Here is a 72089-nt window from a genome sequence, read left to right as displayed (position 1 = left end):
AAATCTAATTAATATTGAGATCTATATACACTATATTCCCCTAAATGCACATAAAGAACACCTCTCTGGAAAGTTTTGGTGGTTTAGTAGGTTAAGCGTCTGACTCCTGCTATCAGGTCAGGTCTTGATCTCAGGTCAAGAGTTCTTGATCTCAGGTCGTGAGTTCAAGCCCCACATTGGGCTCTGGGCTGGGAATGAAGCCTATCTTAAAAAAAAGACAAAAAAAACCACAAAACAAAATAAAGAATATCCCTTCAAATGAAACCTGAGTAGGAGTATATAAATGGTTTTACATGGGAAAGAATTGTATAATTGACTTACATTTGGGAATATTTAGAAATTATTCATTGAACATCTACTATATACAAATATACAAAGAGAGTAAACATACAAATTAGTTAATATATTATCTAGTATAGGGAATTCAAATGATATAGAGAAAATAAGCAATATAAATTGAAGAAATGATTTCAAGTGAATATAGACTTAACTAAAATTCATATGTTTAAAGTCCCATTTCAGAGAAATCAGTGCAGATCTCCACTGAGCCTATGAGAGAAGTCTAGGATATATACTTCTTTTAAGTCTTATAGCAGATTTGTGGTTATTATAAATCTGAGCTGGACAGATTGTGAACAAAAAAATCTGAATTGAGGCTGTTTTATTCCACCTTAACATAGGAAATAATTTTGTGTTATAGCAAAAGAAAGAAAACAAGTAGCCTTATTATAAGGCATGTACTTTGTATTTATTAGGTATTTCTGTTTTTTAAGGTCAAAATGAGAAATTTAATTCTCACATAGAGGAAATCCCCACCTTAAGCTTTTTTCTGCCTATGCTTCTATGTAAACATGGAAGAGAAAAGATCAGCATCTAAGAAACAGAGGCCTCTGTTTCCCCAAATTCCTGTATGTGTAGACATGTGTGTAAGGGTGCTTGTGTGAACAAATGTGTGCATGTGTGTCCACACACATCTATACTCACACAGAGTTCTACTTAACCCAGAGGAATATATACATCCATGGAGAAATTTGGAATCAAATCTTTGTTTGGGGGTGCCTGGGTGGCTCAGTTGGTTAAGCATCCCCCTTTGGCTCAGATCATGATTTCATGGTTTGTGAGTTTGAGCCCCACATAGGGCTCTGTGCTGACAATGCAGATCCTGCTTGGGATTCTCTCTCTCTTTCTCCCCCCACCCCATACTCAGTCTCTTTGTCTCTCTCTCTCTCTCAAAAGAAATAAACATTGAAAAAAATATTTGTTTTTCCCACCAGTTGAAAATATCCACATGATCACAGGCAACCTGTTCTGAAGAGAAATGAGTCCTTCAGCTCTCCATATTTAATGGATTGAGAGGTGGGATAGAAAGGAGCCTAATGCTTTTTAAGGAATTATTTTTCTCATGTAACTTTTCTCTCATTCTCTGCAGGAAAGGGATGGAAAATGTTCTGAATTCCTCTGGAGTAGTTACATACAAATTCACTTATTTTTCTTCCCATTTTACTAATAAGGCAAACAGACTTTTCTACAATAACAATGTCATGGTTTATTTATTTCCAAAAACATGCTGCTCTCTTTTTTCTGATATATTTCATATTTTTCAAAATCAAAAAAGTCCACAGTCAGAATTTCCAGCATAAATGAAATTTCTCTTAAAAAAACCTTTAACATAAAATTTCTTCTGCTGTGTCTCCTAGTACCTTAAAAATAGGTTTATTTGTGTGATCATTATTATTGTCATCACCTATTTCCTCAATCAGACTGTAAGTTCTATGTTTTTCTTGAGAATGATTTTCCTAGAATCCAGACTCCATGTCTTTCTTATTGAAAATGATTTTTCTAGAATCTAGCAAAGTGCCCTATTCTCAATAAGCAATTTTTGAATGGATAAATTAATTGACATATCTTAATTCTGTTTCTGAACCTCTAAAAATATAATGGTATATTTAAATCTGTAAATTAGGAGAAGGCCTCTAAATAAAATTTAAAAGAATGATTTTATGCACATAAAAGTATTACTGAATTATTATGAACATTCTATCAAGTCTAGCCTTAGACTGAGGGAACCTAACATGCATATTTGACAGGCTACTGTCCTGAACACATACAATCTTGATCAGCCCAATAAAAACTGAGGTAAATATAATCTTTGTTCACAGAGTCAGACATATTTTATTCTATAAACTTAGTTCTTCACATATTTGTAAATAATTATTTCCTGGAAAAATTAAGTATAAAAAAGTAACATATCCCAGGTAATTATCAATTGTCTATGTTCAGCTGCATAACAAATAAACATAAGATATATTCCATAGGATAATGAATGACTATTTTTAAACAAAGAATCAAAATAAAGCCTAAAATATCATTATAGTCAGTGGAATATACTTCAGAAAAAATTTGCCCAGATAATGCAATACATTAATTTCCTACCCAGGTAGTTAGGAGATCTGGAAATCAAAGATTATGTTTCATCTTTGTGTTAAAAGCCAAATCATTTCAAGGCTAAAGCAAGCACTTTCATTTTTCTAAAGAGGAATCATGACTCCAGAGACAATCTTGCTGACTGCTTCTCAGACCAATGTTTTTTCTTTGTTTTTGTTGTTAAAATTTAAGTAAGTTTCATGTGTTCAGTATCTTTTCTTCAGAGTTTTAAATTATTTTCAGGTACTAAAACTCTTTTTTTTCTCCCCACCTCAATTACTGCTGGTTCTGAATACCCACAAGTAGTGTGCCTTTATCATTTCTGCTTTGAATTTTACCCTTTTATAGCCTCAGTGGATGATTTTATTAATTTTTAAATTTATTTGGAAAACCTAACAAAGAGAAATCTTAGTACTGCATACAAGTAATCTCCTTCCTTGCAGGGCATTGCTCTTGGGTAACTGCCATCATTAAGAGCCTCGACCAAACACTATACAGAAAAATCTCTTGACCCTTTCACAATTTCTTCCTTCATTTGGCAAAATGTGATTTGTTCACATAAACGTGGAACAATATCAGGTTAGCTGAGAGTTTTATTCTAGTGCCCTACAATTTGATTTAAAATAATATTTTGGTAATTTTGTGAATTCATGTCAAATTAATGAATCATACTGTTGATGTTATTTAAAACATGTAGGAGTTTATACAAACTATTATTGCAAGGAGGTTAAAAATTCTTCAGTTTAAGAGAATTTGTCCACTTCCTCTATCGGTATTGTTATAGTAATGATGGCCCAGATGGGAGTGAACATCATTAGCCTAAACTGGTTGAGCACTATGGGCAATGGCCTAACAAGAAATGATGCCTCCTCAAGCAAAAATGGCAGAAAAAGTAATCAAAGTAATCTGACTTTTTGCTCTTTCAAAATGCTCTAAATGATCCAGAATCCGATCCTCCCTCTCACTCTGCCATTGCAACTCCCTTGCCATTTTATCCCTTAAGTGAAGAGTGAAATTGAAATAGACTACTTCTCCAATCAGACCCGGGCTTATTTTCCTTTTTTATCTTATTTTTATTTTTCAAGTGTTACAAAAAAAAAAAGGCTATACCACAAGAGTAAGAATGCTATTTGGTCAAAATCCTATAATTTCCTGTTAGCCTATCTGAGGATTTTTTTTTAATCTACTAGAACTACTAAATTATACCTGAGAAGTAGGAAACTTTTTCAGTAGATATACCTGTAGCTTTGGAACATTTTTCTTGCCACTTAAATTTATTTTATGATTTAAAAAAATATTAAAGATTATAGACTATTTATCCAGTTGGTATACTTTGAGATCTATTGGTAATCTTATCCTAGGTCTATGACAGTTCTAAGATTATATTCTGTAATTTACTAAATACTTAGGGGAAGAAAATAACTCAGCTTCTCTAATCATGATCTGAGAATCTCAGCTTATAGATGTCAATTCACATTGACTAAACCACGAGGTTATTGCCCGGGATCTAATTCTGTCACATATAATATAGGGATCCTGGTTCTCCCAGCCCATAAGTTCTGGAGTTTACTAAAACTTTATTTCATAGTAATACTAGAAGAAACATTTCACCTATCAGCCATAATAATCCACTGAGCCACATCTGGGATCATGATATAAGGAAACCTAGTATCCTCATCTGTTTCCTCTTCAATAATATGGGATGTACTGCAATCATGTCATACTGCATAAGGCCTTAATTTTTATGGTTTCTTTGGGCTTTTGAGAGGTTGCTTCCATTAGGAATGGAGAATTCACCAAACTTACATACTTCCCCGTGTCAGTCATAAATACTTCCCAATCTCAAAAGCATAAAACAACAAAAGTTTGTTTCTTCCTTATGCTACATGTCTATTATAAGTCAGAAGTGGGTAGAAGTGGGGAAGTCCCCTAATCAGCCTCCCAAGAATCAGGTTGATAGAGAAGCCTCCATCAAATGTTGAATGCCATTTCAGAGGAAATGTTATTCCTGAGGTTTTGAACTGTCAAGTAAATGCCTGGCATGTAAATGTCATGCATCACTTATGCTTATATATAATTCATAGGCCTGAACTACTCAACTGTTCCCACTCAACCATAAGCCGAGCCAGAAGTGAAATCCCACCATTTCTCCCAAAAGGATAAGGGAATAGAAATATTTGGTAAACAGCATCAGTGGTTACTAGGCTTCCTTTCTATCAAAAACCCACCTTCCTTTCCACACTCAAAATGTGTTACCTCCCTTCTCGCTTTCAAGGGAAACAAGCAAAAGTCCCATACAGTTCCTGCGCCAAGTCAGAGTCCAGAAAGTCAGAAAAATAGATGCTAGTCTGAGACTCTGGGTATGGCTCCATATGCAGAAGGTTGAGCCAAGAGTTGTTTTAAATTTTAAGTCACAAACTGTCTTAATTCACATTTATCAATTTTTGGGGGGCTTTCCACAAACATAGCTTCCTACTTTTAGCTTCTAGTAAGTTCCATGTAATAACAATTTCCCAGAGTATTTTTGTTATGTTTTTGGAGACATGCTTCTCTATAACTTTAAAATTTTATGGTGCACTGGGCCTATCAGTGTTCAGAAGCCATACATCTTTCCTCTGAAAGAATCTCATGGACATTATCTCAAACAATTTAAGTTTTAGCAATGAGTAGACGAGCGTGAGTATGACTACTATACTTTTGATATCAACTATGAAAAAGGATAACTTCTAAGCAGACTTGTTGCTCAAAACCTTCTACTTTATATTTTACACACTTTTGATGAACGAGAGTTGCCTATTCCAACTTACCTACTCACGCAATTTCTGGACCCTCTATTTCTTTTCATTTTTCTTTGTAACAGCAGCCAATTATTTCATATGTGTATCTCTCCCTTCTAGGGCATTGTAAATACAGCTAATAGTAATGAGCAAAGGTTGCTGATATTCTGACCTCTTCTATTGGAATAAAACTCCTTAGGTACATTATTTGTTTTTAACACCATTGCAGGCAATAAGTTGACCAGATGTTTTGCCCCTGCATTACAAATTCCATTCTCCAAGCCTTTAATTATAGCTTTTGCTCTGCTTGACAAATGGCCTGTAACTGATTTTGTTACAGTAGCATTCCCTACATAGGTACCAATTTCTACATTAGTAAGGATAGACTGAATTATGCTATAGTACCAAAAACTGCAAAATCTTAGTGGCTTACAATAAAAAAAAATCTATTTCTTGGTCAAAAATACTCATCCAGGATGGATATAGAGAATTCTCTCAGGATTATGGAGCAGGCACGACCTTAAACGTTTCTAGTTGCCATGGCAAACGGGGAAAAAAGATGTTTTAGAAAGACTCAAAAAAGTAATTAAATGTTCAGTCTGGAAGTAACATTCTCATTAGCCATAATTAATCACATCATTACAATAATCTATAAGAAAGCCAGAAAATGCAAGTCTAACATGTAATTAAAAGGAGAAAGTATTGGAAATATTTGGCCAATAACCACAGTCACCCGTGGAAAGTGCTCCTCATAATGACCTAAACTGGATCTGGGGAAAAACTATATACTGTAAGTGCAAAATGCATAATTTAAGGGCATATATTTTAAGTTAAAGCCAAACACATAAAGAATCAGCAGCATCAGACTAGTATCTCTTACTGAAACTAAAATAGATTTTTAAATACTGACTTTAGGCCTTAATTGAAATTTCTCATTTGAATGATGACAAATTACATACTTCCTCCATTTAATGAAATTTTATTGAAATGTAAAAGCCTTTCTTTTAGAAAGCAATGATTATAGAGTAATAAGCCAATTTCTATATTTAGAAAAAATTATATGTGTACTGCATATGTATCACTTATCTGCCATTTTACTCATGACTTTTTATGTACAGTTATTTATACATATTATAGTTTATAAATGCTTCTTTGAGTTATATTTTATATTATTTGATTAATTATAATTAAATAATTATTTTTTAAACATTTATTAATTTTTGAGAGACAGAGTGTGAGTGGGGAGTGGCAGAGAGAGAGGGAGACACAGAATTTGAAGCAAGCTCCAGACTCTGAGCTGTCAGCAGAGTCCGACGCAGGGCTCGAACTCACGAACTGTGAGATCATGACCTGAGCTGACACTGGATGCTTAAATGACTGAGCCACCCAGGAGCCCCCAGTGAAACAATTATCTTAAAAAAAAATCACACTGATGATTACTTTAATAGAAGTTAAGAAAAAGGTGACTATCAATTTTTATAACAAGAATATTTGAAGTGTTTGTTCTTGTACATGCACAATACTCTTAATCTTATAATTATACATCATCAATCTGTATTTAATATCAGCATTCATCTTTACATAAAATAAATATGATTATTTTTGAGGGTGGAATTGTGATTTGGCCAAATGTATATATGACCTTTTTTCTGAGACAGTCTTTCTCTGTCATCTTTTTGTTTTTTTAATTGAAGTAGAGTTGGCACAGAGTTACATGATTTTCTGGTGTATAGTACAGCCATTCAACTTATCCATACATTATGCTATGCTCACAAGTGTAGCTACCATTTGTCACCACCCAACACTATTACATAACTTTGACTATATTCTCTCTGTGGTACCTTCTATTCCCATGACTTTTTTATTCCATAACTGGGAGCCTGTATTGCCCCACTCCCCTTCACTCATTTTATCCATCCCCCTCACCGTTCTCCTCATGTACATAAGAATTTTGTCAGTAATTTCATGTGACCAACTCAGTTCATTCTGGCCATTCTGTATTGAGGTCCCTCAGCTTTCTATTTTTAGCTTCCTCCTTTTGAGATCTATACAATCTCTCCTAGAAATCACTCCCATTCACCTGTGAAGGCTCTCAATTCTTTATTTACAATCAGGTCTTCCTTTAGATTTTCAAATGCATGTATCATATATTAACATTATATATCCTGATGCAAAGTAAATGCCTTAAATTGAGAATAAAAAAATATGAGAGCTTAATGAGATTGTAGACATCCCCCACAAGTTGCAGAAGTCATAATTTAGAGGACTAAGGTTTTTAAAAACTTGTATTAGATTATAACCTACTTTAAAATTAAGTCTTTTCTAATTTTTTGGATAAATTTCTCTTATTCTGATCCTTGGGTTTTGTAAGTCCTTAAAAAACAGACATGTACTTCAAAGACAATTATTAAGCTAGTCATGAAAAAGACTTCTTGCTTCATAAGTTCAATGGCTTCTTGAATGTCAAATGATACTTTATTGTGCATTGAAGTCCCTGAGTATATATGCTTGCTCATATTGCTCTCTTCAGAAATTTCAAGATTGGGTTAAACTCTTATTAAATATTTACCTTTACTAGGCCCTTTTTGTGACGTTAGCATCTTCATATACAAATGAATAACTCACTGATATTTAGTAAACTGATGTCAAATAAGGATTTCCTACCTAATTTTTTAATACACTTCTTAAAAAACTTTTTCCTAATGTTTGTTTATTTTTGAGAGAGAGAGATAGATAGACAGACAGACAGAGTAGGAGCCAGGGAGGGGCAGAGAGAGAGGAAGACACAGAATCTGAAGCAGGCTCCAGGCTCTAAGCTGTCAGCACAGAGCCCGATGTGGGGCTCAAACCCACAAACCGTAAGATCATACCCTGAACTGAAGTTGGACGCCCAATCAACTGAGCCATCCAGGTACCCCAGCACTACCTAATTTTTTTTTTTTTAATGATGAGGCAAGGATCCCCATCTGGAAACATAAGTCTTCTTCAGTCAGTGTTCAGTATTAAATTGCATCCAGCTTATGAAAAGGTATATTTATTTGGTAACTTAATTGATGATATTCTCTGCCTCAATTTCAGTCTACAGCTTAATCCATGGCTAATAAAAAAAGAAACATGCCTTCAGTCATTATTAGTTTACTGACGAATTAGAGGGTAAATAATGATAACTGTTTGTTTTTTCCGGAGACACAATCAGTGAAAATCCTTGCTCTCAGATGATTCTGCTCAGTGATTGGGAATATATATACATATATACATATATGTATATATATGTATATTAGAGTCTATAGATTTTGGGAATTTGCCTTTTTTCCCCTTTGTGGCCAAACATGAATTCCTGTGGTAAAGTAATAAAAATTAAACCTGCTTAACTATAAATGACATCAAGAATGGAGTAAGCAAGCAAATTTATTATTTTTTGTTTAATTTCCTAACGTCCCCCACCCTCACAGACTGATAGACACATACACTACCTTCTCTTCTGCCTATACCCTGCTTCTGTCTCAGTGTCAAGTTAGTTGTTTCACTTTATACACAAATAGCACCAGGGGCTTATTTCCCATTTGTTTGTATGTCATGACTTTAGAAAAGACGTTTCTGTGAGACTTTGGAATGACTGTCTGCCTTTAACCAAATGCTGTATTTAAACATCTTGTATCCTGACTTTTTGAAAAAAACAATTGCACAGTGAATTCTAAATAAAACTACTAACATACTACTCTGTACCTATACTTTTTATTTTAATATTTTATATAAATGCTCAGGATTTATACTGACTACATTTTGTTTTACAAACATAACCAAAAGTATTCATTTTAGCCTTCATTCACTGAATATCTATTGAGTTCCTTTTATGGACACAATGCTAAGTATAGTAGATAGAATTGTGACTAAATCTGTGTAGGTTTATGTCCTGGTAAAATTTTAAATGTGACGGGAAATAAATACAGAAGATAAGGAGTAAATCAATTAATCTGCATACCATATGACCTTTAATTACATTTAGAGATAATATCAGAGAGTGCTGAGGACACTGGTTGCTTGGATTATTTTTATAAATAATAAATCTTAGCCTCAACAATTAGGTTCCTTATATATAAATATTTATCATTGTATTACACTTTATATATATATTATTTATAATTTTATTTTAATACAATACATATACAATACTATATAAACTAATAAAACTACCTGAATTTTTGACTTTTTAAACTCATTATGAAAAATTATAAATTTCACTGATATACTTTTGATGGTTCTGCTTAAAATATTCAATATTCATTTTGAGAAATTTAAAGGGTTTATGTATTGTTTTTCTTCTAAGAATAGGGTTATACATTATTTCATGTGTTCACTGAGATGATTTCAGCAATGTATGTGCTTAAAATATTTCTATAAGTTTGGGAGCTCTAATATTAATTTTAGCAAGTGATTGATTTTAATTCCACTTTTTCAGTGAACAGACACAAATTATATTGGGACAAGATTCCAATCTGAAGATCAGTAAGTATTAGTTCCACACTCCTGAGAACTAAATAGAGAATTTTGCAAGTCTATACAATATTCTAAGAAGAATAACAACCCATATAGGCCAACTGAAGAAGACTTCTGAAGGCAAGCAAATGCGGATAATGTTGAAGGGCAATGGAAAAGCTGTGGCTTTTCAAGGACAACTGCTGTCAATGTGAGAGAACCTTAGGGACCAAGAACATGGACATAGTCATCCCTCAGAGCAGTAGAGTGGAGCAGTTGAGGTATGACAAAATAATGACCTGCAGATTGAGAGAGGCACATGCAACAAACAAAGCAAGCTAACAATAGTGTAAGGTAGGCTTTATGTTACATAGTCCAAAATGTGCTGTTGAAATATTAACGGATGAAACAATCTACAGATACCAAACATTAATTCCCTCTCTCTCTTTCTCTGTGTGTACATAGAGGTGTACCCCCTAGACATACCAACATAGTATAGGAAGAACATAAGGCAAATCAAGTTATTCCCCCAAAGCAAGATACGTTCTATGAGGGCTGAGCTATTACATACCTCATCTTTCCCTAGGTCCCCATTAGCCTGAACAGTGCCTAGTTCACAATAAACCGCTAAAATATTTTTAATGAATAATTGAACCAGTCTTGTTTCGAAAGGATGGAGAGCCTAATAAGTAGTCTCTGTAGTTATGACTATAAGGTACAAGGACAGGTGCTCAGAATCAGAAACATAGAAACACTGATTTGTGACTAAACTGTTCATTACGTAAGCAATCCTAGTAGTAGCAAGGATTTTTTTCACATGCACCCTGTACAGTAGATTGTCAAATATAACACATAGATAAAAAATTATACAAAGTTTGAAATTATAACAAATCTGTCAGTTTAAAATTGTTTATATTAAAATTTTTAAATAGTTAATAATCCTATCAAGCAATATTATGTAATTAGGAAATTACAAAATATAATCACTAAGTGACAAGAAAAGACTATGTAAAAATTCACTAAGGCAGGACTGGAAGACAGGGTAATGTAAAAAAAAAAAGTATCAAACCTTACAGAGCTTCAATAGGGAATGAGGTGATGTGCTGGAGAATTCTAATTCACTTATTTCCTATAAACTTAACTCTTCTTTTTAAAAAACTTTTTAAATGTTTACTTATTTTTGAGAGAGAAAAAGGGAGAGAGGGAATGGGGAGAGGGAGGGGGGGGAATAGGGAGAGAGAAAGAGAGAAGAGAAAGAGAGAGAGAAAGAGAAAGAGAGAGAGAGAGAGAGGTGACATAGTGTGAGCAGGGGAGGGGCAGAGAGAGAAGGAGACACAGAATCCATAGCAGGCTCCAGACTCTGAGCTGTCAGTACAGAGCCTGACACGGGGCTCAAACTTAGGAACTGTGATATCATGACCTGAGCTGAAGCTGGATGCTTAACTGACTGAGCCATCCAGATTCTCCTAAACTTAAGTGTTCTTAATCTACATTTCTTAAATGAAAAACAAGCAGACTTACATCCCATAAGTCTTGCAAAACTCTAAATTACTTCTATCAGTAACCAGATAAATACTTGCTATTTAAGAAATTTATTTTGGGGGGCACCTGGGTAGCTCAATAGGTTGAATGTGCGACTCTTGATTTTGGCTCGGGTCATCATCTCACAGTTGTGAGATAGAGCACTGCATCAGGCTCTACACTGAGTGTGGAACCTGCTTGATATTTTCTCTCTCTCTCTCTCTCTCTCTCTCTCTCAAATAAAAAAAAATTAAGTGAAATTTATTTCTTAGTATTGTATATCACAATAGAGACATCAAGAAAGTTGTCTAGCTTTCTATTTCAAGTAAAACAGCCTTATTTCCACCTAATTCCCCTTAACGATTGTCTGAATGTCTGCCAGTTGGTGAACATGAGGAGCTCTGCGCTTGGCCTAATACATAGGGACACGTGACTTGTACAGATTCAAAAAACAAGAAAAGGGACCTATTGTTCTACCCTATTTGTCTCTTGACTGTACACAAATTACTTATGATGCCTTTGGATGGATTACTCAGCTACAGCTTCTGAGATACTGGAGGAACCTGAGCATCTATTGTTCAATGTGGTATCGCAGTAAACTCACAGAGTTAACTCAGATGGCAACTTGGTATGCTTTTTGTAGGAACTGGCTTATTGGAAATGCCATAACTTCAATTGAATGTTTTAATACCTTATCCCATTATAATCCCACTTCCATAAACACATATGAGCTCATCATCTGTATATATACAGAGACAAACACAAACTCACACTCTAGTCTCTAAACACCCTTCAGTGTAGAACATAGGAATCACTTTCTTTTTTCTGTGCAGCATTCCCTCAGCCTGGAATCCCACTTACCAATACCATTATCACATTGTTTACACCCTCTTGCTATCAATTATCTGATCATTCCCTGGATTATAGATCACCATGTATAAATCTTTCCATCCCACTATACCACATTTTAAGTTTGTTGATGGAGTATCTTATTCAGTTTCTATCATTCTTTTACATTCAGATATACCTGGTGCATGTTTTCTCAATATTTATGAATGACAAAATATATTTTTTAAACTTTTTAATGAGAAATTTCCGTTGGAAGTATGTGTCACATAGAAAGTGAAACTCTAGAAAAAAGAAAAGTGTAAAATCATTTTGTTTACATATTATATTTGGAATTATACTAATCTGTTCACATGCTAAGATTTTCAATATTCAACTATTTTTTTTCTTTTATGTAGGTCATATAATTTCAACTTCTATGAGCCACTTCGGTGGCTCATTGGGTGAAGCGTCCAACTTCAGCTCAGGCCATGATCTCACAGCTCATGAATTCAAACCCTGCATCCTGCTCTGTGCTGACAGCTCTGAGCCTAGAGCCTGCTTTGGATTCTGTGTCTTCCTTCTCACTCTGCCCCTCCCCCCTCACACTCTTTCTCTCTCTCATACAAATAAACAATAAAATAAATAAACATTAAAATTTCTTTTTCAACTTGGTATGCTTCAAGGTATCATTTTATAAAATTGGATAGTTGTTTCCCTGTACCCATGATTATGTATATTAAATAGATACCATATATTATAGACCTGTCACAAGAGGAGTTTCATTTAATGAGTCCTAAATTTCACGTTGCATTGATATATCACTGTTTTTTCATTGTTTTAAGAAGGATGTTTTCCCATGTGATATTTTAAAAATAAACTTTGCAGTTTTTACATAAATGTACAAACATAATTATAAACACTAAATATAAGGCAGCCTTAAAGTCAGTTATTATGACCAAAAAATATTAATTCAGTAACCAAATATATCCATGTTATCATGAGATGATGTATTCTTTTAAGTCATGATTTTTAATGAGCTCACAGTAATGTATTTTGACCAATTTCTATTTAGTTTTATTTCTGAAAGTAGTTACATCAGTGACAATTTTGTCATTTCCATTTCTGCTCTTGGTTTCATCACTTGGCAATGTGTATGGATTACCCAGCCTTTCCCCAAAGAACAGTGAGGCTTGAATATAAATTAAGTCCTAGAGCATTCTCTTTCAAGTGCAGGATCACTGGGTTAATCTCTACATGAAACAGTCTGGTTGCAGAATGGAAGATCTGCCGTGTGGACTAACACTGGCAAAGTCAATATATTTTAGGGGATTTATCATGACACACTTTTCAAAAGTTTCTTCATAAGAACCCTGTGTGGTCTACACTAATCTAATGACTTTGATTTTCTTTGATATTTAATTGAAACACAGCTTTATCTTGTATCTTTATGTTTTCTGGCAAACAAAGAACTAAGGAAACTGATCCCTTTGGACCACTGCTTTTGGCAATAGATCAGACTCAAAGCATGCACACGATTTCATTTTAGTGTTTGTTTTATTTTAGGTAATAATTGCAAGATGGTAACAGATGGGATACTAGAATGGCTTCAGATTAAAGGTTAAAGGAATGTGGTTAGACATTTTCAGAATAATGCCCACACTAAAAATATCTGATGAATGATGCAGGGTATATAAATTCTTCCTTTTAAAATCTCTACCCCTAGAGATGAATATGTAAAGAAGCACAAGGATAATGTACAGCATAACAATGGGATGTGGCTTGAGGAATATATTGGTATATTTATAAATCCCTATTTGAATGAGAAGCTATTTTTCCACATTCATATTGGCAATATGGTTTATAGAAAGCACTAGTGGTTGTACAATTTAACATTTCTAGTAATCTTTTAATGTTAATAGGTAAAGGGGAAAAAAGATAATCTAGGAAGTAATTTATAATACAGTGCTAAAGCAGCCTTGGCCAGAATTTTTATCTAAAACTTAAGGTATTATTTCTTATTAAATATTGCAGCCCAAACAAAAATATCTCTCACTGGCATCCCCACTCAGAGAAGATTCTCAAAGAATTAAAGAATTAAAAATATAGTGTTGCACAAAATTTTTCAGAAATGGCTAAACAGCTAATTCACAATACACAGGGAAGTTATAAGAAAAGATGACTTAGAAGAACATACCTTTAGAAGATATTTCATGTGATAAGTAGCTTATCAATTCTTCAAAACATTTTTCTACTCCTCTTCCTTCCACTGTGTTTGTGTATTTCTTTCCTGGTCCCTGGCTATGTTTTTCTCCCTTTCTGCCTCCTTTTTTTTCCTGCTTTTACAGTTTTAGCTAACTATGGTGTGAACTAAAAGATGAAATTTAATTTGCCTTTTAAAAGATGAAATTGGTTTTGTCTTTTAATTTAATAAACTATGTAAGTACCACATCTTAGTTTATATAAAATTAATTTTTTTTCAAAAATAATGCCCCTTAGTTGTTTTTCCTTTTCTTTTCTGCTTCTTTTTTTCCCCAGTGAAATATGAAACAACAAAAAATGTCCTTACCCTGTGCACTAGACCACAAAATCATTATTCAATGGATTATCAAACACTGATTTATTTTTCAAATTTAATATACTACTCAGTATGTTTTTCACAAATATAAGTTTAAAAAACAAAACTTTATCATGGTGTCATAATGCTCTAGCTATACCAGTATATGAAATAACATAAATGAATGAAGAAAATCATAAATTTAAATGACATATTTATAAAGCAAATATGATAATTTAAATGTTACAAATGGATTATTTATCCATTTTAATAAATGAATCTAATTATAATCTTGTCATGCAAAAAAAGATGATCACACCATTTTTTTTTTTTCTTGAGAGAGAGAGAGAGAACATGTGTGAGCCAGGGAGAGGGGCAGAAGGGGACAGAGAATCTTAAGCAAATTACACACTGAGCATCAAGGCTGACGTGGGGTTTGATCTCACGACCTTGAGATCACAACCTGAGCAGTAGCCAAGAGTCAGATGCTTAACCAACTGAGCCACACAGGCTCACCCATAACATCATATTTTATTATGTAAAATAGAAGTTTTGCCAAAAAAGCAAACCAGAAATGTGAGAAACTTTGCTACCAATGGCTGAACACTGATCAATGGGATACTTCAAATGGGAGGTAACTAGGAAGAAAATTCCACCTCTCATGTAGAATGCTCCAAGACATACTTCCAGTCGCAAAGTTTCTACAAAATCCTACCATGCTGAACAGACTTTCCCAGTAAGCAAACAGCCCTATCCATTAGTTCTTATGAAATGGTAGCTCAAAAGCAATGATTCACATTATTTCTTGCCCCATTTCCATTTTTGTCATCTTTGCTTCTCTGGGCTGTACCTGCCAGATCAAGCAATGACATATTCCTGTGTCAAACTTTGGTGTACAGATGTTAACACCGAATTTGGAAAACTTACAGAAATCTCTTATGCTATATATAGGTCTGTTATTTCTCTTGCCTTTTATGTGCATAAAAAATAGATGGTACTTTCCAAATTTATAGGGTTGTTATGGGTTGAATTGTGTCACCCCCAAACTCCACAATGTATATGTTGAAGTCTTAAGCACCAGTACTTCCGACTGTGACCTTACTTGGAAATAGGGTCTTTGCAGATGTAATTAGTTAGGGGATGGGGTTATTAGGCCCTAATCCAAACTGACTACTGTTCTTGTAAAAATGGGGAATTTGGAAACATACATAGCGTGAATGCTATGTGAAAATAAAGGCAGAAGAGTGATACTTCTACAAGCCAAAAAATGCCAAATTGCCAGAGATCCACCAGAAGTTAGGGCAGAAAAATGAAATAGATTCTCCCTCACTGCCCTCAGAAGAAACTAATTTCTAGCCTCCAGAACTGTGAGACAATAAATTTCTGTTGTTAAACCAACTACTTGGTGGTACTTCGTTATGGCAGCTCTAGTAAACTAATGTGATAATTTATATTTCTTAATTAAAGTATTACACAGAACATTCAAAATTGTAAAGAACAGAAAAAATGATCACAGGAATCCATGTTTTATTAAATAGATCTTAAATAGAATATGTCTGTTATCCCCATTAATTGAGTTTTATGATAGGGAGCAAATTTTATTCTTCTCCTAGTGTTTTTAGAATTTTAATCTTAATTACATGTTGAAAATTTTCAGATGTGTTTTCACAAATATTGAAATTATACAGGGTGCTCAGTCAGTTAAGTGTCCAACTCTTGATTTCGGCTCAGGTCACGATCTCACAGTTTGTGAGATTGAGCCTTGTGTGGGGCTCTGCACTGACAGCATGGAGCCTGTTTGGGATTCTCTCTCTCCCTCTCTCTGCCCCTCCCCCACTCACACACATGGACTCCCTCTCTCTCAAAATGAAATAAACATTAAAAAACCCAAATATTGAAATTGTATATGAATTTTTTCCTTCTTTAGAGCATTGATATGCTTTCATTAATGATATATATAATTATACATAACTATTTCTATATAAATAATTTATAAAACCATTTTGTCAGTTCCTGGGACAAATCCTACCTGATCACGATATAAAAATTTTAAATTTATATTTGGATATTTTCATTTATATTAATAAATAAAATCAATGTTTTATATTTTTCCCTGCTACTATCTTTGTCTGCTATAGTGTCAAGATTATACGTACTCTATCTATCAAATGAATAGTTCTATTTCCTGATGTTTATACTTTCTAGAAAAATTTATTTCAAAATTTCATAAAGCTCACAGTTACAATCATCTTGGCCTGAGTTGATTTGTATTTATTTACTCATCCTAGGTTTTTTTTTTGTTTGTTTGTTTTTCAAGTTTTCTATTTTCTTTTATGACATTTGGCACTTTATATTTTCTGGAATGTTTCCATTGTATCTTTGCATTCAAATTTATTGGGAAATAACTGTTTATAAAACTTTTTCATAATTTGATTCAAGTTTATAATTCTTGCTTTTTCTGTTTCCAATCTAAATTACATCAATTAACTTTTATTGTATAAAAAATCCCCCCAAACTTACTGACTTAAAACAAGGACCATTTAATACCTCTTAAATTTGTTGGTCAGCTGTGAGGTTATGTCTGGTTAGTTCAGGTGATGTATTTTTTTATTTCAAGCAACTGTAATAAAGTGGTAGGTCAGCTGAGGTTGGATAATCTAAAATAATCTCATCCGAATGTCTGAAGGTTAGCTAGCTGTCACTTAAGTAACTTGTTTTGCCTTCACATGGTCTCTGATCCTCCAGTAGGCTAGTCCAAGAGCAATAAAAGGATATATTCCAACGTACAAAGACTTTTTGATTATTTATAATTGTGGAAAAATACATACAAAATTTACCATCTTAACAATTTTTACACATACAGTTTAGTGGCATTAAGTGCATTCACACTGTTGTGCAACCAATGTGCCTTCACTTTTGCAACTGTGTTTTACATAATTGCTATCATCTTGTTGCCCCAAGCAAGTCATAGGGGCTTGTTGCCCCAAGCAAGCCAAGGCCAGAAACAATTTGGAAAGAAACTAATCAAAACAGGGAGGTCGTTACTTGAGACATTTTTGTGGCTGCCAATCAAACATTTTTCTTTTTTTTTCTAAATGAGTCTTGAATAGATTTATACATTTTCAGCATTTTCATGAAATATAGCTAGTGTTCTTTAAACTCTGTTTAGTACAGATTACTTTGCTATATTACTGAAGAAAATAACATTGGAACTACTGAAGTTTTTTTTTTTTTTTTCTTTTTTGGCCAGCATCATGGTATAATTTGTGGGGAATCTTAAATATATTATATTTACAAATATTATATAATATGTATATTTATACTAATGTATCTATTATATTTGGTATATATATATATTTTAATGTTTATTTATTTTTTGAGAAAGAGAGAGAGAGCAAGTAGGGGAGAGGCGGGGAGAGAGGGAGAGGGGGAGAGAGAGAGAGAGAGGGAGGGAGAGAGAGAGAGAGAGAGAGAGAGGGAGAGAGAAAGGATCCCAAATAGTGGGATGTCAGCACAGACCCCAACATGGGGTCGAACCCATGAACTGAGAGATCATGACCTGAGCTGAAATCAAGAGTCAACCGCTTAACCAAGTGAGCCACCCAGGCACCCCTATTTATATTTCTTTGGAGAGAGACAACACGTGCAAGTGGGGAGAGAGGTGGAGGGAGAGGGACAGAGACAGAGAGATAGTCTTAACTAGGCTCCATGGTCAGTGCAGAGCTTGATGAAGGGCTCGATCCCACAACCCTAGGATCATGACCTGAGCTAAAATCGAGAGTCAGACACTCAACCAACTGAGACACCCAGGGGCCCTATATTTGGTGCATATTTTATAGGTTCTAACCAGTGCATTAATCCAAGAAAAAGAAATAAAAGACATATGGATTGGGAAAAAAAATAAAACTATATTCTCCACGGATGACAAGATGATAGTACATAATATATTCTGAGGAATAAAAAAGCTACTAGAACTAATAAGTAAATGTGTCAGGAGTGCAGTCATTAAAATAATACCAATAAACACTAAAATAATGTCATTTGCAAAAACATGGAATGCTTGGGTGTATAACTTTACCAAATATATTTAAAGCCTATTGTTTTAGTTTGCTAGGACTGCCATACTACAGACTGGGCAGACACATTCTTACAGAAATTTATATTCTTACATTTCTGAAAGCTATAAGACTAAGTTGTAGGCACATTTGGTTTCTTTTGAGGCCTCTCTCCTCCAAGAAGATGGCTGCCTTCTCACTGTGACCTCCCATGGTGGTATCTCTGCAGGTTATGTCCTGATCTCCTCTTATAAGGACACCAGTCATATTGGATTAGGGCCAACTCTAATGACCTCATTTTAACTTAATTACTTTTTTAAAGGCCTTGTCTCCAAATACAATAACATTCTAAGATACTGGGGATTAGGGTTTCTTTCAATACATGAATTCTGGGGAAGCACAATTTGGTTCATAACACGTGTACACTGAAAATTATGAAATATTGCTGGGAGAAACATAAAAAGACTTAAATAGATGGAAAGATCTATCATGTACACAGCTCATGGTTTGAACCATCTACAACTTTTAACATTTATTCTCTCCAAATTGATCTATACATTTAACATAATCTCAGAAACTCTAGCAAGATATTTTTGTAAATGTTTCAAGCTGATTCTAAAATTTTTATGAGAATGCAATGAATTTAGAATGATTAAATCAATTTTGAAAAAGAACTAAGTTGGAGAATTGACAATATTTTATTGCAAGACTAACTATAAAGCTATACAGAACAATATTATGTTGGCATTCAGAATTCATACAGGGATTCCAGAAATAGGCTACGTGTGTGTGTGTGTATGTGTGTGTATTTCTAAAGACATTTTATTTTTAATTTTTTAATGTTTATTTGTTTTTGAGAGAGAGACAGAGACAGAGCATGAGCATGAGCAGGAGAGGGGCAGAGAGAGAGGGAGACACAGAATCCGAGGCAGGCTCCAGGTTCTGAGCTGTCAGCACTGAGCCTGATGCGGGGCTTGAACCCACAAGCCGTGAGATCATGACCTGAGCTGATGTCAGACACTTAACCACTGAGCCACCCAGGTGCCCCTAAAGATATTTTAAAATGTCTTTTCTTTCTCAAATACAACATTAAGAAAGTGAAAACACATGACACAGATGTGGGGGGAAAAAAAAACATATCTCTGAAAAGAAATTTTACCTAGAGTATATAAAGAACCATTACATAATGATAATAATATACCAATAAGAAGTAAAACAACATAAAAGATTAATAAAATATTTGAATTAGGGCACCTGGGTGGCCCAGTTGGTTAAGCATACAACTTTGGCTCAGGTCATGATCTCGTGGTTCATGAGTTCAAGACCCGCATCAGGCTCTATGCTGACAGCTCAGAGCCTGGAGCCTGCTTTGGATTCTCTGTCTCCCTCTCACTCCCTCTGCCACTCCCCTACTTGTGCGCTCGCTTGCTCTCTCTCTCTCTTTCTCTCTCTCTCTCTCAAAAATAAATAAATAAACATTTAAAAACAATCAAAACAAAATATTTGAATGGACATTCCCAAAGTAGTACTGTTTGATGGCAAAAAAGCACATTAAATGCTCACTATCATTAGTCACCAGAGACATGCAAATAAATATTAGATTAGGACTCCACATCACAACCACTAGAATTACTAAAATTAAAAAAAGAATAATGATATCAAATAATAGTGAGGAAGCAAAACAATTAGAATTCCCAGACATTGATAGGGGAAATTCAAAATGTGCAGCCACATTAGAAAATAGCTTGGCAACTTAATATTTTACCCGTGATAGGGCAATTTCAATGCTAGGTACTTTCTCAAATGACATGAAAACCCATATCTGAGCAAATATTTGTAAATGAATATTTATAATAATCTTATTAATAACATTTCCCCAATTGGAAATGACTCAAATATTAATAGGTGAATGGATAAACACATTGTGGTAATTTATTCAATGGAGTGCTTTAGGGCAATATAATGAATGAATCATAGATTCTAGATAATAATGGTAAGTATCAAAAAATGTGAGAAAAAAAATTCCATTCACAAAAGAGTACATTCTATATAACGGAATTTATTTTAAGTCCCCAAACAGACAAAAAACTAATCTATGTTAACAGACATCAAAAGGTGGTAGCCAGAAACTGGGGGCATGTGTGAGATAGGCAGAGAGAAACCTAACTGAAAAAGATAGCAGAAAATATTTTAGGGTGACAGAAATATTATGTATCATGTTTTGGGTATTGGTTACATAGGTATAAAACTATCTATACTCACTGATCTGAACACTTAAGATATGTGCATTTTAAAGTAAATATATATTTATTACATATTTATTATCTATAATAGTTATTGTGGATTTATTGAATACAATTATTGTATATTTATTCATATTATAATACCATCTTACTCAAATCATGTCCAACTTTACAAAAATGCACACTGTTTTATTTTAGGTCCAGCTCAAAATCCAGTTGTTTTATAAAATTTCTAAATATTTGACTTGCCGTGGTCTCTCCTTTCTATAAACTCCTAACTATACCATAAAATTCAGCACTTAATAGCTTATATGGCATTATATTTTCAGAAAAACTCTACCAGAAATATAATAGTTTAGATTTTGTACAGTAAAATATTCAGTGCTACATATAGATTATTTTCATGTAAGTTTATAACATTTATTAAAGGATTAAAATGAATAATTAAAATTATCTCATAAAAAGTGATCTATACACATTTAAAATGAACATGGATTTTGTAGATTCATTGAATTTTATCCAGATATCCAATATCATGACATGAAGAATACACTCTATATTTCATTTTTCGATACACTATCAGTTGTCTATTTTAAAGTTGATTTTCTTCTCTATGCGATTTTAGATGTATTTTGCTATTGTAAACACTCTCAGCCTCTTGTTCAGGTTAAATGTCAAGTATAAGCATGCCTCTAACTTAAGAACCAAAGAACTATGAGTGACCATACTTGCCTAGCAAATCTCAGTACATGCTACAGTTCTTTACTGCACATTATAATATTTGTAGTAATCACCTTTAACTGGTACAACTTTTTTTTCTCTAGTACAACCAAGTTTATGCAAAGAAGTTTCCTATAATCCAGGGCCGTTTCCTTGTGTAACTCAGTTATCATCTAGATGTAGGGCCTGAAATCATATCACATATAAGGCTATATAGAGAGAACATACCTACATAGAAAAACATTTTATTTTGAATAAAACACTACTGCAGTAAAACACAGTGAACACATTTGTGTTTCTACTGAAGAGAAAAATCAAGAAGTCGAAACTGTATCATAGTTAAAGCCAAGATTCATTTACCTTTCACATTTTAAAAAAAAAATGTGCACTGACACATTTACTAATTGTTTCAACATTTCTTTTAACACTATTTAATTTCCCCCAAATCTATCAGTCTTTATATTTGATATGACATTGTTGTCACAATGTTGAAATTCTGTCATTGCAGCAGATGGCATCAGATTAGGGTGTTACCGACTTCTAATATTTAATTCAGCGAAAAGTCAGGAAATATGTATGCAATAAGATGAATGTTATCTTTTGCTAAAAAAAAAAGCTAAGTATAATTTACATCAACTTTTATAAAGGATTAAAATTGTAGTCATGAGAAAATGTAACATTTAATTTTTTTTAATGTTTATTTCTTTTTGAGAGACAGTTGAGAGCCAGGGAGGGGCAGAGAGAGAGAGAGACAGACAGACAGACAGGCAGACAGAATCCGAAACAGGCTCCAGGCTCTGAGCTGTCAGCACACAGCCAGATGCGGGGCTCGAATTCACGAACCATGAGATCACGACCTGAGCCAAAGTCGGTCACTTACATTAAGCCCCCAAACAGACAAAAAATTATCTGAGGAACAGAAAAGCATAAAAAATTAAAGGAAAATAATTATATTTAGCTAGATAGAGAATTAAACCAACCAAATCAATTGTTAGATTAATTTGTATAAAAATTCCGATTCAAAAAATTGATTAGGGGCGCCTGAGTAGCTCAGCCGGTTAAGCGTCCAACTGAGCCATCCAGGCGCCCCCTAACTTTTGTAAAAAATTATTTAGATTTCATATTGACTATTACAAAATTTTATGGCTATAATAAAAAAAATCCTGTTAATTCCAATTCCAGCTAATTTCCTGGAAAGCATGTACTAATCTGATCGAAAATATGCAGAAATATTTTTGCTAAATTTGTAGATTGTACCTGACCAGAATTTATCAATAAATAGACTGATATAAAATTAAATAATAAAAACATTTGGTTCTTAAGCAACAGGGTTATTTAATAATTGTTTTACTAAAGGAATATTGAGCTTGAAAAGATTAAAAAAAGAGTATAACAAAACATCTAAAACTATCTTGAGAAAAGAAAAATAATTAAAAGCAAAATGAACAACTCAAAGATAAACACAAACAATAGGTTATTCCATAATAAAGTGTCCTCTAGAGACTAATGTGCCTAAACCACTGATTTAAAAATGTAATATAGAGGAAGGATAAAGGCACAATAAACCAATTTGTAGATTATTCATCAATATCTCACTCTTCTCAACAAACTTTTATTACTCTGTAACAGATACAGTGATAGGTTTTGAGAATATAAAGTCAAATAAATAAGGTCCTTGTTCTCAAGGTATTTATCCTCTATCAGGAGAAACAATTCAAAGATTTTTTTAATGTTTATTTGTTTTTGAGAGAGACACAGAGAGACACAGTGTGAGCAGGGAAGAGGCAGACAGAGAGGAAGACACAGAATCTGAAGCAGGTTCCAGGATCTGAACTGTTAGCACAGAGCCCAACGTGGGGCTTGAACCCAAGAACCACAAGATCATGAACTGAGCTGAAGTCCGATGCATGACAGAGGCATGCAGGGGGCTATTTTGAAGTCAACAAGAGACTCTGTTGTCACTCATGAGAGATCAAGACAAACTCGTGGGGGTACTTTTGAAGGAATGGTAGGTGTTATTCAGATAAGAAAATTACAAATGTATTCCAGGTAGGGAGGAGAGCATCATAAAAAATGTTGAGGTGGTAGTATCATTACACATTTGGGACACTGCAGGGGCCATTATATTCTGGAGTGAAGGTCATATAAAACAAGAGTAAGACACTGGAGGGTAGACAGAAATCAGATTATGAAATGTCTTATGTGCTAAGCCAATGTATTTGTACTTACTAACAAATTTATTCAGAAAGGTCTAAATCAAAAAGTTAATTTTTTTTTTTGTCTTAGAAATATAACTAGCAGTTATGTGAAAGAATGATTAAAAGGGCATCAAACTAGAAGAGGGAAACTCACTGGAAAGTTGTTGTAATGAAGGTACTTGGAAAAATGAACTCGGACTAAGCCCTAGTGGAGGAAAGAAGAGACAACTGTATCAAAGAGAATCTCAGGACTCATTCATAAATTTCACATCAGAAGTAAAACAGATAATCTCCCAACTCTCTAGCTCTATGTAGCCACAACAGGCACTGTGCATGCCATACAGATGGAAGAAGAACAAAAGTTATGGGGAGGGGTGGATGTTAGGGATGGAAAAGACTTGAATTTTGATACATTGAATCTGGCATGATTTTGAACATCTTCAAATGATGATATCTGGTAATCTGTTGAATATTTAATCCTTTTCCAATCATTTTCATATACATACATAAATGCATACATATACATGTGCATTAAAAAGTCACTACTTTTGTAATCTTTGTAAAAATTAGATTTCTTAAACAGTACTCTGATCAGATAAGGGCTTAAGTGGAAGGAGTTGGAAGGGAAAAAGAAATTTGTTATATTAAAATTTTTTATATGGACAGTATCATTATGGCAAAAGATGTTGAAGATGTTGTCCAATACTTTAAAAAAAATTTTTTTTAACGTTTATTTATTTTTGAGACAGAGAGAGAGACAGACAGAGCATGAACAGGGGAGGAAGAGAGAAAGGGAGACACAGAATCTGAAACAGGCTCCAGGCTCTGAGCTGTCAGCACAGAGCCCAACGCGGGGCTCGAACTCATGAGATCATGACCTGAGCCGAAGTCGGACGCTTAACCGACCAAGCCACCCAGGTGCCCCTATTGTCCAATACTCTTAATGCAACTGCTACAAAAGACAAGTAAGCTTTAAAACTTTATTTAAAGAACACTGAAGGGTTGTGGAATCAATGAAGAAGAGCAGCTAAACTTAAATTTGGGCACATCTGCCATTTCTGAGCATAGGCTGAAAATGCAGGCTGGCCCAGGCAGAGAGACATTATTGTTGGAAAGAAAGCAATGATGTTCTGTCAGTTGGTTGGGGCTGCTATGATGGAGTGCAACCAGAAGAGCCTCAAATTCACAGCTGGGCCTAACCATAACTTCTGGGGACAGCTAGGGAGACTAGTCCTAGATAGCTAGGAGACAAAGTTCTAGTAGAAGAAAGGAACCGACTATAAAATAAAATAAAATAAAATAAAATAAAATAAAATAAAATAAAATAAAATAAAATGAAATAAAATGAAATAAATAAAATGAATAAAATAAAACATTTCCCTTTATGACTTTTGAAGGCATGTAGGACAGAAGGATAAAAAGCTAAGCACAAAATCTTTAAGGGAAGAACTGAAACTGTTGTAGTCTCACAGTTCTGATGTGTCAGCGACACACTAAGGGTCTTAAAAAGACCAGGGGGGTCACCCTGAAGAACAAGGAGGTCTGGGTCTTACTAAACTAGCAACCTAACTCTGGTTGGAGTGAGCAGACTCTCAGCTTCAAAGGAAAATGTTCTCTGGTAGAGGATGTCATTTGCAGTTTCTATGTTTGTTTGTTTGTTTTGTCTAACTATATAATAATAATAACATACATGAAGTGCTAAGCAAATATGACCAAAAATCAAAGGAGAGGTAAAAAGAAAAGTAAATGCACAGATAATCTAGTCTCTGGTGTCAGTAGACAAGATTTTCTTTTAATTTATGATTAATATTTTGAAAAATATATATGTAGGAAAAGATGGAAAGAAAAACTGATTAAAATTGAAAATTTCAACAGAGAATTAAAATAGATTTTTTAAATGGGCATTTTAAAAACTATAAAATGCAAGGTACTCAATGAGTTTAACAGTAGACTACAGAATTAGTAAACATAAGGCAATGGAATACAAACATATATAGAGAGAACACTGTGAGAAAAAAAATGCTAGAAAAAAAGAACAGAGCAAAAATACCTAATCTATGATTACAGAAGTCAGAATAACTGATTAGCTCTCGAGACATTCATTGACTGAGGATCTAAAGGAAGGGCCTCGTGTGTTGTGGGAAATGTTCTGTATTTTAATCTTGGTGGTTATTGTATATGAATAACCATCCATAAAAATTGAGGTGTACATTTAAGATTTTTGCACTCTGTGTGGTATGGGTGTGTTTACTTTGTAGCAATACATCAAGTTGAACACTTATAAGTTCATTTGTCTATATGTACAATACAATTCCATAGAACGCTAAAACATTTTAAGGATAATTTATTTCTAATACAAGTATAGTAAGTAAAATTGATTCAATCAACAGATTTCTTCAGTATCTTGTTGTAATTGTGCTGAGTTCAACTAATTTATAGGTTTAAAATCCAATGGGTAAAATGTGTGTGATTGTATAAAACACAATGACATAATAATTTGTTAAATTGTATAAAACACAATGACATAATAATTTGTTAAACTGATACAAGTGCAATGATGTGGAAAAAAAAAGAAAATTATTAAAGGAAGATGAATTTACTTTATCTGCTTGGCTTTGAAAATTATTTTTGATTTGAAATGACTTGGAATTAGCCATTTCCTAAAGCTTTATAGATAGGTCATAATAAGTTGTCATATGTAGTATACATTTATATGATACTCCTTCTAAGTATTCAGCATAGATTAAGAAATGCTAGTTTAGAGCACATCACTTTGAGTTATTTATTTAAAATATACAAAAAAAACACCCTAGGTATATAAAATTTTCCACTGTCACTGTGGATCTTTCAACAAACCTTCAGCAGCCTACAGCATTACAGGGAATGAGGTGACAGGTTCCATCTGTCAACACTCTCTGATATCCACGTCACTTTTAGTGATAGATCCCCCCACCTCCTCTTGTGGGGGAAGAAGACTACTTCTAAGAATGACAAAACGCAAGGTTTGAAATGTGATAGGCCACTTTATAACATGGCTTCATGATTGCCTGTAACTAGTACTTTTATGTCACTTTCTGACATACTTTAAAAATACAATTGTTGGAAATGCTAATAATTCAGTTCAGTTGAGAGCGTTTCCTTCTTTTCAAAGAAGTACTGCAAACACTTGATTCACACACACACACACACACACACACACACACACACACACACAATACATTATAAAGGGGTTATCTTGGAAGAAGAATCAGATTTGCTTTAAATGACTTCTTTGTTATTACTTATGAAGAAGACAGGTAACATTTAATTAACTCTGAGTACATTAGGGAACACAAAGAGTAAGTCAATTTAAAAATATTCAAAAGTAAAGTAGACTAGTTATTGGCCTTTTTTCATGCATTTATTCTGAAGCTCTTTAACAAACTACTTGTGTATTGATTTAGGTTTAAAAAATATACATTTATAAATGTATAGAACACTGTCCATTAATTGCCCTGTGTTAGGTTCTAATATTTGCATTCTAGTCTTTGAGGTGAGAGCACAGCTTTATTTTGCACCCAATAATCTGTATCTCCTTAATTACCCACCACCTTTTTAACATTCCACTTTTCTTTTATGTGGCAAACGTTCTGACTCATCTTTTCCCACCAGATGCTTACATAAAAGTCAGGAAAGGGAGCATAAAGACAAGGAAACACGTGACAAAGATTTAGTCAGATGTATGTACCATGTGCATAATGGTTTGTGATCAGTTATGGGTCTTATATAAAAAGTTGATGCTTCAACTTTTTAAAAATAAAGCGTTAAAACAGCTTGGGAATGAGTACATCGAGTACCTCTATCTTCCCACACTATCTTCTCAGAATAGAGGTTATAGCTAACCCTCTATACACTATTGGCCATGCTTTGAATCTTGTGACTCTAGTGCTGTGGTCACAACACACTAGACCAAGTATTTCTCCTAGAAATTAAAGACATTCCATGATACTTTGGTGTCCTTTGTAGAGAAATCAGTGCATTAATACCATTATCCATTGGGTAGTGTACCAGGATTTGTTCAGCTGAAAGTAATAAAAATTGGCTAAAAGTGGCTTGAACCACAAGGAAATGAACCATTACTTAAGTAGCTGCCCAAGTAGCACAGCCACTCAAGAACAGCACTGAAGATATAACTATATCACTACATGACACCTTCAAACTTCCCACCTCTAAGATGGCTGTCACAGTTTCAGGCATTATGTGATCCCAAGACAGCTTGGGGTATGAAATGGAAGGGAATAGGAGCAAAAGTGTTTTCTCATGACACCCCATTATTAGGAAACAAAACCTTTCCCAGGAGCTCTCTAATAGGCAACCCCTAATTTCTCACTCATTCTGTTTCACTGGCATTCAGACAAGCGTAACTGAACTAAAGCAATCATGAATAATCACCAGAACTGACCACTGGTGTCTAAACAAAATAGAGCTTCTGTTAGTAAGAAATAGGAGATGGCTATTAAGCAGACAACCAAAAATGTCATCATCTGCCACAGATGGTCATTATGCAATCAAATCTTTAATAGAGAGTTTAAACACAAGGCTAAATAGATAACACAGTGAAAGGAAAAACATAGTTAAGAAGTGCTGAAAGTAGAAATCATAACAGGCAAGGGAGGAAAGAGTCATGAGTGTGGAAGCTTACTAGACCAAAAAGCAACAGTTGTCTGATTCAAAGGCAACAACAAAATTACTGGCTTACTATATCTACTGTCTGGGTCATTAGAGTTGCTTACGGGTCACTGGAGATACTTTTATGTTCCGAATGGTGATAAATGATTTTCTAGGGATCTTTGATATCCTGCCCTTTTGATACAGTGTTGGCATTCTCTCTTCCTGACTTCTCTGTGTTCTCTTAACATAAACACCACCACCTCAGTGACATGAGAAACACGAGAATACCTACACCTCTTGAAAACTAAAAGCGCTGATATAAAGAAGAGATATTGTTGAGACTACAGTTCTTATACATATCATCCAGTGAATATTTACTGACTCCTCATTGCATGGCTGATAGTATCCTTAGTTCTTGGGATAAAGGGTAAACAAGACAAAGTCTTTCCTATCATAGGACTTCATTCTACTTTAAGAGAGACAGTATTCAATAATACATATAAATTAGTATAATATTTTTGTAGGTATAATGTCAAAGATGACAATGATAATGAATATTGTCACATATTAAGAAAGATCCTAAGTACTTTTTTTGTTATTATTACATTTAGTTATTGTTTTAATGTAGACACCCTGTGTTCCATTTTATAGATGGGAGGCAGTGATAAAATCTATAAAAAATAATTAGGATAGGGGATTCTCAGTGAGTGCTGAATAATCATTGATGCATAATTGTGTAAAAGAGAAAACAAAAACACAAAAGGATGAGAGAAAATCTGAAGGGATATGTATTGGACAGAGAGATGAGCAAGACTAAAGTCTATACACCTGCAATTAGTTTGGTGTTTTGAAGAATAGTTAGGAGGTCAAACTGGATAAAGTCCAGTGAGCAAGAACAACAATGCAAGAGAATAGGCCCCACAGTTATGTAGTGAGAGATTATGTAAAGCTTCTTAGGCCATAATAAGAGGTTTAATTTTATTCTGAGAGCAATGGGAAGTTATAAATCGGTTTAAAACAGGGGATGATGTGATTAAACTTTTTAAAAGATCATTCTGGCTGCTGTGTGGAAAATAGAGTCTAAGGAAACCAACTTGGAAGCAGAACAACCAGTTAGTTATTATGGTAGTGCTGGCAATAGATGATGGTATGAAATAAGGCAGTAACCAAAAAAAAAAAAAAAAAAGTGAATGGAAATAATTAAATTCAGGATATATTTGAAGACATTTTCTGAAGTATTTGTTGATAGATTAAATATATGATAGAAAAGAAAGGAAGCAAGGATAATGCTTAGCTTTGGGCATGAAAAATTGGTGACTAGTGGTCCCGTTTACTAATCTGAGAATACTGGGGAGAACCAGTTTCACTTGTTTTGGTTTGTTTTAGTGGAAGGCAGTGGTGCACAGAATAACTAGAACTGAGAATTCCTTTTGAGATGTCTATTCAGTGTCTAAGTAAAAAGTAGCAAATGGAGATTTTCTTTTCTTTATAGAGTCAGTAAGATCATTATTAGATCTGTTTTTCTCAGTAGTAATGATATTACTCATTTTTATTCATTTATTCATTCACTCATTCAAGAAAAAATGTGCAAATTATTTACTCCCTCAATAATGGTTTCAGATATTTTTAGCCCTCTCCTCCCAACTGAGCTTTATTTCACCAACCATCTATAGAATGTATTCATTAAGATAATTTACTAAAAATGTACCAAGCTGGACTTTGTCCTAATTTGGACCCTTTCTTCTGTTTGTCTAATGGCCCTGTTGAACTTTATTCAAGGCCTGTAATGCTAGAAAATAGGAGATATTAAGAAATTATCCCACATTTTATGCTCTAGGAAATTGCTTACTGCACAGACTACCTCTCCGCATATGACTTAGATGAAACTCAAAGAGGCCCCCATTGTTTATCTATGATAAAGCCAGACACAGACCCTCCAAATCTCCATTTATTTCCTCATAAATGATTAGTTTAACCACTTGATCCCCAATGATTAATCAGAACAAAGTGCTTATTAATAAAATATTAAGATTCTTTCCCAAGTCCCTGGTTTTGGTAACATCTTCATCCTGAGCCAATATACAATCACTTCTTAAAGGCCTCTTCCAAGAATAGACTCTGTGCAGGGTAAAATATTCTCTGACCTACTATCCAATCATGCCATTTTTTCATCCCATTTTCCCACACTCAGTTCATCCAACCTTGTTCAGTCACCTCTATAAAAGAAAACCTGTTTTAGAAAAAGACCCACAAATAGAACAAACTGTTGGTTGCCAGAGGGAAGGGGGTTGGAGGGATGGGCAAAATGGGTGATAGGGAGTGGGAGGTATAGGCTTCCAGTTATGGAATAAGTCACAGGGATGAACTGTACAACAAAGGGAATACAGTCAATGGCATTGTAATAACAATGGATGGTGACAGATGGTAGCTACACTTGTAGTAAGCATACCATAACATTTAGAGATGCTGAATCACTATGCTGTATACCTGAAACTAATGTAACATTGTGTGTCAACTATACTTCAATTAAAAAGATCAAATCAAATCAAAATCATTACTGAAAAAGGAAAACCTGTTTTCTTCCCAAGCCTTCAGATACTTGCAGAGCTTATTTCAGTTCTCCCTAATGCAATGGTTCTCCCCCACCCACCCATTTCATCAGTCCCTTCCTCCTCAAATAAATAATGCTTTTGAACATCCCCCCTTTACTAAGCCAGGATTTGCTTCCTGGATACCAGATACTCTAACTTCAGTCTAAAAGATTTAGAGAAATCTTTGATTTATAGTATCAACTGTAATTTCTATATATTAACCAAATTCTATCTCACTCTGTTTCTCCAGAATGTGTTTACCTTCACCCTTCTACTCTCCGCAAGGATTAGGTAATATTGCCACAACACAAAGAGCCATAGAACAGGGAACCAGCCACTATGACTAATGAGTGTAACCATTTTACCCATTGCTCAACATTGCCAGATGATTTTCCTTAAATGATTTTCCCTAAATCTCATCTTGTGATCTACATGTCTAAATACAAAATATTCAGGAAAGAACAACAACAATTTTCTAGCCTAACAAAAAATCCAGAGAAGGAAAAAGCAGGTGGTATCAGCTAACCTAAGCTGGAATCTGGAAAATAGGTAAAGATAGAAAAGAACCCAGATATAAGTTAAAACATCATTTAAATGGATGGTCACTGAATCTATAATGAATAAAAATAATGGATGAAAAAAAATGGGAGGATTCGAGAGTATGAAATTCCAGTTGAAGAAGTAACATTAAGAAAATAATTTTGAGGATTTCTGGGAGAGATATAAACCAAGACGGCGACATAGGAAGCTCTAGAACTCCCTTCCTTCTATGGACACATCAAACATGCAGCTACACACCAGGCAATTACCTCTTAAAGAAATCCAGAAACTTAATGAATGACTTCTCCACAGTGAGCATCAATATGGGTAGGAGAGGCTGAGATACATTCTCACTATAAACTCCAACCCTGGCCCCTGGTTTTATGGCTGCCACCCAAGGGGTGGGTCTCCAGACTGCCTGGTTCTGACAGTTAAGAGGGCTTTCATTCATGAGTTCCAAATGACTGTGGCAAACTCAGGATTTCTTAACTGGTTATCTCTTCAGGGCTCAGCTAAGAGGGAACAGACAATAATGTCTATCTCCCAGCCTCATCCTGAAAGAGGACCATCTGCATACTTTAAATGTTATTGTCTAAGGGTCAGGCTTCTAATTTAGCTGAATCTATGGTCCAGCTCTGATCTCTCAGGCAATGAAGAAACCAAGGGTCATCTCCCCAACCATCTCCCTGTATCACACTACAAGGCACCAGTATCTCCCTGAAAGGAGCTTGTAACACCTCTGTGCCACAACTTTTGCAGTTGCTACCAAGAGATGGGTTTCCAGATCAGCTGACTCTCTGAAAGGCAATGGGGGCTTCATTCACAAGTTCCCCAGGATTGTAGAAACAAAGAAGCAGTTCCTAACTGGCACAGGTGAACCTCACCCCTTCCCCAGCTGTACAGCTATACAGCCTGGCCCAGGGCAGAAGTGGCAACAGTGCCCATCTCCCAGTTTCTCCATGGAATGGACTTATTTTCTCAGCTGCTGCCTAAGGCTCTGACTTCTAATTAGTCTGCATTGAGCTGAATGCAATCTTCCCCTTTGGGACACTCAAGATCTTAGCATATCCTCAGCTACTGTGAGTCAATAAGAACAAAGAATATGGTTTGGACGTTACAAAAATTGAGAGATAACCCCAGGCTCAGACAAAGTTGATTGATGAGGTTCATTTATTACAGAAGATCACTCTGTCAAGATTGAGAAAGGGGCTATTTTATTTATTTTTGACAAAGCAACCAAAAATATACAATGGGGAAAGGATGATCTTTTCAATAAGCGGTGTTGGGAAAACTGGACTGCCATATACAAAAGAATAAAACTGAAACCCTTTCTTACGCTATACACAAAGATCAACTCAAAATGGATTAAAGACTTTAATGTAAGACCCAAAACCTTAAAAATCCTAGAAGAAAACATAGGGGATAAGCTCTTTGACATTGATCTTGGCAGTGATTTTTTGGATTTGACATCAAAGGCAAAGATACTAAAAACAAAAACAAACAAGTGGGACTACATCAAACTAAAAAGTTTCTATACAGCAAAGGAAACCATTCAGAAAATTAAAAGGCAACCTACTGAGTGGGAGAAAATATTTGCAAACCACATATCTGATAAGGGGTTAATATCCAAAATATACAAAGAACTCATATAACTCAATAGCAAAAAGGGACCCAATTGAAAATGGGCAAAGGACATGAATGGATGTTTTTCCAAAGAAGACATACAAGTGGCCCATAGGTACATGAAAAGGTACCCAATATCATTAGTCATCATGGAAATGCAAATCGAAACCACCATGAAATATCATGTCACACCTCTTAGGATGATTTTAACAGAAAGACAAGAGATAAAAAATGCTGATGAGAATATGGAAAAATGAAAAAAAGGAACCCATGTACATTGTATGCAAATGGTACAGCCACTATGGAAATAGTATTGAGGTTTCTCAAAAATTATCAACAGAACTACCATATAGCCAGCAGTCACGTTTCTGGGTATGTATCAAAGAAAACAAAATTATAATCTCAAATAAATAGCTGAACTTCATTGAAGCATCATTCACAAAAGCCAGAATATGCAAACAGCCTAAATGTTTATTAACAGATGAAAGGATTAAGAAAATGTGGCGTATGTATGTATATGTGTGTGTATACATGTGTGTGTATATATATATATATGTATTGCATTTGTGTGTGTGTGTGTGTGTGTGTGTGTGTGTGTGTGTGTGTATGTAAATCCAACCTTAGGAAGGAAATACTATCAATTGTGACAACATGGATAAACCTAGAAGATTCACAAAAACCCTACAAAACATATTTAGCATTATGCTAACTGAAATAAGCAAGACAGAAAGAGACAAATAATGTATGGTACCACTTACATGCGGACTCTAAAAGAAAAAAAAAGTCAGACTCATAGAAACGAAGAGTAGAAAAGTAGTTGCCAAGGGCTGGGGAGTGGGGGTAAGGAAAACAGAGGTGAGTAAAAAGGTACAAACTTTCAGCTATAAAATAAATAAGATCTGAAGATCTTATTATAATATTGTTACTGCAGTTTATAACATTGCTTTGTGTACCCGAAATTTACTGAGAGTTAGAACTTAAATGTTCTCATCAACAAGTTAAAAGGGTAATTATATGAGGTGAAGGATATGTTAACTGGATGGGGGAATATACAATATAAAGAAAAGAATCTGCCTAAGAATAAAGCACAGAAGAAATCAGCACACAACGTGTGCACACATCAAATCATACATTGTACATACATGCATACTGTACACTTTAAATGTCTTACAATTTTGTCAATTACATCTCAATAAAGCTGAAAAGAAAGTAAATTATTTTGATAATCTAGGTTAACAGACATTAAGGCGCCCATTAAATTTTTATAATCCATAAGGATATGAGAATTGATAAGGCAGCAGAGTTGAGAGCTTTTTCACAAGTTCACACTTGGTCAAGTGTATAAAGCAAAGATCGGAAATGATTTTATATTTCAAGCTTTTGTGACTAAGCCCAGAGACACAAGGTGGTGCAATTTACTAAATGGATATTTACAAAAAGGGACAAGCTTTGGATAACTGATAATGTGTTCAGTATTAAATATACTTCATTTAAAGTGCCTGTGGGATACTTAGTCTAAAAGGAAATTTCATATATGGTTGTGAAGTTCAGAGAAGTAGTTAAGGTTGGAAATTTAGGTATATTATTTATCAGCATATATAAGGTTATAGAAGTTAGTTTAAGATTCTGAGAGTAGATAAGAAAGATGAAAGATTAGATTGAAAAGTTCTGGTGTGGTATCTCACCAGAACTGATCATTAATCTCTCTCGTTATCCTGATTATTGTTGAAGTCAGTTAAATTAATTCCAAGTCAGCAAGTATATTATGCAGCTACTCTGTGCCAGCTATCTGGTTTTCAAGTTTTCCAGGTTTTCAGGATATAATAGTAACAAATATAGATTCACTGTTTTTCCTTTAAGAGACTATAGAAATCTTTGAGAACAGATCTTTATATCCATGATTGATGGTTTCCTAACATCTAGAATATTATTATTCCAACTCCTATACTGGGCGTTTAATTATTTCCACGACTTGAATGAATGCTTATTTACCTCTAGTAGGTACATATACCTCTTGTTTGCTCACAGCAGTTTGACTCTTCTTCTGGAAACAGCACATGTTTTACTTAAAATCTCTCCTCAGCCCTCAATCCAGGTGTTTACCTGGTGAGGGGAGGGAGGAAGTGACCCCACGTGTAGTTCAGAGTGGGCTTGTGACTGAAAGCTGAACCACTGGAGCCTTTTATATCAGAGACCATAAGACAGACAGAAACAACTGGCCCTAATTATACCACCCGGAGCTAAAGGGACTTCTGGAGAAGCATGGTAATCCTTGGAAAAGATCATTTCCCTTTCATAAGTACTGCTGCTAGGAGTTAGACTGTAGGCTGAAGCTGCTGGAAGCTAAATATACAATATAAAGAAAAGAATCTGCCTAAGAATAAAGCACAGAAGAAATCAGCATCAACATAGATTACTGTGGTCCCAAAGTATTTTCTGACTGAATCCAGTTCTACCTGAAACCAATTTTGTTTTCTAGATATTCCTAAGTAGGCTGGGATAAGGATTTTGTTGCTTGTAAGCAAAATCTTCTACCCTATTTGTAGCATAGATATATAAATTCAGGTTATGAAATTAGATGTAGTATTTAACTTCTCTTGTTATTAAATGAATGAAGTTAAGTAAGTTGCTTAACCTTTCTATGCCAAAGTGTCCTTATCTGTAAAACAGGGAGGATAAAAGTGCCAACATCTTGAGGCACTTGGGTGGCTCAGTCGGTGGCTCAGCCAACTTTGGCTCAGGTCATGATCTCGCAGTTTGTGGGTTTGAGCCCCACATCGGGCTCTGTGCTTCATATTCTGTGTCTCCCTCTCCCTCTGCCCCTCCCCCACTGATGTGCCCATGGTCTGTCTGTTTCTCTGTTTCAAAAAAAAAAAAAAGAATAAACATTAAAAAAAATTTTTTTAAAGTGCCAACATCCTAAGGTTGATATGGGGACTAAACAAGAAAATGGGCTTTGTTATCGATAGTTGCCACAAAAGCAAAACAAAGTATGACAGACGATGATGATGACGATGATGATGATTGCTATTCACATTTTAACCTGTAGCTCAAATGGAACAACTCAGTTTCTGTGAGTTATTTTGTACATGCCTGTCTCAATGCCCTTATTATGCTTAACCTAGCATCATTATTTCAAGTAACAAATATTTATTACACTTTATTTTGTTAAGCATACACAGATGAAAATATGTGATTCTTGCTTTTGACATGCTCAAACCAAGTTGCAATGCAGAATAAAATATAATTAATAGTATTTATAAAAGTGTATGTGTGCATGTGAACATACAAATGTGAAGACAACAGAGAAATGAAATAACAGAATACAGAAGTGAAACAGAAGGAAAACATGGACTAAGCACTGAAGGAAGAGAATTGGGTGGATAGTGAGGTTTGTTTGGATTTGGCCTGAAATAATTATGCCATAAATAGTCATTACACATATATTTCTAACAATTGTGCAGACAAAAAGCTAATGCCATGTTATAAAAAAGAAGAAAGGCGATTGTGAGGAATCTATGATAATGCAGAAATGCCAAGTCTCCCAACTGTTGCTCTGTAGAACCTCTCTAATTCTCATCAGCCTGTGATTGTACATAATGAGCTCCCTATTATAAAATGGTGAATTTTTATCTTCTATGCATCCTTGTAGTATAGATTGTTCTATTAGTCAAAGGTCCTAAGGACACACATGCAATGGAAGAGTAGGAAGAATTCATATATTTTGCTGACAGAAGCTGTGTCTATCTAGTCCCTATCCAGAGACTATCTGGAGTTTTCTAGACTTGAAGTTGTTGATTTCTGTCCCTGAAATATTCTCCCTCAGATATCTAATATGCTCACTCACTCTCATAAAATATCTTCTTCTGAGAAATACCTATCTTCATATTATCAAAAGTGCCCTACCTACCAATGCCCGATCCTTTATTCCATTTTATTCTAGAATTGTTGTAATAATCTCTTCATTTATTTATTTTGTGTCTCCTAATGTGTAAGATAATTTGGAACAGAGGCTATGTTTCTCTTTTCACAATTTTAACACCAGGGCTCAAATGCCATATTCACCCTAAACACTCGGGACATATGTGTGAAACACAACAGGTGCTAATAAAATATTTACTAAATTAGTGATTAAAAGTAAATTAAATAAAATTTATTTTGAATTTTTTAAATCTTGAGACAATTATGGATTTATATGATGCTAAAGAAAATATAAAAATTTTAGACAAAACACTATTAATTAAATTGCTTATTTATTTATTTTCCCATCATGGAAAATAGCATTTCTATAATCAGCTATTATCTGCTCCCTTCAAAACTACTCTGAAAACACTGCTCTACCAGTCAAGTTGAATATATTGCTCTATTTTTTTTTTATGTCACATTCCACACTCTTCATATGATTCATCAACCATATCAATTTAACAAAATTACAGGAAAGAAATCACATGCCAAATCACAAAAAGAAAGAGAAAAAAGTTTCTGCAATTCTTGTATTTTTACATGAGGATATTTTACAAAGATATAAAGAAAAGTATGAATATTATAAACCTATGAAGTCATTCCATTTTCAGATTTTTCATTATATGACTACTATATATACTTCATGATAATTTAAGACACAGAAAAGGAAATAGAAATTATAGTAAAAAAACTCTATAAATATAAATCCTAAGATGAAATTTGTTTAAAGTAAAACTTTACTACCTAATAATTCAAATTGCCGTCTAGGATCATGTGTTTGTTTTATTCATCAAATATTCATTCAGCACATAAATATCGAGCACTAAAAATGTGCCAGGAACTATTGTTATAGGGGTTGTATGGTTCAGACAACAAAATAAAGATCTTATTTTCATGAATCTTAATTTGTAACTGGATAATATAGACTCATATACACAACATATATATAGATGCATGCACACTCAGCCAAATCAATAAAATATATACTCTAATGGTGCTGAGTCTGTGGAGGAAAATAAGTCAGGGAAGACAGAAGAGAATGGCCAAACAGTGAGGAGAACGGGCAGCTGTAATTTTAAACAGTTAAACAGAATGGTTAGATAAAGTCTTCTTTGAGGTGACATTTGTTTAAAGACCTGAAGGAAGGAATCAATGAACCACACTCAGTCTGTGGGAAAAGCAGGCCAGGCAATAGAGACTCTGAAGCAGTTATGTGCCTACCTCATTTGAAAGAGCACAGCAAGATGGGGATAAAGAAGACGGTGCTTTGGTTAGAAAGGAAACAGGAGATGAATAATTTAGGACTCTGCAGGCCAATGTGAGGCCTTTGGCCTTTATCCTGAATCTGATAGAAGGGATTTGAGTATTCTGAGCCGAGGAGTGTCATGCCCTTATTTTCGCTTCTCTGGATCACTCTAGCTGTCAATAAGGACACAAGAGACCAGTCAGAAGTTTTAAGCTGTAAACTAGACTCAAACCATCATCAATTTGTCAGAGTGGAGAAATGGAAAAACAAAAACCAACAAAACGAAAAACCCTCCTTATTACTATATGTATGGAGAACAGTGAATAATACCTCAGAAAGCTTTCAGTGAGTATTAAACAGCCGAAAAAAATTTTCCCTGGAAGAAAGCTCCAGGCTGCCCCTTTCATCATTGTCCTTTTTAACTATATAAAACTTTACACATGTTCTCCTTAACTGTGTGTAAAACATGCATATTTCTTTCTCCCCGTTGTATTCACCTTTTTGTTTAAGGGAGCGTCAGTGTTAAGCTTCAGCTATTCTCTTTTCATCTTTTAAAGCTTTGTGCATTATGCATAATCCATACTTTGTATCATACATCAAAACAATTAATGTACAGTACAGACTTTATAGAGTTGAACATAAAGAACTTTATCTCCACTTGATGTACAATATATGCAAAATTTCCATATGAATTAGTGGAAGTCATACGTGGGCTTTGTGAAAAGATCATTTTCAAGAGCTTTTAGAAGATTTATCAGAATATGTGTATAGCTCAGTTTTTCTATATGTCTATTGACTTTATTGTTTAATTGGTTTATAACAGTGCTTAAAATTGACCTGATTAGAAAACTCTTATTATTTCAATGTAAAAGAGTATCTTCAGATACAGTATCTGTACAACTAATTGTTTAATGTCTTGCTTTTATATAAATGACTTACCTCCATTCTTGTGATTTTTTTCCCCACTAATCTCCCACTTAGTGGTCATAGCCTCAAATATTTACACTCTTTAATACTGTTCAACTTCAATGCCCTCCTTCTAATGCCAGCCGATTTGGATGGCCATCTAGATACAAGGAAACTTAGTAGATACTGCAAGAGACTTAAAAAAAAGATAGAGAATACTTATCCTAACAGAACTTGCAATCAATTGTTTTATTATTATTATTATTATTATTATTATTATTATGCTTATTTTTTTAAGTAGGCTTTACTACGAGCACAGAGCCCAACACTGGGCTTGAACACACGGCGCTGAGATCAAGACCTGAGCTGAGATCAATAGTTGGAGGCTTAACTGACTGAGCCACTCAAACACTGCTGCAATAAGTCCTTTTAGTTCAAATCTGGGTATATTAACTGTTATATTCAAAGTATCGACTTAGAAATTTTTCTAGAACAGAGAATCATGGAACTGGGACTGAAGAAAGAACGAGTTCAATAATTGGATAGGATGTGCTCAGTCATTCCCTACCCTAAAGATAACCTACCCTACCTACACTTTGTTTGAAAGTGTTTTTTTGTTTTTTGTTTTTTTAACAATCACAAGCACCATTGCATTTGTAATTCTGAAAACAACTTTGAGTAAGCCAATTTTTCTTACTTATTTAACACACTTTTGTAGTGCTTATTACATGCCAGGTACTATTCTAAGAGTTTTTCATGCCTCCACTCATTAAATAGTTGTAACAATTTTCTGAGATAGATACTATCCTGACCCCATTTTACTGATGAGTATTTTCTACACTTGCCCCCCTACAGCACATTCTCCACACGGCAAAGCAAGCCACTCAGGGTATATGCCTCCCCCACTTTAAACTCTCCAGCAACTTCCCAAACCAACTAAAATAAAACCCAAATTCCTTAGTATGGCCTATAAAATATTACGCAATCTGGTCCCTGCCTGATAGTCTGTACATTTCACACTGGCTTTCTTTCTGTACCTGGGGGTTTCCGCATTTACTATTTCCTCTTCCTGTAATGTCGTTCTTACCTTGCTGTCCCGGCTACGGCAGCAGTCCCAGAGGTCCTTTGGGGATGCGGCTGCAAGGATTTGGGATTGACCGGCTTGATCTGCGAGCGCCAGCGCAGAGGTGAAGTGTCCTGGCACCCGCAGTCTGACTTTGACAGCTGCTGGGCCTTCCTGTTCCCAGGTGTGATGCTGATAGAGGCCTTCGTGACCCAGGAGAAAGAATCCGAGATGGCGCAGCTGATGGACCTGATGGGCCATGAGCCCTGGAAGCTCTGAAGTCTGGATGGAGGAAGCAGGACTACTTGCCCAAAGTTAATTTTCGGAAACAAGCTAAAGACCGCTTCAGGGGCCGTCTCAGCTTCAACCGCGCGGGGTGGCAGGGCTCCTGGAGGACTTCCTGCCCTGTGGAGCAGTGGAACCCGGACTACTGCCCTAAGCGGCGTTCGACCCATGCCCCCGACATGAACGACGTCTGTCTTGCGTGGGGAGCTGCTGCTGAGTCTCATCTTCCTGCCCAGATGGGGCTGCCCATGTCCGCAGAGACACCCACAACCTGCTGCTCCGCCTAGCTGCGTCTGGTGTCCCCCAGGCCTGGGTGGAAGGTCGGCCCCCTTACCCTGCCGCTCTTTGCCTGGGCGTTCCCCAAGCCTCTTGCACCAGTGGGAGTGTGCCTTCCACCTGACACGCTGAGGTCCGCGCACGCGCGCCACCTTCCGGCAGCTGCTGTGAGCCACCTCCTTGGGGACAGGAGCTGGCTCTGGGCCTGTCCACGGATGCTGGCTACCGAGCTGACCATTCACCCCGATTGAAGGAGAAAAGCCCAGTGCCAGAATCTCTTTCCTGACGCCTTTCTGTTTGTGTGAGTGTGTGTGTGTGTGTTTCCCCAATTTATTTTTATTTTGAGAGACAGCGCAGTAGGGGGAGGGGCTGAGAGAGCGCTATAATCCCAAGCAGGCTTCATGCTGTCCGCCAGGAGGCCTGGGGCTTCAACTCAGGAACCCTGAGATCATGACCCGAGCAGAAATCTCCACCTGGTCGCTTACCCACTGGGCCAACCAGGCGCACCTGCACTCATTACGTTTTAACAGAGATCTTAACCTGTTTCTTCTGTGGTGTGGGTGCTGCTTGAGAGCTGATTTTGTTGGGGATGTGCCTCACATCAGTATCTTTTGACCTCCTGCATGCCAGCTTGTTTGGATTATTTAATTTGCCATAGTTTGAGGGCAGTGGGAAAATTTGAGTATAAAAATGCAGACACCACTTAAAAACAACAACAGGAGATCTCAATAAAAGGTCTAATCTGCAGAGAAATCCTTTGTTTATATAATCCAAGTACACTTCTCCAACTGTTAGATCCTTTTTTATTTCATTCTCCTACATAAATTAATGTCCTTAAAAAACAAATGGACTATTTCTCACCCCAATGCTTGTTTCCCTAATTCTAGTTTGTCTCCCCTACTGTAGTGTTTTTAACTTATTGAGGGCACAGACCTTATTCCACAAAGTCTCATGTGGCTATGAGAGTATGTAGAAGAGTAGGATCTTGGTAAGTAGCCGCTGACTGACTGAGTGGACATATAAAGTAACTTTTTAAAGCTTTTATAAATTTTCACACCTCACAGTTCATAAACTTAATTTCAACATATTTACTTGATTTTAAACCATTGTTATGAGTTAACATGCTCAATGTTTAATAGTACTATAGAAATTACAATTTTATATCTAATAATTATTAAATAGTTGTTATTTCCATGTACAGTGCCATACTCATGAATGACTAATTTTTAGAACAATAATATTAATTGAATATTATTGCAGATGAAAAAACTCAGTCTAAGACAGGTAAGGTTGTCCAAGAGATCACAGACAAATGAGCAGAGTTGATGGTATTTAATGCATTCAGTCTAACTGTTGAGCCAGTGGTGTAGATGACCCCACTTTAGATTCTCTTCAGTGTACATACTCACTATCAAGATTTCCTAACATGATATGCTCTTATGACTGGCACTAGTGTTCTAATGAAAGGCTCTTAAATTTCAAACATATCTGGGGGTGGAAGATGCATATCTTCCACACTGAGGCAGTTACTAGTTACCCTTATTTTCCTACAGAGCGCTTTTAAGGCGATGTTTTTTGGAGGGAGTAGCTTTGAGGAGGGAAGCTGCAAAACCACATCTGACTTTACACTGGCAACAAACAAACCTTCACTTTGTTGTGTGACTGTGATCTCTTGGTTAATTTATTACCACAAAACCACAGCATAAGTCCAGTCTAGTCTAATAACACTGGTAAATTACAGTTTGGGAAAATATGCAATTATTTTCCAAAATCTGTTATGTCTATCTATCTAGTAAAGCCACATAATAGCATCAACAGATTATACTTTTTCAAATTATGTAATTTTCTACTATGTAATGCCTGTCTAATAGAGCCACATACAAATCACACTAATTAATTAATCAATAGCACTATATATTTCCATCCTTCCACTCACAGTCCCTTGGCCAAAATTAGTGATATGGCTCCAACCTACCCACAAGTGACATATAAGCAATCACATCAAACATATGTATGGGAGAAAACTTTTCCCTTCTTCCCTTCTAGGTTCTCTGGCTGGTCTAATAGTTGTATTGACATAACACAGATTACCAGGGGAAAAACAATTTTAATTTTGTATATTCAGAAGCCTCACAAAGACATGAGAGGCTCCCTGGCAGTCAGGTAATCGATGCTTATATAACATTCTGATCTAAGGAGAAGGGGATACAAGTGTGGAGTGTCAAAAGGGAGGAAGACAAATCTCAGGAAGATGAGACAAGCAGACATTTGGTAAACAAATATTTGCCAGGCCCTACAAATAACCAAAAATTTTCTTTGGCATTAGCTCTCTTTTGCTATAGACTATCTAAAAGTTTTTAGGTAGTTAAAGGGGAGATAAAAAGCTCTTCTTGAGTCTGTTGGCTTTCGTCTTCAGCTGGAAACAATCCACATGCCAAAGTGGCACATTCCAGAATATTGTCTTTACTCCCCCTTGCATGCGATGGTGAGTCTGTCTCCAACATTTCTAACATTTCAGAGTGTTGTATTCTCAGAGGAAACACTGTGAAACAAACATAGACTCTAATTGTATTTCACTAAGCATAAAGCCTTCATGTCAAATCTCAAAATATATTTTAAATCATTTACTAGAGAAATATTGCAAGTAAAAATCCACCTCAGTGCTTTTCTAGCTGAAGATTATGCTTAGCTCAACAAGTATTTTACTATCAGGGTTAATAATGTAATTATGTAGATCATGAATTAAATATATGTACTTTAGTAGCCAGACTCCCAGTTACAAGTAATTGGAAAGTTGCAATAAAAACAGCACTTATAATTACACAACAGTCATTATAAGTCAATTTGGTTTGGGCTGTGTACATCTAAACTAATAATTCTATGAATTTAATTATTACTAAATGAAAGGGTACAAAATAGCCATGCCTTACTAAATGATATTTCTACTAAAATAAAAGTTTATCTCAATTTTCATATTTTTGTGGCTGCTTAATATATATTGAATAGCTACACTGTAGCAGATTCCATTTTTCAAAATTAACAATTTGTTCCTGGAGGAAAGACAATTTACACACCATGTAAAAAATGAATGAGTAACGTCTTCATCATTTGGGGCTGCTATAACAAAAATACCATAGAGTAGGTAGCTTAAACAAGAAACATTTGCCTCCCCCGTGCAGGGGGCCATGAAGTCCAAGATCAAGGTGCCAGAAGATTTACTATCTGGTGAAAGCCTTCTTCCTGGCTCATAGATGGTAATCTTCCTGCTGTGTCCTCACATCGTGGAGGGAGAGAATTCTGGGACCTTCATTATAATCCTATTATAATCCCAATCCCATTATGGGGACTCCACCCCACCCATGACCTCATCCAAAGGCCCCAGCTCCAAATAGCATCACACTGCAGATTAGGCTCCAACAGATGAATCTGCGGGGACAGAAACATTTGGTCCATAGGAATGATGCCTCAATACAGAATTTGACTTTCCTTTATTTTTATAGGGACAAAATAAAAGTGATTCTACAATTTTATTTCTTTTAAAAACACACAAAAAGCAATAAAAAAGTAACTCATTGTCATAGCTAACAGTTGCCCAAGGAGACATGGCAATAAAAGTTTATGTGGTATCCTGGATCAGAAGAAAAGACTTTAGGTAAAATCTAAGAATTCCTGAATAAAGTATGGATGTACCTAAAAATATTGAAGCACCTGGGTGGTTCAGTTGGTCAAGTGTCCAACTCTTGATTTAAGCTCAGGTCATGATCTTGCTGTTCGTGGGTTCAAGGCCCACGTCAGTCTTTGCACTGGGATTCTCTCTCTCCCTCTCTCTCTACTCTTTCCCCACTCTCACAATATCTCAAAATAAATAAATAAAACTAAAAAAATAATGTATCATTGTGGGTACATTAATTACAACAAACACATCATATAATAGTACAACAATTGAGGAGACTGGGTATGTGGAATGTGGACACACTTTGTATTATTTTCAAAATTATTCCAAGCCACTAGTAAGCCAAACTATTCTAAAACGAAGTTTATTTGAAAAAGTTAGTCATAACATAATCCTGAAAACCATATTTTTTTTCAAAATAACATAACTCTTCTACCTGAAGGCAAACTTTGCCTTTTTCTAACTGAATATCATTGTTAATGATGTTCTTGATACCAATACTTCAGTGTTTCATAATTCAACAGTTCATAAAGAAATAAAATTTGAAATCTCATAGAATATAATGAATATAACAGTTATGAATATAACATTGCTTGCATCCTTCAAAGTGATGTACTTGAAAAAGTAATGTGTTATAACTCTCAATGTATGTATAGTATTTGACCATGGATATTAGACTGATATTTGCCTTCTACACCCCCCCCCCCAAATACTTATTTCACATTGGTTGATCGTTTAAAATAAAGGACAAATAGTTATCAAATGAATGATTTGATTGGAATGTGTTGTTTGGTAAATCAATTAAAAACTAAATTTTCTCCTGCCCCTGATAACCTCTGCAGAAGCAGAAGAGGAAGAAACAGTTGTATCATTGAATAAACATTAAAGTAGAATGTAATCTACAACACAGGCAATCTGCTAGAGATTGCAAAGACAAATAAATCTCACCTTTAAATAGTAAGCATATGTAGCCCATCACATACATGTTTTCAAGATAAATTATAACTAGTCCTTAAGCAAGAGGACTTGCCAGCATCACTCGTCACACATAGTTCATCCGAAATTCACCAGGTAATTGGGTGACAGTCTGTGTTAGCTAACTGATTTTACCCAAAGGAAAAATAAATGCATATCTTTATGACAGAAACTAGTTTTAGAGTAAGGCGCCCATAAATTTAACCTCCTATGCTCTCATGGAAACACAGAGATGGGGCAGTATCTTCTTTGATCACCTCTAAATACATGGTTCTGAGACATTTGAGAAAGACATTGCTGGGTCATAATGCTGGCAAAAGTCTTGTTTAGCTTTTAAGGGGATTTACATTCATTTTCAAAAGACAAAGAAAACACAATTATACGTTTTTCAAAGTAAATGATCTAGGGAAAGGGCAGAAGGGAAGTCTCTTCCCTTATTTTCAGCAGGGAGAATTATGCATCTTATTTTTAATTTGTATTTGCCCTGACAGTATCCACATGTACTTGAATCATTCAAAGTAACACTCTCGGAAATATCAGAGGACCTTAGAAGTAGGCACAAGAGATAGATACAACTAAGTTGGTTTGAAGAAGAAACAAGAGTGAGTGAGAGACAAATTATCTAGATGTTTAACTTACAATGATATGGCTATTGTAACAACAGACTGAAAACAAAAATAATTACCTCTCCTAAGTACCATGTTAATATGTAATTATTATGACAATAATTATTGCCCTAGGGTTCTAATTATAAGCAAATGAGTTAAGTGAGATTTCAATACTAGAAGTCCTTCACTGAGAAGTTCCACTCCTGTTAATTTTTTGTGAACTTATTTCAACGTATGAAGTATCTGCAACGCTGTACACGTTGCACATTAGTGTTATTATACCGATGTAACCAACACAGTTAAAATATGGAACTCTATCAGTACCCTATTTCAAAAATCTTTCTTTACTCATCCTAAATTCAGAATATTCTTCTAGAAACTTTATTGTTTTACATTTTACATTTAGGCCTATAAATCACTGGAAACTGAACAGGATTTTTTTCCCCCATATAGGCATCTGAATGACTCATGACCACATATTGAAAAGACCATCTTTTCTCACATTGCAGTGGTAATTGTGTCATTAATCAGTTGACCACATATAGCTGGATCTGTTTCTGGACTGGGTATATATCCATTGTGGTTTTTGTTATCCTGTTTCTTTCATTTATTCATTGACGCTTGTACCAATACCACAAGTTCTAAAATACTGCAGTTTTATAATGAGTCTTGACATCTGGCACTGTAAGTCCCCCAAGTTAGTTCTTCTTCCTCAAGCTTGATAATTCCAGGTTATAATGATTCCACCTCATGCATATTCTGTGTTATTTCAGTCACCATGTTTTCCTCTTCTGTGTATGTTCCTTTCCTCAGTGGGTAGGGGCTATGGAAAATCATTATGATGGCAATAGGAATAAGTACATGGTGAATGTTGAGGGTTGTTGATAGATATTTGCTAATCCCTTCTATGCATGGGATACACTATTATTTGATTTATTATTTATTGAGAACAGGTCATTTTTCAAAAATGGTTTTTCAGCTAGTTAGAGATGTAACATGACCCCTCTGTGACTTTAGTCAGGTTCCCCTTAAGATATCTAGACCTTGACCTGGTCACAGGTCCTTGTGAGATCTGTATTGTCCTATTTTAGCAAGAATCCTGCTAAGACAGTTTAGGCAGAATCACTTAACTGTGATATCTTATCTAATCATGTTCCTCATCTGTCCTGTCCAGTTCCTCTGGTGATAATTAATTGATTAGCTGACAATCCTGGCCTTACCTTTAGCAAGAATCCTATTAGGTCTATTTAAATAGGATCTGTACCCCACTCCTGATGTTTTCTCTTAGTAATTTTCTATCCACTAACTCCCACCTTGTTCTGTCAATGAATCTCTTCTTGTCCATGTTTCATTAAAAATGGAGCCAAGTTCTGTACTAGCTCTCTTTTGCTCTATTATAATAGATTCTGAATAGATTCTGTCTCTACCATCTTACCATCCAGCTCTGGTTTCTTGAACAGTTAGAGTGCTATGACTCAGACGGGATCAGATTTGTCACTGGATCCCTGGACTTCTCACCCAGGACCTCAAGTGCACACCTGTGAAGCCTTTTCTTCATTACTGGCTGACTGATCAGAGATCTACTGGTGAGTCTGACTCCTAAGCCACTGCTCTGGATGATAGCCCATTGAAGCACAGTAAGGGCAGATTTTGATTCTTAAGATTCTGAGTATACTCTCTGAAGATGAATTAGAGGACTGGACTTCTTTGTTTGAAAGGTACCTACTGGGCGGGCTAGAAGCTTTTCTTCCTGTGTCCTGTGGGGATTTTACACCCTGATTCATGTAAAACTCGCTGGAAACTCCCACCACGCCCCACAGATCATTGTTTCAAGTTAGAATTGACTCCCTAGGCTAGAAAATTCTTCTTGATTCATTGCTTCATGTGGGAATTCATTCTCCAACTCTTGGTCTAGAAAAATCTTCCTCACTCCCTGTGAGTCCTCTCTGTTCTCTATATTTGATCCTGTTTCCTCATGGGAATTTCTCAACTAAGTGAAACCTCATTCTTGAAACCATGCTGATTATATCCTCCATCAACTCTGTCTTCTTCCTTCCCCCCCTTTTTTTTCCTAATGTTTATTTATTTTGAGATACAGAGAGAGAGAGAGAACAAGTGAGTGTGCATGCATGGGAGAGGGGCAGAGAGAGAGGGAGAGAGCAAATCCCAAGCAGGCTCCATGCTGTCAGGGCAGAGCACAACGCAAGGCTTGATCCCATCAACCCTGAGATCATGACCTGAGCCAGAATCAACAGTTGGACACTTAACTGACTGAGCCATCCAGGCACCCCTCTCTTCTTCCTTTCTTGATGGCTTGACTTTATGAATAATAATATGGAAATTCACTGGCTTCTTTGGGAAACCTAAGATCTCCCCCACAGGTCCCCTGTGAGACCTCTTTCCCTTCCCATTGCTTCTATTCTTCCTTCCTCCTTTCTCCACCTTTGATCTTCCATTCAGTTCCCTTGAATGCTATTCATATGTCTTCCTCCATCCCTCTTGTTCACCCTTGCCAGACTTTCCCCTTTCACTCCATCAGTCTCTTAAGGAACTCAGGAACCCCTAAAAGCAACTGCCTGTGCAACCGAGTCCAAGCTCATTCTGCTCACCAAAGGGCAAGGCAATAAGGTAAGAGGCAAGATGTCAGGGCATAGAAAGCAACTTTATTTGGAAAGCCAGCAAACTGAAGAGATTGTAGACTATTGTCCTATGGAACCATCTCCCCTTGGCATGAAATTCGAACTTCTTTTATGTTAGCAAAGGGAGAAGTGGGAGGGAGTTGGAGTCAAAAGGTGATTGACATTGGCAGACATCAGAGGAAGGCCATGTAACTATGTTGTCCTTCGTTAATTGATCTTTACATGCAGGCATCTGGTCATGTCTTTCCTAAAAATCTTAAACATAGCATAATCATTTCGGTAGGTACTTCCTCATCTCTTCACGTGAGGTAGGTTTGGGGTTAAAAAAAATGGTTCTTGCAAATCTTAGCTGTAAGCAAAATTACTTCAATGATTAACATGCCTACCTGCAGGGCTAAGCAGAAATTTCTGAGCTATAGGTCACAGTAGCAAGGGCAATAGAAGTGACATAGTATCAGATATGCTAAGTTTTTTTTTTTTCCTTATTACACCTGAGGCTGAATTGAAACAAACAAACAAACAGGGGCACCTGGATGGCTTAGTCACTTAAACTTCCAACTTTAGCTCAGGTCATGATCTCACAGTTCTTGAGTTTGAGCCCCTGTAGGGCTCTGTGCTGACAGCTCAGAGCCTGGAGCCTGCTTCAGATTCTGTGTCTCCCTCTCTTTCTGCCCCTTCCCTGCTTGTGCTCTCTCTCTCTCTCTCTCTCTCTCTCAAAAATAAATAAACATTAAAAAATAAAAAAAACAAACATATGGAAATAATTAGAAACATACTGAATATTTTATCGATTCATATGGTCTTTGGAAATACCCAGACAGCTGTGAGATGTCCCCTCAGTCTCTCACCTAAAACACAATCCACACCTTCCATTATTTTAAATATTAGGCAAAATAAAATCTTAAAAGTCTCTTCCATAAATATTGATAAAAAGCTTTAGCATTCATATTGAACAGGTAATCTTAACTTCTTCCATTTGCTATAAACACAATTCAGATACACATATAAAGAAAAGCAAAAATGGGAGTATATTACTGTGTTTGACTTACAGTTAAAATTGTAGAAAAAAGAAGTATGATCTTTATGCCAGTCTGTATGCATGCTTATGCATGTATGATATATATATATATATGTAAACTTTTTCTACTTCTGAATGGTATTACCAAATTAAGTTATAAAATCCTTTAAAGGAATAGAGTTCTGTTCAAATTAGCTTAGAGATAAATGAGCTCTGATATTAATGAAATATTGCTAAAACTCTCAGAAACATAGAATATAACTCAAATACTTTTAAAGTTCATGTAACTTGAAAAAATCTTTGGCAAATAGGATTAGTTTAGTATTGTTGGTTTAATTAAAATAGCTATGTCTTCTGAGTTATCTCCTAGTATTAAGTATCATATAAATGTGAATTTTGTAAGTAGGTTTTTTACGTTCTTTGCTTTTGTGATACTTACCTAAAGTGCATGTTCCACAAAAAATAGTTAACAAGGAAATAACTTGAACTGATAACTACCTTTGTTTAATAGTATGTGTGTGGGGGCCACCTGGGTGACTCACTGGGTTAAGTGTCCAACTTCTGCTCAGGTCCCAACTCATGGTTCATGGGTTCAAGCCCTGTGTCTGGCTCTGTACTGACAGCGAGAATCTGCTTGGGATTCTCTCCCTTTCTCTCTCTCCCAGTCTCTCTCTCTCTCTCTCTTGGTCCCTCCCCCGCTAGCACTTTCTCTCTCTCAAAATAAATAAATAAACTTAAAATATATATATATTACATGTGCATGAAAATAGTTTCCGAAGTCTTTTTTTTTTTTTTTTTTGGTAACTTGAAACATCTAATAACTTAAGTTCAACAACAAATATTCACTAAATATTTAGATAATTTCTAAGCAACAAATTGCTGAAACACTGCTAAGTAGACGTTTAAGTTTAATGCTTCTTATTTTTGTATTTTTAAAATTTTGTCTCTATTTTCTTTAAAGAGAGAGAGAGAGTGCATGTGTACACACAAGCAGGGGAAGGGCAGAGGGAAAGAGCGAATCTTAAGCAGGCTCCATGCTCAGTGCAGAGCCCAGTGCAGGGCTGGGATCCAGTGACCCTAGGATCATAACCTGAGCCAAAATCAAGAGCCTGATGCTCAATGAACTCAGTCACCCAGGAGACCCTATTTTTATATGATATAGAGTAGCTGAATGTATTTGGTTGGGTTAATAAATATGATCCTTTGCCACTGTGAAAAACTGTACCATGGGGAAGCAAATACCTGTAAAAATTGTGAGATGGCTATATTCATAAAATTACTAGTTTGCTATGGAATCCCAGTGTGTGACAGACACTGCACAATTATCTACTTCCTAAAGTTCACTGTAAAGAAAAAAAAAAGTTACTAATGGTTTGTTCCAGAATGAGAAAGAGGAAAATATAGGATAAGGTTTTTGGGAAAACTATCTTAGAAAAGTAATCTTCCCTCATGTAGTCACAGTCATGTAGCTGGCTAAGAATGGGTGGATTTATGTATAAGGCTTAAAGATGAGTTCAATAACATGGTGATATAAAACTAGAGTTCTTTTTCTCTCAGTTAAAACAACAAAGGTTTCTTGTACTCTTGGCCTGTTCTTAATAGATTAAAAAAGGTTTTTCTTCACCTTTTAAGTAAACTGCCTAGAATCCAAGATTTTGTGTCTTATCCAAATCATTTCCTGTACTATACGTTAATCTTTATATGCCCTCAAATATTTAAGAGAAACTAAGGATTGATTCATAGTAATCTATGATCCTATTTAATCAAGTGTTCAAACCTTTTGACATGTTTGACAACTTCCCCAAATCAAATTCTAAATTAAGTCTTCTTGTTCTCAAACTGACCTTGAAATTTCCCAGAGGATTCTTGGAAAATCTCAAAAGGATTTGTTCTCTCACATTGTAAAAAGGAGATGCTAAACTAATTCACTTATCTGATATATTGAATTACATAAAAAGACATTGTCAAATAAGAACTGTCTTAACCTTCACCAGGTTATATTTATATGGGTAAAGAGTATTAAAGTAAGTATTTTAGAAATCAGATCAACTTCATAGAAATTTGTCAATACCCTCATTGTCCACGATAGGTCTTGTATAATTTTGTAAGTCACAATTCTAGTTATCAGTTTTAAATGTTTGTGCCATAGAGGAGCGCCCATGTGGCTCAGTTGGTTGAGCACCTCACTCTTGATTTAGGTTCAGGTCACGATCCCAGGGTTGTGGGCTCAAGCCCTGTGTCAGGCTCTACCCTGAGTGTGGAGCCTGCTTGAGATTCTCTCTCTCCCTCTGCCCCTCTCCCCTGCTTGCACACACTCTCTCTAAAAATAAATAAATACATAAGTAAATACACAACCAGAGTTCTTTGTCAAATGAACTCTCAGATCTTTTACCATGCTCTTGTCACCGCAGTTTTTCTTTTACTCTAATTCTTCCTTGACTGCATTTGTCATCAGTTACAGGCCAGAATGCTTCATCTTCAACAAAAAAATGACTGTCTTAGAGAATATGGAAAGGATTATGACAAGGGTTTGGGGGTATAGGCTTCTGATAGCATTGCTTAAATAACTTTAAGAGCTACCACCCTACGGAGTAAAGATTTCCAGAAGTCTAGTGGAGAAGCTAATGAATTCATAAAACTGCTAACCCATGATCAAGCAGAACACAAGTAAATTACATTGGACTGAATGGACTGGTAAATAATAATTACAATTTTTGCTTGTAACATGACTAGCTCTTTAATGTTCTAAATTCTTTATATCAGGAACTCTTTTCCCCTTTCTCTCAAGCTGTCTATAACTCAGATGTGTCAGTAGATATACTTTTGTAAACAAAAATGAAGCATTTATCTTTCTTCCTACCTGATCCCTCCAGAATTGGGGAACTATTGTGGAGCATCCTTATTTTCATGGCAATATAATTATTTACAGAGGTTATATAATAATCTATTCTTGTAACAGAACATAATTGGAAACATCAGTTATGTACACCAGGCTCTGACTGGAATGTCATATTTGAAAATGATGCATAGAATCAAGTATGACCAGATGGTTTCAAGGAACTAAGGTTGACTTCAGGGAGCCAAAGCTTACACAGCTCTCTTGGAACAACTGGCCTGGTATTTGGCTTATATGTTTCCAAGCCTCATGAATGAATAAGGAAGGTTACTTCCTGGATGGCCTAGCACCTTCAAGATAGACCTCAAGAAGAGAGAAATTCCTCCAAATCTGTAAGTGATGAAGGAAACGTCTGATGGCAAGTCTTTGGCTTGGTGTCCCAAGGCTCAAGAAGCTTTAAAAAGTCTAATTTGAAAAAAGTTCCAGCAAAGCAAACTCATAAAGCTCTATGTGATCAATTACTATTCTTGTTATGCTTATGTAAATAATAAGACCAAATCTAGTAAGACCACACGTATTTTTTTTTTTACTTATTTTGTGATGGAAAATCAAAAGTGGGGTGACTTCAGAGAAAAAAGTTATATTTCAATGAAGAACTTTATACATCCTTGCAGGTTATTAGATTATAATCTTGTTATCTGTCTTTGAGCTATTTTTCATCTCTAGGTAAACTCCTTTTACTTTCTACTTTTTTATCTACCTGTAAACTGGTCTGGATCCTGTTTTTTTAATGCATTTGTTAGCAATTAACATTTCCAATTTTTTGCCCATCCTCATGACTTGGCATTCTTAAGAACTAAAATTGCCCTTTTTCTTTAAATTCTGAGAGCCGAAGCTGGATTACTTGATATAACTTCAAAATATCAACACAACATAACATGTGTGGGCAACCATTATGCCTGCTGCCATGTGGGACAGTCAGAAAGTTCACTGTGAAACCCAAAGGCATAATCAAATGTATTTATGCTGCAAACCAGGAAATACATGGGATTACCACTGCTGTCCTCACTCAAGTATCTAAAGATACTTCCAGCCGAACGTCCAGAAATCTTCCCAACTGACAGCCCTATAGACTGAGATACTAGTCACTGTATTTCTTTCACTTTCATAGAAACTTCTCTCATTAAATGCCTGACTCTACACCATTTAGCAAATAACTTCTAATGCAAAGTTCCAATAGATGATTCAGCTGATCTTTAATGAAACGATGACTGAATGAGAAATGGACTTATAGCCAAAGAAAAGAATGCCTCTCCTTTACTTAACTAGAGGAGGGACTGACAAGACACTCTCCCTGACCTAACTTCAGTCAGGCCTCTAAGCCTTGACCTCGGCATCTGTTCTTGTGGGGCCTGTATCACCTAAATTTAGCATGAATTCTGCTAATTCAATTTAACCAGAATCTTCCACCCAACTCCTCATCTCCTAGGTGATAACTGATCATTCTGGCTTGATGTTAGCAAGAATTCTTTTAGACTTGTTTAACCAGGTGATACATATATCACCTTAGCAATAAGAAAATACATATATAATTAAAATGCCAAGAGTAATATAAGTGTTAATTAGTTGAATTCAAGCTAATTTATTTAGATCTAGAAAGCTAAATATGATTTTATTTTAAGGCATAGATTGCAATATAAATATAAATGTGGAGATAAAAATGAAATGATATATTCAGGTGGAAGTTAAAGGAGTAATCTAGCTGATTCTGTAGCTTTTGTAATAGACAAAATCCTGTGAGTACTAGTAAGAGTTAAGATGTATTGAGGGGCGCCTGGGTGGCTCAGTCGGTTAAGCAGCCGACTTCAGCTCAGGTTATGATCTTGCACTCTGTGAGTTCGAGCCCCGCGTCGGGCTCTGTGCTGACAGCTCATAGCCTGGAGCCTGTTTCAGATTCTGTGTCTCCCTCTCTCTCTGACCCTCCCCCGTTCATGCTCTGTCTCTCTCTGTCTCAAAAATAAATAAACGTTAAAAAAAAAATTTAAAAAAAAAGATGTATTGAGCACACTGTTCTAAGTGTTCTGCAATTATTATGTCTTTTAACCCTTACAAGCACTTTATACAGTAGGGACTATTATCCCCATTTTAGATATAGATTTAAAAATAAAACTCAAAAGGGAAAATTAACAAAGTTTATCAACCAAGTGTATTCTGTAAGATGAGGTTGGGCAGAAGTCTAGGAATGAAAGAGAAACCGTGCTTTTAGAAGGCAAGTACTCAATGCAGAGGTGATACATTCTAATATAATTATAATTTCCACAGTCAAATAACTCCTATCGAAATATCTCATTACTAGCTTATCTAGCTTGCTGTAAGCCAGCTCACTCAACAAAATAAGTCTTCATTTGGTGCTTTCTATCTCCGTATTTAATTCTCATTTCATGTCAACATATTTCCCTGTGGCCCTAGAGGTGGTAGCGGTTCCTTTGTCACCACCATCAGGGTATTGCAGTATTTCCTAGTTTTCCTCCACCTTAAGAATAGTTTTGTAAATAGTCCCTCCCTAACCTGAGATTTGGGGGCAGGATAATGGCTAAGGGGTCGTGGTAGAGCCTATATCCTGAGCCTTAGGGCTCTCTACTACAGTGTGCCAGGAAATTTCCAAATTGTTACCTTAACTACAAGTCATAATTAATTGGCAATCAACTCTATCTCTTACTCTCAGATTAATCCTGACATTCCCAGCTATTATAGGAGACCAAGAACTCCTTTAAAAATTTCATGGAGGCTCCTAATTGTATATCCATAACTTTTAATTTCATTTTTCCCTTGGGATACACTTCAGTACCTTCCTAAGTAGCTAGGTGACACTATAAACTTAATAAACAATATTTTTAACATAAAAACTAAGTACCATAGTTACTTGCTCTCATAATAATACCTTGACCTCAACTTGCTACATTGCTACCAGTGTTGATCATTTGATTGATCATGATTATATTGCAAATCATAGACAGTCTATGTCTACTATTACCACTCTAACCAATATGTTACATTTCCTCAGCCAGGTAGTTATCTCTGAACTCCTTTAATATATGACCATCCTAATCCAAAAATTCTATTTGGAGGGTTTCCTTCCTGCGCCCACATTCAGTATCAGTAACTATATCAAATGAGTCGAATCATAAGTCAGATAGTGCTCCCTGAAATTTAAAAGATTCTAGGATTTGCTAAAATATGAACAGTAAATAGGGAAATCACAGAGAAAAATATAGCACATGAAAGCTAGAACCTGTACAGCTGCAAAAAATCCCTATACCCAAAGAATTTAGGACCAGGGAGAGTATCTAAATGCAGAAAGAAGGAAGTGATGTAGAGGAACATCCTGATAAAAGCAGTGACATTCATACAAGAAGCACTAAAAGCACTGAAAGCCTGATATCATCTCAATGAGTAGGAGCAGAAATAATAAATACCCATAATTGCTCTACTTTCTCCCTCTCTTCTCATGCTGAGTCTCCCCACTGGCTAAACCAAAGAGAAATAGAGAGAAAGGGAGCTCAGGGCACAGATCAAGGTGAAAAGGGTAGAAGCCAATGTTGAGAGGCTAATAATATATGTGATGATAAAGAAAAACCAGAGCTAGACAGTAGTTAAAGTAGTACAAACAGGTTTCATTCACGACCTATTACAGTAGGGAAAGGAGACCTTTATATAAAACTGGGCTCAGTTCCAAATACAGCTTGGACAAGTGAGGATTTATAGCCAAGAACTCAGTGAGGGTCAGTGAATGGAAAATTACCAAGAGGACACCTCAGGGGTAAGGAGGGATTCTGGCTAAACCAACTTGACAAGATTCTTGCTGAAAGCAGACCAGGATGATCTGATACCACATGGTGGGTGAAGACATACATCAGATATCAAGGGTTCTCCAATACCCAGAATGAGGGTTCTCCCTTAACAAGGTTTTGCCTGAAACTGAGCTATGCAGGTCTGGCAAGGACAAGATCTAGCTCAGAATGGAGTTCAGAGGAGCCTGACTGAAGTTTGGTCAAGGAGTCTTTTTCATGATGTCGTTTTCACTAACATCTTTATTCAGATATCTAACTGGTTTTTTAAGCTTAGTAGATCCAAAACTAAAATCTGTTCCTCCTCGAGTTCTCCTTCTAAGTCAGTAAAACAAAACAAATAAACAAAAAACAACAACAAAAAATGAACTTGGTGTTATCTTTGACTCTTCAACCTCTATCACATTAAATTATGTTGATTATACTGTCTGAATGAAGTACCCAAAAGAAAAAATGCTGACTCTGACCACTTACTAAGTTTTCTACTATTACCATTCTAGCCAAAGTTACCACTGACATAGCTTTCTTAATATTCTCCCTGCTTACAGTATTAAATACTTGTAGAATATTTTATAATCACTGTGATCTTTTAAATATATGAGTCCAATGTCATTTCATCATTTCTATTCTTAAAATCCTATAAAGACTTCCATCACATGTAATATAAAATCCAAAGTCCTTATTATGGCCTATAAGGCTCTAAACATCTAAAATATGACTATCTTTATGTCCTGATGTCCTAATTCTTTAGTTTCATGAATGTTGCTTTAGTCACACTGGCCTTCTTCCTTTTCCTTGACCACTAGCAGACTGACTTCTGCCTCTGGGTCCTTGCTAATTGCTCTATATGGAATTCTCTTTTCCCAATTATTCGGAGGCTCACTAAACTCATTCAAACATTTGCTGGAATACTGTCCTCTCAGATACCCATGCATAATCAATGTATATAATATATAGCTGCATATGTTATAATTCTATATGTGTGCATTTACATAAATTATGTATGTTAATATATAATAATTATTGTATAACATATATAGTTAGTAAGTGTGATGTGGCCAATTGATCTGAACAATAATTCTCTAACTTTTATTAAGATTTAATTAAGTTAGAGACCCCTGGGTGGCTGTGTCGGTTAAGCGTCTGATTTCAGCTCAGGTCATGCTCTCACTGCTCCTGAGTTCAAGCCCCGTGTCGGGCTCTGTGCTGACAGCTCTCAGCTGGCAGCCGAGAGCCTGCTTCAGATTCTGTCTCTGTCTCTCTGCCCCTCCCCAACTCAAGCTCTGTCTGTCTGTCTCTCTCTCGAATATAAATAAACATAAAAATTTTTTTTAAGATTTAACTAAGTTAGAAAAGAGTTTTATAAAATCATTTTAATTAAATATAAATATAAAGCACGTTTTTCTCATATAGCAAATTTAAAAATAATTAGGATAAGTGAAAGAGTCTGTGGATTATAATACTGACATCTTGGAAAGAATTTAACGGATGTATTTAAATTATATTCTTATTAATTGTCCTTTAATAATTCATCCCTAGTTTTGAGTCGAAAACTCAGACATTTTTAGTTTTCTGAAGCACTAGGTTTTTTCAGTAGCTAAAATTTACATTGGAACTGAGGCAGAGATAGAGCTGTTGGCTTAAATTATGTCCATTTTTTTTAAGTTTATTTATTTTGAGAGAGACAGAGACAGCACAAGCAGGGGAGGGTCAGAGAGACAAGAGAGGGAGAATCCCAAGCAGGCTCCGTGCTGTCAGTGCAGAGACCTATGCAGGGCTTGAGCCCATGAAACTGTGAGATCATAACCTGAGCTAAAACCAAAAGTTGGAGGCTTAACCAACTGAGCCACCCAGGCGCCCCAAATTATGTCCATTCTTTTTCTTTGGCCAAATGTTTCACATAACTTCTTAAAGTAGTATGAGGCTATTACAGAGACAACATGCTTTATTCACTCACATTTCTTATTCAAGAGTCTATAGTTTGTTTTGACTCTAAATGTAGAAGAAAATAAACAAGAGGAAATATACATGAAAAAATACAATAATAATTATGCATAACTTTATTTAAACCAGTAAATATTTTGACTTAACTTTCCAGACTTTTTAAAAATATTTGTACTCCCAATTACTGTGAACTTTGACTCTACACATTTTATCACAAAATATGTAACACTTAAAAGTGTCTTATCTAAGACTTAATATTTGTCTAAGATTTAAAACATGTCATTTCAAACTGCTTTGGAAATGAAAACTTTCAGAAACTCTTCTATGAAAGGCTTGTATTCCCTTTTTAAAAAAGAGGGGGAATATAAAATCATATTTAATCAAGTTTTTTTTCTTTTAGCAGAAACTTAAAATTGGTTTCCTCATAGTTACAAACTTATCTATCTTAGGCAGTGACTATTGGGAAGATAATGACACTTCTTCTCATGGGGTTAAATTTATTTCCAAATTGAGAAACTAGGCGGAATTATGATACTATTGCTACCATCTAAATAAAGATGATGTAGATGCTGAATTACAGTTTACCTCTGAGGCAGCAATTAGAAACTAACAGATTCAAATAAAAAGCGAATAGAGGCTCTGTAGTTTTCATGGATGCCCACGTCTTCTTTCTATTGTTCTAATTATGGAACAGCAAATACCAAGTAAAACTTAGTGTAGCCGGGTGGTGGTGTGACTCAGCCTTGACTAGTAATACGAAGGAGGCATTCAGCTTGGGTACTTTTTTCATCACACTGTGGGCTATCTAGTGCTCTGTCTCACAACGTCTTTTTGTAAGAGTAAAATAAAGGCAGTTGTACTCACAGTTCCTGTTATCTCTAATTCCATCAGCATTCATAGTATTTGCTTGGTTCCTTATTAGTATGAAAAATCAGGCCTCCATACTATTTACAAAGAAAATAATAGAAATGTAGACAGGTGTATTCATAAAGAGGCTGATTTAGGAAAAATACATAATGGCAGCTAATGAAATTAAAATAGAAAAGGATGTCCTTATCCTGTTCCTTTATAGTGCTTTGCAAATAAGACTGTAGAGTTGAAAGTCCCATTAACTACATAAAAAACAACTTTTTTGATGTAAACAGTTTATCCACTTGTTATCTCACTTCCTGTTACTTTCTTTTGCAGATTAAACAGATAATATTTCTCTCCAAATAATGTATTTACAGTTTTTATTTCTTTTCCAACCTGAAAGACATTTAAGAAAAAAACTTGCAAACTCTAATTTTTGATGCTTAGAACATGTATAACAAACAATATATATGAATCTACTCTGTGCAATAATATTCTCCAGGTTTTATTTAAAAATCATTGCACTTGCCAAAAAATCATTTGTCTAAATTATTAACAGATTATAATTTTGAGTCAATAATGTTAATAATCTGAGTCACTGGTTTTGAAAAGAATGAAGATTACTTATTTATTGACCCAGTGTTATACACACAACAATATAATAAAATAGTGTCTGTTTAAACAGCCTACCATCTTCCCAACTAGCCATCTTAAAGTCCTTTATTTTAGCCTGTTCATTACTCATATACTAACAACTGTGTATACGATGGGGCATGAATATATATATCTCAGCAAGATTTTTGAGTTCAAATTAAAAGTAATCAAATGATAGTCATCAGATTATTTGTTGTAAAAATCTATCACTAGGAAAAATTTGTCTCTGCACTGTTCCACCTTCAGTGGTTTCCCAAATAAAAACTTATTGCCAGAAATTATGTACATTTTGTAGGCCAGTGTATATGCTGAATAAATCATGTCTTCTATAGCTGTTGTCTTCTGTATTATTTTAGGATGTACCATGTTTTTTATAAATATCTAAAATATGTAAATTTCTTCTCTGAATGTGTGATTAGTTCCTTTCTAGCCAAAGGAGACTTCCCCCATGATCAAATTCAATCATTTTTCTATGTTTTGGAATTCTGCCTGAAAATGCTTATTTTTATTTATGAAAGATGTGCCAGAAGATCTGCAAGAGCAATTTTGTAACACTTATAAGCATATTTTTTCCAATTTGAAATTGAGCTTACAGCTAGAAGTAGCAGAACAAATGTAAAAAATATCATTATGAATTTGTAAATGCTGTGAATTCAATAGCATGGTTAGAAAATGAATGGCAATACTTTGGCGATATTGTATTTTAATATCACACTAAGAGTGGACAGAATGTGTTTATTAAGTAAAAACTGAAATATATCTGGAATATGTCATTCCAAACGTTGTTCACTGAGCACACAAGAGTTTATATTGAAAACTATTGGAAACTGAGGCTGAATAAATTGCATACATTGAGATGATCCTACAGAGTTTTATTTTTAATTTTTTAATACAGTGTGACAGTCATTGATTTATTGTCCCTCAGCTATAAATTCATCCTTTTTGCCTGCTCTGTGAAAATGAATCTGATGCCCCTAAATATTTTCCTGTTAGCACCTGACACTGAAGCTTTATCAGTAGAAGAAAGTGGAGAGAAACTACAGAGTGGAGTCTGTTTCTTGTTACTGTTGTGCTCCTCTGGCACGCTCCTGCAGTGTGCTGGGCTTTCGCGAACACCAGGCTCCTGTAGTGCTCACGGATTCTCCACTGCCTGGCTTCGGCTATGTGTGGAGGGCAACAGCTTCTAGAGACCAGCAGTTTCTTTGACACCTTTTCCAAACATTTCTGTAGCAAAGTGCCCCTTGTGAGACACTCCTCCAAGAAAAGCTTTCATTAGCACTCTAGAGAGCAAATTTCTGGCAAGTTTACTGCAGTGACTTCTCTTTTAGTGAGCCACAATTCTGCCTCTCCACAGGTCTTGATATAAGACCCATGTGTGTGTTTTGAGAGGAGAGTGCTATTTCTTGAGTGCTCTGTCTCAGCCCGAGGCAGGATACCTGTTCTATTATTTGTTATTCCTATAGTCAGTGAACTTACTAGAGATTCTGGAGTAAATATGTTTGCTTGTGTAGCTAGATGTCACTCTTTCAGCTAACTTGGTTGGCTGATTGAAATTTGGACTCAGGAGTAGTTAATGAGACTGAATTGTCAGAGCAGTCCTAGCATACTGTGGAGAATGAAGTGCAAAGACTTAGGGATGTAGGAAAGCTGAACTGAATTTAACATCTAATATTCAATTATGGATGTGATGTAGTTTTTGGAGCAAATCAACTCAGCCATTGTTTTAGTTTCTTCATTCTGCTTTAACAAATTACCAAAAACTTAACGAATAAAAACAACAAAAATGTATCATCTTACAGTTCCTGGGATCAGACATCCAAAATCAGTCTCAATGGGCTAAAATCAAGTGTCTGCAAGTCTACATTCTTTCTAGAGGCTCCAGGCAACAATCTTTTCCTTTTCTTTTCCAGCTTCTAGAGGCCATCTGTATTCCTTGGCTTGTGGCCACTTCCTCTATCATCAAAGCTGACTGATTTGGCTTCCTAACTGACTTTGGCTTCTGGTATCACATCTCTCTCTGATTCTGATCCTTCTTTCACCCTCTTATAAAAACCCTGTGACTACATTAAGCCCATGTGAATAATTGAGGATAATTTTCTCATCTCAAGATACCTAACTTAATCACATTTACTATGCCCCTTTTGTAAAGTAACATTTTCATAAGCTTCAGGATTAAGATTTGGGCATCCCTGAGGTACTATTATTTACTTTACCACAATTTCTGACACTTGGTATGCAACTATTGACCCAGCTAATCCCTTTTTTCTCTTTACCAAGTTGCAGGGATTGCCAGGAGCAGTTTGCATTTACCTGCAGGGCCACTGGTGTAGTTCTAGAAGATTGATTCAGGACTGTGTTAATTCTACTTGCCATAATGCAGTCTATAGATTTTGATCATCTTGACAATCCACAAACACCTAAGTGGTCCACTATCCTAATGACATTATGCTGATTGGATCTGATGACCAGGAAGTAGCAGGTGCATTACGCAAAGAAGAGGATAGAAGATAGACTCACAGATTTCATGAACCTGTCTCTGTAGGGTAGTTTCTTGTATCAACAGTCTAGAGCATGTCAAGAAATCCCCTCCAAAGAGAAAAAGTTGTTGCAACTTTCACTGTGTACCAAGAGAAAAGAGGCACAATACTTGGCAGGCCATTTTGGATTTTTGTGTAACATATACTGTGTTAATCTGACTCATCTAGGGTTACCCATAAGGTTTCCAGTTATAAGTAGGTACCAGAACAAGAGAAGACTCCTTATCACATTCAGGCATCAGTATAAGCCATTCTACCTCTTGGGCTTCATAATGTAATAGATTTAATAATACTTGCATATAAGTATGTTGTATGGGCCTCCAGCAAACCAAAAGTAGGAAAATTGCAGGGAAGACCTTTAGGATTTTGGAAGAAAACCTATTCTTTTCATTGAAAGATAACTAGTTTCCTTTTGAGAAATAGATACAGACTTTCTACTAGTCTTGTTAGAGATTGAAAGCCTAACCGTGGAACCTCAAGTGACCAAGACATCTAAGACTCATGTCATTTCACACAGCATTGAGTATGACCAAGCAACTCATTTCAGATCAAAGGAAGTACAGCAATGGGCTCATATTTGTGCATTTAATTGATTTTACCATATACCCAATCAATTGAAGAAGCTAGCCTAATTGAAAGGCACAATGATATATTGAAGACTCATTTTGTTACCAGTTGGGAGACAACCGCTTAAAAGAACAAAATTCTATTTACAGGACTCAGCATATGCTTTTAATCAGAATTCTGTAAGATGTGGAAGTGTGAGTGGAGTCTGTCATATTATACCTAGAACTCACTTACGGAATATTTTTTTCTTACCTGGTAACTTTGAGCTGTTTCTTTGGAGACATTAATTATCAAGATGGGATGATTCCAACAAAAGGCACACAACAATGGTTCCACTAAACTGAAAGATGAGATCACCTCCTGGACATGTAAGGATCTTTCTGCAACTAAGCTAACAAGAAAAGGGGGTATTAATTTGCTGGCCTGCACAATTGACCCTGTCTGCTAAGTGAAAATATGTTCTACACAATAAACACAAGGCAGCCTGCATCTGTATTCCAGGGGATTCTCTATGGTACTTCCCAATACGTCCATGTCCAATGGTAAAGGTTTATGGAAAACTATAGCAATAAAAAAAAAATCAGAACATTGAGGGCTTGGGCCTTTCACAGATATAGAACGCCAAACAGCAAATATTCTTCCAGAAGACAGAGGAAATACTGAACGAGTAGTTGAAGAAAAGAGACATAGTTGTCAATTAGGACCTCATGAGTAATTACAGAAATGAAAACTATACGAGCTTTGCATATTTTCAAATTTCCTACATGTATTTATTTGTATATATTAGCCATTGTGTTTGCTTTCTTCAGTTCTCCATTAGAAACCTCCCTATGAAGAGCTTTCTCCAATATGTTAAAGGGCAGGTTTCTGGCAAGCTCCAAAGGATGGGTTTCCAGGGAATTCCAGTCATACAGCCAAACAGTGACAACGCTGCCATTCTGCAAGGCACAGTTTTGCAAACTCCCAACACATTCTGGCTCTTTGAAATGTATGCAGTTCCCTATTTCAACCCTATTGGAAATGACTGCTTCTATATCTGTTAGAAAATTCTTCAGAGTTATGTTTACTTCTTTTTTTTAATTTTTAAAAAGTTTATTTATTATTGAGAGACAGAGAGACACAGAGCGTGAGCAGGGGAGGGGTAGAGAGAGGGGGAGACACAGAATCGGAAGCAGGCTCCAGGCTCCAAGCTGTCAGCACAGAGCCCTATGCGGGGCTCAAACTCACAAACTGCGAGATCATGACCTGAGAGGAAGTCGGTCACTTAACCAATGAGCCTCCCAGGTGCACCTGAGTTATGTTTACTTCTTACTAGCCAATTTATCACATATCAATCCAACTCCTATTGCAGTTTATCATTCTTTATATGATTCTGTTCAAACCACTGTGCGGCTCTCTCTCTCTGGATAAGTCAAAGATTTATACATATGACAAAATACATTAATGGATTTGGTAATGGTAAACTGACCTGGAATTCTTGGCATTAACCCCCTACGGTCATGATACACTATTCTTTTAAGTATTGTTGGATTCAATTTGCTAATTTTATATTGCAAATTTTGCATCCATGTTCAGGTAAGATATTGGCATGAAGTTTTATTTATAGTATCTTTAGCAATGGTATCAGTGTAATGTTATAGGTGTAATGTTGATCTCATGAAATACATTAGAAAGTACAATTTACTTCAATTTTCTGAAGAGTTTGTGTAGAATTGGTATTATTTCTTCTTTAAATGTTCAGCAAAATTCACCAATAAAAATTTTTTGGTTTGACGTTATTTGTGTCATATAACTTTTAACTATAAATTCAATGTTTTTTATAGATATAAAACCATTCAGATTATCTATTTCTTCTTGAATGAGCTTCGGTAGTTTGTGCCTTTCAAGGACTTTTTTCTATTTCATCTAAATTGTCTTATGTATTAGCAAACATTGTTCAGTACTTCCTTATTATTCTTAGTGTATGTGTAGCAATTGTAATGGTGTCACCTATCCCATTCCTGATATTGGTGAATTTGTGTTTTTTCTTTATTTTCATTATCGGTCTCTTTAGAATGTAATCAACTTTGAATTTTGTTGATTTTCACAAAGAGCCATTGATTTTTTTCCTTTTATTTTTTTTTTCAATCTTGTTGTTTTCTGCACTGATTTAAAGTTAGTTGTTCCCCAGAGCCTGGGTGGCTCAGTGGGTTAAGAGTCCAACTTCAGCTCAGGTCATGATCTCAGAGTTAATGGGTTTGAGCCCCAAGTCGGGCTCTGTGCTGCCAGCCCAGAGCCAGGAGTCTGCTTTGGATTCTGTGCCCCTCCTCTGTTCTCACTGTCTCTCTCTCTCTCTCTCAAAAAACATAAAACAAAAACAAAAACAAAACAAAACATTAAAAAAAATTTTAAGTTAGTTGTTCCTCAGAGAAAACCTGCAGAAACAACTTAACAGAATGGCACTAAATTCATATCTATCAAAAATCACGCTGAATATAAATGGACTATATGCTCCAATCAAAAGAATGGGGCATCAGAATAGATTAAAAACAAAAACAAAAACAAAAACAAGACCCTTCCACTGCCTACAAGAGACTCATTTAAGATCTGAAAACAACTGCAGATTGAAAGTGAGGGCATGGAGAAATATTTATCATGTTAATGGACATCAAAAGAAAGCTAGAGTAGCCATACTTATATTAGGCAAACTAGATTTTAAACCAAAGACTGTAAGAAGAGATGAAGATGAACACTATATCATAATAAAGGGGTCTATCCAACAAGATCAAACAATTGCAAATATTTATGCTCCCAGTTTGGAAGCCCTCAAATATATAAACCAATTAGCAACAAACACGAAGAAACTCATTGATAATAAAACAATAATAGTAGGGTACTGTAACACCCCATTTATAGTAATGGGCGGATCACCTAAGCAGAAAATCAACAAGGAAACAATGGCTTTGAATGACACCCTGGACCAGATGGATTTAACCCCTATATACAGAACATTTCTTCCTAAAGCAGCATATTACACATTCTTTTTGAGTGCACATGGGACATTATCCAGAATAGATCACATACTGACTCACAAATTAGTCCACAACAAATAAAAAACAAAACAAAACTGACATTATATCATGCATATTTTCAGATCAGAACACTATGAAATTTGAAGTCAATCACAAGACAAAATTTTGAAAGACCACAAATACATGGAGGTTAAAGAACATCCTACTTAAAAATTAATGGGTTAACCAGGAAATTAAAGAAATGAAAAAAAATTAAATACATGGATTTGGAAACAAGTGAGAATGAAAACATGAGGGTCAAAAACCTTTGGGATGCAGCAAAAGTGGTCATAAGAGGAAGTATATAGCAATACAGGTCTACCTAAAGAAGCAGAAAAATCTCAGTATACAACCTAACCTTATACCTAAAGGAGCTAGAAAAAGAACAGCAAATGAAGCCTAGCCAACAGAAGAAAGGAAATGCTAAAGATTAGAGCAGAAATAAATGATATAGAAACAAAAAAACAAACAAAACCCAGTAGAACAGATCAATGAAACCAGGAGCTGGTTCTTTGAAAGAATTAACAAAATTGATAAACCTCTAGGCCGGCTTACCAAAAAGAAGAGAGAAAAACTCAAAAAATAAAATCACAAATCTCTGAGAGGAGAGATCACAACCAATACCACAGAAATACAATTATAAGAGAATATTATGAAAAGATATATCCCAACAAATAGAGCAATCTGGAAGAAATGGATCAACTCCTAAAAACATATAAACTACCAAAGCTGAAATGGGAAGAAAGAGAAAATTTGAACAGACCCATTACCAGTAAACCAGCAAAGGAATTGAATCAGTAATCAAAATTCTCCCAAGAAACAAGTCTAGGGCCAGATGCCTTCCCAGGGGAAATCTACCAATCATTTAAAGAAGAGTTAATACCTATTCTTCTCAAACTGTTCCAAAACATAGAAATGGAAGGAAAACTTCCAAACTAATTCTATGAGAAGAGAATGACATGGAAATACATAGCTAATTAACCTTCTCTATCTGATTAAACAGGAATGTTATATTATATATGTCAATAGAGTATTTAGGGAAAATGCTAGACCAGTTGCCAAAAATGATAAGATTATTATATGCTAACCACTTTGAATGTATGATGGGTAAATGTAACTTTAAGCATTTAAAAGAAAATTAGCTTAAAAACTTAATATTAATTCCAAGTTTAACAGAAAATTTCTTACAACTATTACTATTTCTGAATTACTATTGTTTTTTTATTCAATTGCTAATAAAACACTTGGAGACAAAACAAATAAGAACCTAATATAAAGATTTTCTGTAGATACTGAAAGTAATCACTTGTATGCTCAATATAAATAAATTACCTATAATATAATTTATAGTAATAAGCATAAAATATGCAACTGAAGTGATTAATCACTTAAATAAAATTAATGCTTAACACTGTGTTTATTTTATGCCGCTATACCTTTATTACAACTTTAATTTGATTATGGTTGTAATGAAGATAATGCTATTATACGCAACAAATGCCATTAGTGCTAATAGCTGATAACATATTCCATGATGAGAAACATTTTAGGTACTATTTAGATTTCCAAAAGCTCTACACCTATTTATAATATTAAAACAAGAGCAACTGCACCGATAAATAGTGTCTCTTTAGCAGTGATAGTTATTTTCTGACTTTGGTTTAAATTTTATCTTTCAACTCAAATTGCCTATCAGAAAATTGCTAATGCAATTTTGAATAAACAAAACAATTTATATATGCTCACATTTTTTGTGAATAATCGTCAAGGAAATTCTTCAAACTAAATGGATCACATTATATATATATAAGCCTTCTTCACATCAACCAACATATAGGTATTGAAGTGATATAAAATAGATTAGGTTGCACCTCAAGAAATAGAATGATACTATTAAATTCAAGAAAAACACTATAGTAACTACGTAGAATGAGAAGTGCAATCTGTGGTACACAGATTAATGTAGAAATAAAGTTCCTTAAATATCCAATGCTTTTGAGCCAATTACAGGGGATCCCTATCCAGTGCAGAGTTCAGCAGAGTAAAACCCATGGGAAAAAAAAAACCTGACCAGTGGCTTATTTGCGTAAGTAAAGTTTTATTGGAACACAGTCTCACTCATTTATTTACAATCAACTGTATTGTCTAGAGCTTATTTCACACTACAGTAGCAGATATCATACGGCTCTCAAAGCTTAAAATATTTTCTATCTGGCTCTTTGCAGATCGCTGATCTAGAGCAATTCTTGGGCAAATAATTTACTTGGCAGCTCCCAGATTGATTAATATTTCTCTCTTTCCCTCTCTTTCTTTTCCTTCCCTTCCCTTCCCTCCCCTCCCCTCCCCTCCCCTCCCCTCCCCTCCCCTCTCTTTTCTTTCTGTTTTGCTCATTCCTCAACCAATTCTCATTATGCCTTTATTGTCTGGATTTCATAATTTGTAATTAAGTCCCGCATCTTGGGTTTTGGATTTCCTTATACCTACAAAAATTAGGAGGGCTATGTACCTGACTAGGTCTCATTAAAGCTGAGCAATGACAGGTCTACGAAATAGGCAGACACAAATAAAATCCTTAGTGGATGTTCTGTGATTTTCCCGAGAATGCAGTTCATGAGAACTGAAAAAAACAAAAACAAACAAACAAAAAACATGAGTAACACATTGGTGGAATATTTAAATATACGTAAGACAGGTAGATTGTTTTCTTTACTGTATCTACTTTCTTTTATATTAGTTTTGCAAGAGAATATAATAAAATATTTACTTGCTAATTTTTATTTGGCATTTTAAACACGAAGTCTGAGAAAATTATTTTTTTCAAGTGGTGTGTTGATCAAAACAAGCTACATTTTGCTATAGCAATAAACTGCTTCCAATTCTCATCAGTTTTAAAACAATAATGTTCATCATTTATATTAAATGTTAATTGTGGGTCAGCTTTTGCTCTGCTTTACAGCACTTTCATTCCATATTTGCTATGAGCAAAGCACCCCCTATCTGCAACATTGTAGGACTTGTGGAAAAGACACATGGCAAACCAATCACTGCTTCTTAAAGCATCAGCTCTGAAATGGCAAAAAAAAAAAAAAAAAAAAAAAAAAAAAGTTACCTGGGCATACTCCTAGCTTCAAGAGCAACAGGAAATATAATTGTCCTACAAGCAGAGAAACTAGCAAGCCTTCTCCAGGAACACAATGCATGTATCTATATATTTTGAACAACAGTATTTTAAAACATTGGATTTTAATCTTGGATTCTTGGTAGGTTATATGCATGCATATTATAAAATACCATAAATGTGTGGGAAACAAATAATTTAGTAGAGAATCAACTACTTGGGGGTAGGCTCTAAGAAACAATAAATCAGTAATATAGGTCAGAATTTAATGTCTTCTGGTGAAAGCTTCTTGAAAAATGTGTGCATGTACACACACACACACACACACACACACACACACACACACACACAATAATTAACAAATGTCAAGAAGAGCAAAAGCAGAAATTAGAATATATTTCTGAGCTCAAAAGATAACATTTCAAATGTATTCCTTATTCCACACAGTATGTTATTGCCTTTCAACTCTAGGGTCTCAAATTATTTGGGTTTTTTAAAAATTGTTTTAATGTTTTTATTTATTTTTGAGAGAGACAGAGACAGAATGTGAGTGGGTTGAGGGCAGAGAGAAAGGGAGACACAGAAGCAGAAGCAAGCTCCAGGCTCTGAGCTGTCAGCACAGAGCCTGACGCGGGGCTCAAACTCATGAGCTGTGAGATCATGACCTGAGCCGAAGTCGGATGCTCAACTGACTGAGCCACCCAGGTGCCCCTGTTTTTTTTTTTTTTAATGTGAGTGCTTCCTTTTTAATTTTCTTTAAAGTTTATTTATTTTTGAGAGAGAGAAAGAGACAGAGTGTGAGTAGGGGAGGGACAGAGAGAGACACACACACACACACACACACACAGAGAGAGAGAGAGAGAGAGAGAGAGAGAGAGACATAGAATCCAAAGCAGGCTCCAGACTCCCAGCTACCAGCACAGAGTCATACGCGGGGCTTGAACCCACGAACTGCCAGTGGACTTTTGATAACGCTATATCAAATAAAGACATCAATGAATGAAATTCTATGAATGAGCAAAAAACTCAAAACAAAACTTGTGAATTTAGCATGTAATGTTATCTCTCCAATTTCCTCTTTGGAGAAAATAAATGTCAGCATATTGAAACCACAATTACATGACTAAAACAGTGATTTTTCTGAGGTACCCTTTTGAGAGGAGGGTTTGCTTTGTGGCCTTTGGCAGCAGCTAGAATAAGTGGCCACTCAAAATATATGGTTTGGCTTTCTCTCCTTGAAGCAGGGAGCAGGTAGATATCACTGGATGCCTTCAAAAGAAGCTCCAAGGAAACAATTACTGAAAGTGGTCCTTGGAGGAGGAAGCGAATTCTCTTGAGTATGAAATAGATATGAAAAAGATACCATGCGTCAAACTCTGGTGAAGTTGCTAAACTCCAGGAACAAAGGAGATATACTACAAGCTCCCAGAGGGGAAAAACAGGACCTTAAAAAGGGAAGAGATTCATAACATAACACTGAATCTATCAACAGTACTGAAATGTAGGCAATTGTAAAATAGTGTCACAATGTTTTATAGTTGTATCTCAGAAGTATCTCACAAGTGACACATTTGGCATATTTTATTTTTAAAAGCAGGTCACTAGGTCTGGCCCACACACAAGAAGACAGTATTATACAAGGGCACAAACACTAGGAAGCAAGAATCATTGGGGTCACCTCAAAGATGATTTCCACAAGGACCTATGATAATTAAATTTAGTACCCAGTTTCTAGACATTCATGGGACACAGGATCTATTGGAAATGAGGGAAGAAGTCAGCTGTTAAACAAAAATCTATAGAAATGATATTGACCTACAAATAAATCAAGAGAAGAATATTCTGGCATACTTCATAGAAGTCAATTTTCATACTGATTAGAAGACCTAGTTTCATTACATGCATATATAGATCTAATTAATAGTTTAACTTTTATCATTAATTGATTTTTTGAGGTTATTTCAAATATATTTTATCATGACCTTTCCCAAATCATCTTCTTCTGTATCTATCTACAAGACTTGACTATGGTTTTTAGAGATCTATGAATTTTTTCAGTCCTCCACGAATACATTTTTACATTATTACAAGTGTGTTTATAAATGTGTGTGCTTGATCAGAAAAGTTATACTTCACTAGTGACCGTATTCCCGTATGCTATCTACTTTAAAATACAATTTGGAATTTGAACATTGAAAATGGAGAAAAAAATGTTAAATTAGTACAGTCTGTTTTGTTACTTTAAACTTAGTCAGGTTTCAGGAAATTAAACTTAGTCAGGTTTCAGGAAATTAGGTGGAATATGCCAGTTTAAAATAATTTACAGACACATATGTATATTTAAGCTTTATTTCCTAAGCAGCAACAGTGATAAAAAATATTCGAGACATTATCTCCTAAATGCGTAATATGGCTGTGTTATTCCCACATCAATCCAAAAAAAAAAAATTCTCAGTTTCTTATCACATCCAAGGAGTATTTTAATTTTCGTTTTTAACACTTTAGGAAAGACTTATTGTAAAATCTTATTAAGCATTTGTAGAATATATTATGCTCCCAGATGAATGATTTTACTAAATAATCTTGAAGACAAACCTCTAAAGAGAACCCCAAAGGAAATATTTTGGATTTACTCTTCAATGAACAAAATAGGAAAAGAAACATTGTATCCTAATATTAGTACAGATAGATTAGTAATATTAACTCCTGGAAAACCAGTGATCATAAAATATCTTTTTTAATTTACTTAAAAATTTTTTTGCCAATCTTGTAAGAAAAAATTAAAAGCCCTTATTTAGGCAACAAATACATTTATCAATACATCTATCTAT

The 72089-nt window shown here is 35.3% G+C and overlaps 1 long non-coding RNA gene across 2 annotated transcripts; it reads right to left on the bottom strand.

Moving 5' to 3' along the window:
* Positions 1–42990: 42990 nt before the first annotated feature.
* LOC122241189 lies at positions 42991–68751 on the bottom strand. Of its 2 annotated transcripts, XR_006221214.1 has the most exons (5): positions 68647–68751; positions 63343–63481; positions 62504–62603; positions 59345–59424; positions 42991–43481 (listed from the first exon to the last, which is right to left on the bottom strand). It is a non-coding gene; the product is annotated as an uncharacterized LOC122241189 (long non-coding RNA). The 2 variants fall into 2 exon arrangements; XR_006221213.1 differs by lacking the exon at positions 62504–62603.
* Positions 68752–72089: the final 3338 nt, after the last annotated feature.

The sequence above is a fragment of the Panthera tigris genome, chromosome C1 (genome assembly GCF_018350195.1).
Source record: "Panthera tigris isolate Pti1 chromosome C1, P.tigris_Pti1_mat1.1, whole genome shotgun sequence".
Classification (NCBI taxonomy): Eukaryota; Metazoa; Chordata; class Mammalia; order Carnivora; family Felidae; genus Panthera; species Panthera tigris.
The sequence above is the reverse complement of the archived record's forward strand: the minus strand, read 5'-3'. Positions and strand labels throughout refer to the sequence as shown.